We start from the raw sequence: 72,089 nt of genomic DNA, 5'->3' as shown, positions 1-72,089 counted from the left end.
AGCAGAGTGGCCGCTGAGCTGACACTGTGGAATCCCGTCTGGAGATATCAAGAGGTGAGCGGCGTCAGGGCCAGCGTCAGAACCCGGCAAACCCGGTCAAATGCTGGGGCCCTGGGCTGCCGGGGGGGCCCACTCGCAGTGGCAGGACAAGTCACCGCTACTCAGGGGGTCCCGGTGCCCCCGCTGTCACTGGCCTCCCCCCCGCCGAGGATCGCACTTTCAATTGTATCGGCATCACAGTTGCCAATACAATTGAAAGCAATGAATGATGAGATGGTGCAGTGTGCTCCCTCTCTCATCATTCTCCCGCTGTGTCCGTCGGCACTTTGAGAGCTCAGCAGAGGAGCGCGGTGACGTCAACACTGCGCGCCTACAGTGAGGTCAGAACAACAGCGGTGGACGCGCTCAGGAGACCGGAGAGTAGCGGGGGAACAAGAAAAAGTGAGTATGTATTCAATCACTGTGGCCATACAACTATGGGGGTGCATTAAATGATATGGGGGCTGTATACTACATGAGGGTGCCTAATGCTATCTGGGTCTACACTGTGCTATATGGGGACTGTATACTACATGAAGGTGCCTAAAGCTATCTGGGTCTGCATTGTGCTATATGCGGGCTGTATACTACATGAGGGTGCTTAATGCTATATGGGTCTGCATTGTGCTATATGGGGGCTGAATACTACATGAGGTTTCCTAATGCTATATGGGTCTGCATTGTGCTATATGGGGGCTGTATACTACATGAGGGTGCCTAATTCTATCTGGGTCTGCATTGTGCTATATGGGGCCTGCTTAATGTTATATGGGGGTTGCATAGTGCTATATGGGGGTTGCATAGTGTAAGGTCTAGGAGGTGGATTCACTAGGCCACGCACCGGACTCCCCCAGTGAGGCAACCTGGAACTAACCCCTATACAGGGACTGTCCGATCACCCCACCAGAGGGCCTAGATGCACGGTAGCCAGAACACTAGGGGTATTGGATCAGAGTTCTTTGGGGATCTTGTACGGGAATGTCTCTGAGTCCAACGAGCACCGGAGGCCGGACAGATGACTGGAACCAAATTCAGGTGCCGGGTAGGAACCGCAGACGGGGTCCGGGTCCAGCGAGACGTGAAGGCTGGTGTTACCAGGTGAAGTCGGGGATCGGTGACAGGTACAGGCTGACGGTAGATGGCGGGATCCTCAGCAGATGGTCACCGGAGGACTTCATGGGGAATCAGCAGTCAGGACCAGGTTAAGGTGGCAGGACAGGTTCTGCGGGAGAGACAGAGTTAAACGGAGGCATGGCACAAAGGGACCTGAACATCTAGCTATGGGAACACGTTGATCAGGCACCGCCCACATGGAAAGGAAGTCCTAATATACCCTGTACCTGTAATTGACCATATCCTGTTTCCGGAATTCTGGCCCTTTAAGAAGAGGTGAGTGAGCGCGTGCCCTAATGCGCATGCGCGAGGCTCGTGTGTCAGAGACCAGAGCAGGAAGCGGTGCAGGAGATGCAGGGGGACCAGACAGAGTGTTCTGGGTCGCAGGGGGATGCCGGGACCTGCGGGCAGGAGGCACAGAGGATGCAGAGGAGGAAGAGTGAAGATTGCAGCCTCAGGCAGAAGGACCGGGATCCGGAGCGGTGAGTGACAGACGGCGCCGGGACCCGGGGAGCGTGACAGTACCCCCTCCCTCACGCCCCCCTCCCCGCAACCGGGACAAGAAGTCGCGTATAAGAGGAGTGCCAATGTTCTCCCGGGGTTCCCAGGACCTGTCCTCGGGGCCGTAGCCCTCCCAATCAACAAGGAAGAACTGCTTACCCCGCATGGTTTTCATGGCCACTATATCTCCTACCGTACCTGCATCAGAGAAGAAGGGACCAAGGACGACTGGCTTGAGCAAGAAGACGTGGAAGGAGTTCGGGATCCGCATCATGGATGGGAGCTGCAGTTTGTAGGAGACCTCATTGATCCTTTTGATGACCTTGAAAGGAGCAACGTACCGCGGACCAAAATTGTAAGATGGAATCTTCAACCGGATGTATTTGGAGGAAAGCCATACCAAATCCCCAGGAGAAAAGTGAGAAGGATTAAGGCGTCTCTTGTCCGCATGTTTCTTCATCTCGGCGCAGGCACGTTCAATTGAGGTTTTGACAGAACTCCATATAGCAGAGAAGTCGCTGGACAGGGCATCTGCAGCGGGGACATCCGAAGTCGAGGATACCGGTAATGGAACGGAAGGCTGAAGACCGTAGACAACATAGAAGGGAGAGCTGGAGGAGGATTCACTGTCGTGATGGCTATGGGAGAACTCAGCCCGAGGGAGAAGCGTGGACCAGTCGTCATGATAAACATTGACGTAGTGTTGAAGGAAGGAAGTCAGGACCTGGTTGACACATTCCACTTGGCCATTCGACTGGGGATGGTAGGCCGAGGGAAAAGTCTAGAGATACTCCCAGATGTTCACAGAGCGCCCTCCAGGAGCACGAGGTGAACTGAGTTCCCCTGTCGGACACTACATGTAAGGAAAAGCCGTGCAGCCGGAAGATATGCTGAATGAAGGCATCAGCGAGCTCCTGGGCAGAGGGCAGTCCGACCATGGGGACGAAATGAGCCATCTTCGAGAAACGATCCACCACGACCCAGAGGACCGTATGTCCGGAGGTCAAAGGCAAGTCCATGACAAAATCCATGGCAATGTGTTGCCATGGAATGGAGGGAATCGGCAGAGGCAGGAGACGGCCATAGAGCAAGTGCTTGGGCGTCTTGTTCTGGGCACAGGATGGACAAGCGGAGACAATGGAGACGACATCCTTGCGGAGGGACGGCCACCAATTGTGACGGACAATAGTGCTCCATGTTTTCTTATGACCGGCATGTCTGGCCACTTTCCAAGAATGTCCCCATTGAAGAATTTTAAGTCTGTCGTTCTCCGTGACATAAGTCTTCCCCGGGGGTATCTGTGCCAGAGTGACGGGGGCCACCGGAATGACTTTACTGGGACAGATGATGGACTGGTTCGTCTCTTCTTCTTGTTCCACTGGAACAAAGGACCGGGACAAGGCATCAGCCTGCATGTTCTTATCCGCGGGCCAGAAATGTAGTTGGAAGTCAAACCGGGCAAAGAACAGGGACCAACGGGCTTGTCGCGGGTTCAGTCTTCGAGCAGATCGCAGATATTCCAGATTCTTATGGTCAGTGTAAATGATAACCGGGTATACCGCACCCTGCAAGAGGTAACGCTATTCCTCCAAAGCCAGCATGACAGCTAAGAGCTCTCTATCGCCAATGGTATAGTTGTGTTCGGGTGCCGAGAAGATTTTGGAGAAGAAGCCGCAGGTGGCCATTTTCCCGGTACACGACCTCTGCATGAGCACGGCCCCAGCCCCTGAGGAGGAGGCATCCACCTCCAAGGTGAATTGTCGGTTTAACTCCGGTCTGTGGAGAACGGGAGAAGAGGCAAACGCCCGCTTCAGGGAACAGAAAGCGGTGTCGACCTCAGGTGACCATTCCTTCGGGTTGGCCCCTGTGAGGCAAATCCCGGGATATGAAGATGAATTATGACTTCCAGTCATAATCGCTCATCACTCCCTGGCAGTGCCCCCCTCCCTTCTTGTTCTCAATGTCCAGCATCTGTGAAGGTGTTACACCTCCATGGCCATCTCCTGTGATATGGAGATGAGATGATGTGGGAACAATGGACACAGGAGGACTCCCTGCCGTGACCCTGTGGTAGGAGCTGCTATCTAATTAGCAAGCTTGGAAGTATCCAGACAGAACGACTCCAGTAAAAAATGGTTCATATCTCGCAAGCCATATTTCCGATAAATATGGCAACCATAAAAATGGTGTCTCCGCATGCGGACGATGCTGGCACACCCTTTTTATGGGAGCGGGAGCTTGGGAAATACCCCAGGCGTGATATCAGCCAATGGGGAACTAGTAGACAAGTCATGAGTCCTCTCATTCTGTAGCTAAATTCATAACTGTCACAATGAGAGCATTGGCGTCCGCCTACGACGCTCCCAGGCCAAGTTATGGCCATATTCCATGTTGTGGATTTTGTCCATAACTCCAGCCAGGGGTGGAGCAGTGCTCCCTCTGAGGTCACGAAGGTAGGAGGGGACCTGGATTTGCCCAGGTTGATAACCCTACTTCGGCCATTTTCCAGTGTTCTTTCGCTGGGGGTCACGTGTAGGAAACATCTGTGGGAAGGATCCTAGAAACCTGGCCTACAGCGCCCCCCTGTGGCCAGACGCACAAGGTAACTGCTGGAACTGTGTATGCCTGTTTGTAACCCATGCTTTGCTTGTAACTGTACTCTGACCTATGTATATTCTGTAGATCCCCTATTGTATATATTGTAGTTTCTAGTGTGCTTTAGGCTGATTAAATTATATAATTAATCTTGGGCTGTTCTGTTATCTCGATCTTGAATCCCACGTCTGTGTGTTCGGCTAATAGTTACCGTGAAGCGGTTGGTGGCAGCGAGTTGTGCCAAGGATTATTGTGGGGAGGCCAGTGAGATCCGGGGAGGTTTTATATATTCCGCCCGCGGAGGTCGGGGGAATATATACCCTACTCTCACTGGGGACCCTTCAATAATCGGCATAAGTAGTATAGCGGCCTCCTTGCTTATTGTCGGGCAATTCCATAATTGGCCTGACTATAAGAGGGGCGCTAGAGAGCGCGTCACGTGCTCTGTCTGTCGGTCGGGAGGTATAAAGGAGGGGTGACCCCCACTTGTTACCCCCCGATTGTGACGTACTGGTAGCCAGCGCGGGGGATTTCTGAGTGACCCCCCCCGGTGGTTTGTGACATATTGGTGGCAGCGGTGGGATCGAGATAATAGTGTGTGTGAGTGTGAGACCCATACTCCCAGACACTAAAGACTGCCTGCAGCAGCTGTGGCTGCTGGGGTCTTCAGACTAGCTCAACACTAGAGTGTCAGAGTGCAGATACTGTAAGGTGTGTGGAGGCATCAGGTGTCAGTTCTGTGTCAGTGACCAAAAGTCTGCAAGAATGGCTGATGGCACCAGGAGCAGAGCTAGGCAACTGGCCAATGCTAAAGCAGGAGCCGAAGAGAGGGAGGACGGTGCTGTGGACAGTAATGAGGAGGTTGCCCACGAGTCCTCCAGGAGCTCGACGCCAGAGAACAGCTCTGCAGAGGACATTGCACAACCTGGCAATTATGGACAAGATGAGGAGCAGCTCACCCAAGGGTCCTCAACGAGCCAGATGCCAGCCCTCCGCTCTGCAATGGACAGTGAATCACCTGGCTCTGCAGCGTGCCGCAGATCACCACTTGCCAATCCCTCCGGCCTGAGAGGTGCAGAGGCCCTCCTTCAAGCTGCCTTGGCCAGGCTTACAGCTGGAGACCGGGATACCTACGAGATACTCATGGCCGAGCGTGAGCGACAGGCAGCGCGTGACGCTGAGGCTGCGGAGCGGCAAGCAGCGCGTGACGCTGAGGCTGCGGAACGGCAAGCAGCGCGTGAGGCTGCGGAGCGGCAGCCAGCGCGGGGGATTTCTGAGTGACCCCCCCGGTGGTTTGTGACATATTGGTGGGGCCCCCTGGCTCTGGTGAAAGAGGCTTGGGAAGGGGATTTGGCCACCCCTGGAGTGTCGGTTATCGAGTATGTCATGCGCTTCCGGGACAAAATGCAGGCCTTGACGCAACTGGTACACGACAATATGGCTCAAGCCCAGGCCGATCAGAAGCGTTGGTACGACCAGAACGCTTGTGAGAGGACCTACCAAGTGGGTCAAAAGGTGTGGGTACTGGTCCCCGTACCACAGGACAAGCTTCAGGCAGCCTGGGAAGGCCCATACCTCGTGTACCAGCAGCTCAACCCTGTGACGTACCTGGTCACCCTGGACCCTGCCCGTGGAAGGCGGAAGCCCTTCCATGTGAACATGATGAAGGCACATCATGAGCGGGAGGCGTGTGCGCTCCCCGTGTGCAACCTGCCCGAGGAGGGAGAAGCGGAAACCCTCTTGGATATGCTAGCCCAGGTTAGGGCCGGCGGATCCATTGAGGATGTGGAGGTTGGCCACCAGCTCTTGGAGGACCAACGGTCCCAGCTGTGGGCCACCCTCCTCCCCTTCCGGGGGTTGTTTACCAACCAGCCCGGAAGGACTGACTTGGCTGTCCATCACGTGGACACTGGGGATCATCCCCCGATCCGGCGTTCAGCATATCGGGTCTCCCTGGAGGTGCAGCAACACATGCGCCAGGAGATTGACGAGATGCTGAAGCTGGGGGTGATCCAGGCATCCAACAGCGCTTGGGCCTCGCCTGTAGTCCTCGTCCCTAAGAAGGACCGAACCACTCGGTTCTGCGTGGACTACAGGGGGCTCAATGCTGTCACGGTCGCCGATGCGTACCCAATGCCACGCATCGATGACCTGCTCGATCAGTTGGCCGGGGCTCAGTACCTGACCATCATGGACCTGAGCCGGGGATATTGGCAGATCCCCCTGACTCGCAAGGCCAGGGAACGCTCTGCCTTTATTACCCCATTTGGACTATACGAGTCCACGGTGATGCCATTCGGGATGAGGAATGCCCCTGCCACTTTCCAGCGGATGGTCAACACCCTGCTCAAGGGACTTGAAGGGTACGCGGCCGCGTACCTAGATGACATTGCCGTCTTCAGTCCCACCTGGGAGGACCACCTAGAGCATCTAGCACAGGTGCTCAGGCGGATCCACCGGGCAGGTTTGACCATCAAGCCGGGAAAGTGTCAGCTGGCCATGAGCGAGGTCCAGTACCTCGGTCACCGGGTAGGCGGGAGAACACTGAAGCCCGAGCCTGAGAAAGTGGAGGCCATCGCATCCTGGCCCATCCCCAGGACCAAGAAGCAGGTGATGTCCTTCTTAGGGACCGCCGGGTACTATAGGAGGTTTGTTCCATGCTATAGTAGCCTGGCAAAGCCTTGACGGACCTCACCAAGAAGAAGCTGCCCTCTGCAGTCGATTGGACAATGGACTGCGAGACAGCCTTCCAGGCCCTAAAGGACGCCCTGTCCAGCCCGCCCGTGCTACAGGCAGCCGACTTCACGCGGCCGTTTGTAGTACAGACCGACGCCAGTGACTTCGGCCTCGGTGCGGTGCTCAGCCAGGTGGACTCCGCGAGCCAAGAGCACCCAGTCTTGTACCTGAGCAGGAAGCTGTTACCAAGGGAAGTGGCCTATTCCACGATGGAGAAGGAGTGCCTGGCCATAGTGTGGGCCCTGCAGCGTCTGCAACCCTATCTATACGGGCGCCACTTCATCGTGGAGACGGACCACAATCCCCTCAGCTGGTTGCACACCGTCTCTGGGACGAATGGGCGATTGTTGCGATGGAGCCTTGCGCTCCAGCAATACAACTTCACCATTCGCCACAAAAGGGGCCGTGACCACGGTAACGCAGACGGGCTGTCCCGACAAGGAGAGGTCGCGGACGGGCGCACGGGGGAACACCGGAGTGTGCTGCCCCCTAGCGCCCTCAAAAGGGGGGAGGTGTGAGGCAAATCCCGGGATATGAAGATGAATTATGACTTCCAGTCATAATCGCTCATCACTCCCTGGCAGTGCCCCCCTCCCTTCTTGTTCTCAATGTCCAGCATCTGTGAAGGTGTTACACCTCCATGGCCATCTCCTGTGATATGGAGATGAGATGATGTGGGAACAATGGACACAGGAGGACTCCCTGCCGTGACCCTGTGGTAGGAGCTGCTATCTAATTAGCAAGCTTGGAAGTATCCAGACAGAACGACTCCAGTAAAAAATGGTTCATATCTCGCAAGCCATATTTCCGATAAATATGGCAACCATAAAAATGGTGTCTCCGCATGCGGACGATGCTGGCACACCCTTTTTATGGGAGCGGGAGCTTGGGAAATACCCCAGGCATGATATCAGCCAATGGGGAACTAGTAGACAAGTCATGAGTCCTCTCATTCTGTAGCTAAATTCATAACTGTCACAATGAGAGCATTGGCGTCCGCCTACGACGCTCCCAGGCCAAGTTATGGCCATATTCCATGTTGTGGATTTTGTCCATAACTCCAGCCAGGGGTGGAGCAGTGCTCCCTCTGAGGTCACGAAGGTAGGAGGGGACCTGGATTTGCCCAGGTTGATAACCCTACTTCGGCCATTTTCCAGTGTTCTTTCGCTGGGGGTCACGTGTAGGAAACATCTGTGGGAAGGATCCTAGAAACCTGGCCTACAGCGCCCCCCTGTGGCCAGACGCACAAGGTAACTGCTGGAACTGTGTATGCCTGTTTGTAACCCATGCTTTGCTTGTAACTGTACTCTGACCTATGTATATTCTGTAGATCCCCTATTGTATATATTGTAGTTTCTAGTGTGCTTTAGGCTGATTAAATTATATAATTAATCTTGGGCTGTTCTGTTATCTCGATCTTGAATCCCACGTCTGTGTGTTCGGCTAATAGTTACCGTGAAGCGGTTGGTGGCAGCGAGTTGTGCCAAGGATTATTGTGGGGAGGCCAGTGAGATCCGGGGAGGTTTTATATATTCCGCCCGCGGAGGTCGGGGGAATATATACCCTACTCTCACTGGGGACCCTTCAATAATCGGCATAAGTAGTATAGCGGCCTCCTTGCTTATTGTCGGGCAATTCCATAATTGGCCTGACTATAAGAGGGGCGCTAGAGAGCGCGTCACGTGCTCTGTCTGTCGGTCGGGAGGTATAAAGGAGGGGTGACCCCCACTTGTTACCCCCCGATTGTGACGTACTGGTAGCCAGCGCGGGGGATTTCTGAGTGACCCCCCCCGGTGGTTTGTGACAGCCCCCTTCTTGGTCAAAGCGGAGAGAGGCGCCGTCAGAGCAGAGAAGTGAGGGATGAACTGGCGATAATAATTGGCGAAGCCTAGGAAACGTTGGATGGCTTTCAGTCCGGAAGGGGGAGGCCACTTAAGAATAGAAGACACCTTCTCGGGATCCAACTGCAAGCCCGTGTTGGAGATCACGTAGCCCAGAAATGGAAGGGACGTCCTTTCAAACACACATTTTTCGTACTTAGCGTAGAGGCGGTTCTCCCTAAGCCTTTGAAGAACGAGTTGTACGTTCTTTCTGAGGGTCGGCAAGTCCGGGAAATAGACCAAGATATCGTCCAGATACACGACCACACAAATATAGAGAAGGTCCCTGAACACGTCATTCACCAGTTCCTGGAAAACAGCCGGAGCATTACAGAGACAGAAGGGCATCACACAATACTCGTAGTACCCGTCACGGGTGTTGAACACCGTCTTCCATTCGTCTCCCGAGCGAATGCGGACCAGGTTGTAAGCTCCGCGAAGGTCTAGCTGGTGAATATACGGGCCCCCCTGAGCCGATCAAATAGCTCTGGGATCAGAGGTAGAGGATATTTGTTTTTCACGGTGATCTGGTTCAAGCCGCGGTAGTCGATGCAGGGGCGTAGGTCACCTTCTTTCTTCTTGACGAAGAAGAAGCCTGCTCCAGCAGGAGACGAGGATCTCCTGATGAACCCCCTTGCCAGGTTATCTGCAATGTAGTCCGACATGGCCTGAGTTTCAGCAGGAGACAAGGGATAGATCCGTCCACGAGGAGGAGTAGTTCCGGGCAACAAGTCGATGGCACAGTTGTAGGGTCGATGTGGCGGTAATACCTCTGCCTCCTTCTTGTCAAACACGTCCACGAATGACCAATATGCGGAAGGCACTCCCGGTAGGGACTCTGGGACTGGAGGCTGATGGACGGGCCGTACAGACTGCAGACAGTTCTCATGTCAAGACGGGCCCCAACGGGTAATCTCTCCAGAACGCCAACTGACGACAGGTTCATGTACTCGTAACCAGGGCAAGCCCAACAGGAGCGAGTGAGACATTTTCGGGAGGACATATAGAGCAATCTTTTCGGTGTGCAGAGCACCAATATGGAGTTCCACGGGTTTGGTGATAAACAACACGGAGTCGGATAGAGGGTTCCCATCCACAGAAGCAATCACAAGGGGTTTTGCAAGTGGGATAACAGGTACCCGGTACTTGTCCACAATAGCCTGTTGGATGAAGTTGCCCGCTGCCCCTGAATCAAGATACGCCTCTGCCGTGAACCGGGTCTCCTCCGTCGTCACTTGGACGGTCCATGTAACGGGATCTGAGAGGGTTCCGGTACCTAGGGTGGCCTCTCCTACCAAACCTAGGCTTTGGAGTTTCCCGGTTTCTCGGGACAGGAACGAAGCAGGTGTGTACCGTTTCCACAGTAGAAACACAGGCCCTTGGCGAGACGTTCTGTTCGGCGTTGCTTGGTTTGCCTCAGTCGATCTATTTGCATAGGTTCGTGAGTAGAGGTACCGGACGGCACTAACTGAGGGACAGTGGACTTCTGCGGAGTGGAGGTATGCCGTGTCAGTCGCCTCTCCCGGGATACTTCCTTGGACCGTTCCTGGAAACAGAGATCAATCCAGGTTGCTAAAGAGACCAGGACATCCAAGGTAGGAGGAACATCACAACCGGCCAACTCATCCTTGATGCGACCGGAGAGCCCCTCCCAGAAAGCTGCTGTCAATGTCTCGTTGTTCCACCCTAGCTCAGAGGCAAACGTACGGAACCGGATGGCGTGCTGGCCAACCTTTAAAGTCCCTTGGCGTAGCCGGAGAAGTGAAGAGGCGGAGGTGGAGGTGCGTTCTGGTTCATCAAAGGTGTTATGGAAGGCCTCCAGGAATGTCGGTAGTCACAGGATCCTCCTTCTCCCACAAGGGATTTATCCAGGCCAATGCTTCATCCTCCAGATGGGATATCAGAAAGGCCACCTTTGCTTGGTCAGAGGCAAAGAGTTGCGGAAGCAACTTGAAGTGCAGTGAGCATTGATTCAAAAAAACCCTGCAGGTCTTGGGGTCCCCAGCATACCGGGGCAGAGAAGCTAAGCGAAGTTTCGAGGTCGCAGAGGAAGCCCCCATGGAACCCGCTGCCGTAGTCTGAGTCGACAGGGATGTGGCTGTTGCTTGAAGAGTATTCAGGCGGGTATCCACTGAAGACATAAAGGCCAGCATGCGAGATTGGGTCTTGCGTTGTTGTACCAGTTCTTGCTGTAATCCGGCCAGCTGGGACGCTAGTGCTTCGGCGGAATCCATGGCCTGATCAATCTGTAACGTCTAGGAGGTGGATTCACTGGGCAGCGCACTGGACTCCCCCAGTGAGGCAACCCCTATACAGGGACTGTCCGATCACCCCACCAGAGGTCCTAGAAGCACGGTAGCCGGAACACTAGGGGTATGGGATCAGAGTCCTTCAGGGATCTTGTACGGGAACGTCTCTGAGTCCAACGAGCACCAGACGCCGGACGGATGACTGGAACCAGATTCAGGTGCCGGGTAGTAACCACAGACGGGGTCCGGGTCCAGCGAGACGTGAAGGCTGGTGTTACTAGGTGAAGTCGGGGATCTGTGACAGGTACAGGCTGACGATAGATGGCAGGATCCTCAGCAGTCGGTCACCGGAAGACTTCCTGGGGAATCAGCAGTCAGGACCAGGTTAAGGTGGCAGGACGGGTTCTGCGGGAGAGACAGAGTTAAACGGAGGCAAGGCACAAAGGGACCTGAACACCTAGCTATGGGAACACGTTGATCAGGCACCGCCCACATGGAAAGGAAGTCCTAATATACCCTGTACCTGTAATTGACCATATCCTGTTTCCAGGATGCTGGCCCTTTAAGAAGAGGTGAGTGAGCTCGCGCACGCCCTAATGCGCATGCGCGAGGCTCGTCTGCCGGAGACCAGAGCAGGAAGCGGTGCAGGAGATGCAGGGGGACCAGATAAAGTGTTCTGGGTCGCAGGGGGATGCCGGCGGGCAGGAGGCACAGAGGACGCAGAGGAGGAAGAGTGAAGAGGGCAGCCGCGGGCAGAAGGACCGGGAACTGGAGCGGTGAGTGACAGACGGCGCCGGGACCTGGGGATCATGACATAGTGCCATATGGGGTTTGCATAGTACTATATAGGGGTTGCATAGTGCTATATGAGCGTTGCATAGTGACATATGGGTGCTGTATAGTGCCATATGGGTGCTGTATAGTGCCATATGGGGGCTGCATAGTGCTATATGGGGGCTGCATAGTGCCATTTGGGGGCTGCATAGTGCAATATTGGGGCTGTATAATACTACATGAGGGCTACATAATACTATATGGAGGACTATGGGAGCTTCATAACACTATATGGAGAAATATGGGGGCTGCATACTACTATGCCCCAGAGTTGTATGTCCCCTCCACCCTGGTGCTGTATACCCCCTCAGAGCTGTATGTCCCCCCCACCCCAGTGCTGCATACCCCCCAGAGTTGTATGTCACCCCCCCACCCCAGAGCTGTATACCCCCAGAGCTGTTTGTCCCCCCCACCCCAGAGCCACTGCCCCCCTCCAGAGCTGTATGCCCCACTCTGTAGCTGTATGCCTCCCCCATTGCTGTAAACCCTTTTCCTCAATAATATGTATGCCCCCAGTAATGTGTATGTCCCCAACCTCTCTTGTGATGTATATACAGCAGTGTCAGTGTGCACTATGTGCGGCCATGTCTGTTAGTGACGGCCACCAATCAGCGTGGCTCTGACACATGCCCAGGAGGAGCTTGATGGAGACAACTGGGGGATGTGAATGAGGCTGTTGCCGGCTTCCCACTATTAGAAATATCTCTAATGTGTCTGTGTGTGCATGTATGATGTGTATCTATGTATGTCAGTGTATATGACTGTGTTTAGATTTATGTCTATTTATATGTGTTTTTGTGAATTTCTCTTTAAGTATATATGTGTATGTATGCTTGTATGTGTATGTATCTGTGCATGTCTATGTGTGGATGGGACCCACTGAAACTCTTTCGCCCAGGGCCCACAAAAACCTGGAGCCGGCCCTGAGCGGCGTCCTGATACTTCCTCACTGCGGTCCTCCTGCCTAGCACCATGATGAATAACCTCACACTTACCGTACGTTTACCCTCAAAAGAGGGCAGACACTCACAGGAGAATCGCACTTACCAGACCCAGAACATCTGTGTTGCTCCCAGGTCCTGCTGCATTCCACAATGGGCGCTCACAGGAGATCATCATGCTTTGCATAGCTGTCCTCATAGCAGATCAGGTCCTCGATGCGTTCCACAGCAAGTCCTCAATGTGTTCTACAGCAGGTCCTCGATGCGTTCCACAGCAGGTCCTCGATGCATTCCACAGCGGTCCTCTTGGCAGAGCAGGTCCTCGATATGTTCAACAGTAGGTCCTTGATGCGTTCCACTACAGGTCCTCAATGATTCCACAGCAGGTCCTCGATGTGTTCCAAAGCAGGTCCTCGACGCATTCCACAACAGGTCCTCGATGCATTCCACAACAGGTCCTCGATGCATTACACAGGAGGTCCTTAATGAATTCCACAGTAGGTCCTCAATGCCTTCCACAGTACGGCACCTGCCAGCTGTAAGGGGTACTTTACACGCACATCCGGCGCCGGTAATGACATCGCAACGTGTAAATCATTTGTGCGACGATAAACGATCACAAAAGCGTCGAAAATCGTTGATCTGTGTAGTGTCGGTCATTTTCATAATGTCAGGTCGACCGCAGGTACGATGTTGTTTGTCGTTCCTGCAGCTCCACACATCGCTGTGTGTAAACCCGCAGGAGTGACAAACATCTCTTTACCTGCGTCCCGACGGCAATGCGGAAGGGAGAAGGTGGGCGGGATGTTACGTCCCGCACATCTCCGCCCCTCCGCTTCTATTGGCCGGCCGATTAGTGACGTCACGGGGACGTCGCTGTGACACTGAACGCACCTCCCCCTTGAAGGAGGGATAGTGTTACGGGGGGATGTCTGATAATAAAACCCAAAGGAATATCTGACAGTCAGGGTCCACCGTGCAAAGACTCTGCTGCAGACTATGGCAGAGGATAAGGGGTATATAAGTGTGCCACTGTAAATAGTAATAGCACAAGTGCAGAGTGCAATACCTCTGTTAAACTCACAAAGGAATATAATTAGGAAATAAAGCAATTCCTCCCTTACTTGGAGGGTGTGTGGTATGGTCTCTGTTAATGGTCACAGAGACAAAAGCAGTGAGTATGAAATGGCACCTACCTAGGTCCGTTCCTCTAGCGGTGCCAGGAGACGGACAGCAGCGTAAGCCGCACAAAGCTCCTACCTGCGTTCGCTCCACTAGTGTGCAAGGACACGAACCACTAGATATGGCACCTGCCTGGGTCCGCTCCACTAGTGGTGCAAAAGAGACGGACAGCAGCATAAGCCGCACAAAGCTCCTACCTATGTTCGCTCCCCTAGTGTGCGAAGATACGAACAACTGCCAGACGCAGTATAAGGAACGTTATCCTAGTGGCAACGTCCACCTACGAGTAGAATCACAAGACCCAGCCGGACCATGTGCCTCAGGCACCTTCCTATGTCTGCTCCACTAAGATGTAAGGATACGGACCGCAGCCGAAGCTGTAAGGTATAAGAATGCTACCCTGCCGGTAGCGCTCACCTAGCATAGACAGAGAGATGCCTAGAGGGACGTGCACAGAGTGTCTACTCTCATGCATGAACCAAGAGGACTGAGCGCCGGGCGGCGTGCGTCAGGGTCTTATATAGACTTTGTGCCTCATCCAAGATGGAGGACACCAGAGCCAATCCGCTGCCAGAACGACAGGAATGACGTCACGCTGGCCTATCACCGAGCAAAGCATCACAAGCACATGACCAGCGACCAATCAGCATTGAAGGTGTCAGAGACATGTGACCACGTGTCACAAGCACATGACCAGCGGCCAATCAGCTTAGAAGGTGTCAGAGACATGTGACCTCGTGTCAGCGATGATGTCACCCGCACATGTGCAATGGCTCCAAGATAGGACTTAGTCTCCAGCGCTTGCACATGTGCAGTAGCAAGAAATCCGAACATAGTCTCCAGTGCCACAGCAACTGTAACAGATAGTTTGGCAGTCACTGTGACGTCGCCGAGCAGGTATGTGCGTGTGAAGCTGCCGTAGCGATAATGTTCGCTACGGCAGCAATCACCACATATCGCATGTGCGATGGGGACGGGTACTATCGCGTTCGGCATCGCTAGCCGATGCTAGCGATGTCGCGACGTGTAAAGTACCCCTAACTGTTTGGGGTCTGTTGAGTGCAATTTTCTTTGGGGGAGGGTTTAATCATGGAGGGTATCTCGTGGAGACGCCTGCAATGATTAATCTAGGATTTAGTGGCAGCTATGGGCTGCCATTAACTCCTTATTACCCCGATTTGCCAACGCACCAGGGCAAATCGGGAAGAGCCGGGTACTGTCCCAGAACTGTCGCATATAATGTATGCGGCAATTCTGGGCGGCTGCTGACTGATATTGTTAGGCTGGGGGGCTCCCCATAACGTGGGGCTCCCCATCCTGAGAATACCAGCCTTCAGCCGTATGGCTTTATCTGGCTGGTATTAAAATTGTGGGGGACCGCACGCCGTTTTTTTTTAATTATTTATTTATTTATTTTACTGCACAGTATAGACACGCCCATCGGCTGCTGTGATTGGGTGCAGTGACACAGCTGTCACTCAGCGTGGGGGGCGTGTCTGACTGCAACCAATCACAGGCGTCTGTGGGTGGGGAAAGCAGGGAATACGAGATTGTTTAATGAGCGGCCGGCTTTTTCAAAGTAATTGTTGCCGTGTATTCTCTACACAGCTGTTCCTCGCAGCGCTGGTGATCGGGGAGCGGTAAGTATGAGCCGGGGGACGAAACAGACCGAGCGCCAATGTAAGTATGACTGAGAACATCATGAAAAAAGGTAAGTATACTGAATTTAACAAAAAAATAATAACATCGTTCGGTTAAAAACACACACGGACGAAACGTGCTGAACACGGACATAGTACGTGTGCGGTCCGTGCAGGCACGGACCCATAGACTTTAGCGGGTCCGTGCCTGCGTGATGCCGGCCAAAGACGGACATGTCGTCCATGTAGAAAAGAGCACACACGTACTTACCTCACGGACACACGTTCCATGCAATTTTACATGTGTGTGCCATCTACCATTGAATAACATGGGTCTCCATGTGTACGTGTCTCCGGTACGTGCAAATACGTACCGCACACGTACAAATTAAACGGATGTGTGTTGCGGGTCTGAGAAGTAGGGAAATATGCATTCTGCTCTAATTAGATATACTGCACAGTTCGTACATTCGTTTGTACTGATTTACTATTTAATTCTAAACACATGTAATACTATGACATTCTAAAAGGGAATCTGTCACCAGGTTTTTCCCCTATAAGCTGCGGCCACCACTAGTGAGCCCTTATATACAGCATTCTAGAATACTGTATATAAGAGCCCAGGCCGCTCTGCAGATCGTAAAAAATACCTTTGTTATACTCACCTAGGTGTCCAGTCTGGTCCAGTCCGTGGGTGTCGCTGGTCTCAATCAGGCCCCTCCTGCATTTTGTGCAATGGCCGTCTTCTTGCTTAGCACCGTGTGCATGACGATCCTGCGTCATTCACACAGAGGCCGCCATTGCACTCCTACGCACGCGCACTTTGATCTGCTCTGCTGAGGGCAGAGCAAAGTACTGTAATGTGTAGACGTGAGGAAAAGTCAAAGACCACCCATGCATGCGCACTACAGTACTTAGCCAGGCAGATTAAAGTGGGCATGCGCAGGAGCACGATGGAGGCCTTTACATGAATGACGAAGGACACATCATGCACACGGGGCTGGGCAGGAGGACGGTGATCACACAAAATGGAGGAGGCGGACCGCCTCCCCCCTAGGCGAGTATTATAAAGGTGTTTTTACATTCTACAGAGCAGTCTGGGCTCTTATATACAGTAATCTAGAATGCTGTATATAAGGGCTCACCGGTTGTGGCCACAGCTCGTAAGGGAAAAACCTGGTGACAGGTTCCCTTTAAATTAATTAAAGTTGCTGTGTACAAAAAGAAGGTTATCATCATGGTATAGTATCTTTCATTCTTAAAATTGTCTAGAAGTACAGGCTTCTATGTAATCACCATAGGACCAACACAGACTTTCAGCCACTAGAAGTAAACAGTGAATGATCCAGATTATGACACCAAGCAGAGATCTTGAACGACATGAGGAACTAATACACAAAATATAGAGAAAAATTGTATATACATGCTGAAATGGTAATATTGTTTTAATTCATTACCCTTCTGTAGAGTAATGCAAATCTTCAATAATTAAGTGTAACTGGGGTAAGTGCTCCTTCTTCATCCTGTCACCTTATCTGATGGAGGGTGAATTCAGGGTGTGTGCTGCTATAGTCTAGAAAAAGATAAGAGCACCAAGTGCCAAAGGTTATTGAGACGGTCATGTATTGAGGCGAGAAAGAAGTCTCTCAAGCATAGGACAAAAGTGTTTGGACTACCTGAAAATCAGCCTTTCCTCCCCTCAATGGCAGGACGGGGCTACAGGACTGTTCTGCTATTGATTTTTATACTGGAAGGCCCGCTACTACCAGCACAGACACAGTGGCTAATATTTGGTGGCAACCGAGAGAAAGCGGCAACCACAACTGAACGTAACATTCAACAAGAAACAGGTATGGAATGGAACGTGAAAGGTGTACAAATAACTGATTGTCATCGGATCTCCATAGATATGAGCTTATAGAATGAGATCTATGACTTTACCATTATTGATTACAAGATCCAGGATTATTTAACCATTTAATTATTATTTAACCATTTATTTAACCATTATTTAACCATTTATTTAACCACAGGTACACCTGTTGCAACAAACTCTACCACCATCCAATTATGTTTCTCTGTAATACTTTAGGAGATGGGGTCTAAGTTGCCACATAAAGAAACTAAAAGACTTTTTGGTCCCGAAAAAAATGTTGTGAACATAGCCCAAAAGGGGTTGTCTACTTTGACAGTAGGCTGATACTGGGACTCCCCTCATTCAGTTGTAATCTATGGATAACAAAGTAGTAAATGACTTATTCCCTTGTACCCCACATAGGAGAAACAGAGCATTGCAGGGTGCTCATTAAAGTTAATGGTCTGCCTAGGTTATGTCTAGATAGTCTAAGTTCTTCAAACACTGACACTTTTCAGCTACTCCTGCCTCATGCACAAATGCCTTACCAACGGTCCCCCTTCTATTAACAAAGAATGGCCAAGTATAGTAATCTAGACTGGGTTTCTGGAACCATAACATTCATGTTGTATACTTTAAAGCAGGGGTGGGGAACTTTTTTTCTGCCAAGGGTCATTTAGAAATTTCTACCAACCTTCGGGGCCAGCACAAAATTATTAACTTGAGAATTACCCTGCAATATTTGGTTAAACAATGAACTCACCCGTACTGTGGTGGCTTATCTTAGCTGTGGCTGTGATGTTAGCTGTTATTGATATTGTTGCTTCTCACAATTGCTCTTCCAGGTTTTTCTCTGTCTGGAGCGCAGTTAACTCTTTGTGATAATAAGTTTTGTAAATCATATACATCACAGGAGGGGCTGGAGCATATACATCACAGAATGGGCTGGGGGGCATATACATGACAGGAGGGACTAGGGGCGTATACATCACAGGAGATGCTGGGGCATATACATCAGAGGAAACGCTGGGGACATATACAGTTGAAGGCAGAAGTTTACATACACTATCTAAAAAGACACATATGCATTTGTTTCTCATTATCTGACATGAAATCAGAATAAACCTTTCCTGTTTTAGGTCAATTAGGAACCAAAGTTATTTATATTTGTCAAATGTCAGAATAATGAGAAAGAATGTTTTAAGGCATTTTTTTATTACTTTCTGCAAAGTCAAAAGTTTACATACACAAAGATACTGTTTAAATGCCTTTAAACAGTATGAGACAGCCTATATGATGATGTCTTGTCTTTGAAAGTTTCTGATAGGTTTATTGGCATCATCAGAGTTAATTAGAGACACACCTCATTACTTCTGACAGAACTGGTGTAACTGAGCCATATTTAAAGGTCGCTTTGCTCGCACCTGTCTTTTCAGCTTTGCCCATAAATTTTCAATAGGATTAAGATCAGGTTTTGTGATGGCCACTCCAAAACATTGACTTTGATATCCTTAAGCCACTTTGTAACCAGTTTGGCAATATACTTTGGGTCCATTTGGAAGACCCATTTCGCACAAGCTTTATGTTAATGGCTGTTGTTTTGAGATGTTGCTTCAGTATTGTGGCATGATCTTCTTTCCTCATGATGCCATCTATTTTCTGAAGTGCACTAGTCCCTCCTGCAGTAAAACAACCCCACAACATGATGCTGCCACCCCCATGTTTCACAGTTGGGGTGGTGTTCTTAGCCTTCAAAGCATTTCTCTTTTTCCTCCATATGTAACAATAGTTATTATGGCCAAACAGTTCAATTTTAGTTTTGTCAGACCACATGACATGTCTCAAAAAATTAAAGTCTTTGTTCCTGTGTGGATTTGCAAACATTAAGCTGATTTTTTTATGTTTCTTTTGGAGTAATGGCTTCTTCCTGGCAGAGTGGCCTTTAAGACAATGTTGATACAGGACTAACATGTGATCTCAACCCTATTTAAAATGTACAATTTTTATTAATATTCATTAAAATACCAAATATCCACAGACAGACACACAAACATATAGATAAGAAATGGATCAGATTAACCTTGTGATTCATACAAGGGGGCGCCCGGTAACTTATGGTGTCATACCCTCCGTTGGTAGGTAGGGATACCCCACCCATATAGGGCTAAGTCAGTATCCCTCCCCTCCCTAAGTGAGTGAGTGTATATATATATTTATATATATATATCTATATATATATATATATATATATATAGATATATATATATAAATATATATATATGTACATCTCCTTGTATGAATCACAAGGTTAATCTGATCCATTTCTTATCTATATGTTTGTGTATCTGTCTGTGGATATTTGGTACTTTAATGAATATTAATAAAAATTGTACATTTTAGATAGGGTTGAGATCACATGTTAGTCCTTTTGCGTACTCTACCCACCTATATAACTCTGTTAATGTTGATACAGTACCCGTTTCACTGTGTATAATGACGCAATCTTACCAGCTTCCGCCAGCATCTTCATAAGGTCCTTTGCTTTTGTTCTTGGGTTGATATGCACATGTCTGACCAAAGCACGTTCATCCTTGTTACACAGAACCTGTGTCTTTCCTGACTAGTATGATGGCTGGACATTCCCATCTTTTTGTACTTGTGTATAATTGTTTATACAGATAAATGAAGCACCTTCAGGTATTTGGAAATTGCAATCGAAAATAGCAGAAATCCAGCTCACCTGGTCCTAGGAGTGCACGGAACATAGCCCACAGACCCAAAAGTTCAAACTAGAAAAGTCCAGCACATCCATCAATGTTTTTAATAAAATCGATCTTTTATTGTTCCATTCTAAAATGAGACAAAGGAGATAATCATATCACCATCCAAAGTATCCATATATGTCCAAGATACACAGTTTACGCATTTGGGGGTATACCCCTTATTCTTAACCTTCGAATGGTGATGTGGTTATCTCCTCTTTGTCTGATTTTATAATGGAACAATAAAGGATCGATTTTATTAATACCTGGAAATTGCACCCAAGGATGAACCACATTTGTGCAAATCCACAATTCTCTTCTTGAGATGTTGGCTGATTACTTTTGACTTTCCCATGATGCTACACAAAGACACAGTGTGATTCAGGTGTGCATTAAAATACATCCACAGGTGTGTCTCTAATTAACGCTGATGTTGCCAATAAACCTCAAAAACTTCCAAAGACATGACATCATCATATGGGCTGTCCCATATTGTTTAAAGGCATAGTACTCCTAGAGGTACTTTGCACGCTGCGACATCGCTAGCCGATTGTAGCGATGCCGAGCGCGATAGTCGCCGCCCCCGTCGCACATGTGATATCTTGTGATAGCTGCCGTAGCGAACATTATCGCTACAGCAGCTTCACACGCACTTACCTGCCCTGCGACGATGCTCTGGCCGGCGACCCGCCTCCTTCCTAAGGGGGCGGGTCGTGCAGCATCACAGCGATGTCACACGGCAGGCGGCCAATAGAAGCAGAGGGGCGGAAATCAGCGGGACGTAAACATCCCGCCCACCTCCTTCCTTCCTCATTGCACTGCAGGCGGGACGCAGGTAAGGAGATGTTCCTTGTTCTTGTGGCTTCACACCCAGCGATGTGTGCTGCCGCAGAAACGAGGAGCAACATCGTACCTGTCGCTGCAGCAAAATTATGGAAATGAACGACACTACAGAGATCACCGATTTTCGGTGAATTATAAATATTATTATAAATAATTTAAATACAGATCAAAGAAAAAGAATTTTAAAAAAGGATTGGAAATTTCAAAGTGCTGAGCAAATTGGGTTGAAACATTTGGTACTCAAGCCCCAAAGAGACAAACCATTTACCGCATTAGTGATAAATTCGATGCCAATGGCTCAATCCTTAATGCTCCAAAAACTGGTCGACCCAAAACAACCTGTACAGAAAATAATAAACAATTTGTTGCTGAAACATTTGTTCAGAGTCCAAAAAAGTCCACCAGAGGAGTCTCTTTAGAACTGGGAATTTCACGAGCTTCTATCATGCGACTCCTGAAATCTATTGGGTGGAAAGCTTATTGTCTACGTCTAATTTATGGTTTATTGGAGGATGATCCAGACAGGTGGCTGCAATTTAGTAAGATTATGCTTAACGAAATTGAAGAAAATCCAGTAATTTTAGATAACATTATGTGGAGTGATGAAGCTTCTTTCAAATTATCCGGCCATATTAACAGACAATTGTATTTACTGGTATAATGAGAAAATGCATTTAACATTAGAGCAACAACTAAATGAGCCTGGTGTCAATGTTTGGGGTGGTATTTCAAGATTTGGTGGTTTAGCACCAATATTTTTAGATGGAACAGTCACAGGTGATAAGTATCTTGAAATTCTAATGAATCAAGTTGTTCCCCAGTTACAGCATCAGCCTAATTCAAATGACCTTTATTTCCAACAAGATGGGGCCCCTCCACATTATTCAAGAGTAGTCCGCGAGTATCTTGATGAAACCTTTCCTAATAAATGGATTGGCCGAAGAGGCCCACTTGATTGGCCGGCACGTTCGACAGATTTGACCCCAATGGAATTTTTCTTTTGTGGAGTACTGAAGCACAAAGTTTATAGTCGAATATCAAATAGTGTCAGTGATTTGAAAAATTACATAAGAGATGCATTTCAAGAAATTAATACCCAAAGAGACTTGTGCAAAAATGTTTGTCGAAGCGTAAGAGGCAGATTTCAAAGCGGTGCAAATTGTAATGGAAAACAGTTTGAGCACCTGCGTTAATAAAATTTAAGGGCTTTTGTATTATTGTTCAGAATAAAATTTAATTGTCAATGTTATGCTTGTGTTAGTAAATATAATTTTATATATAAATCAAAATAAAAATTATTATTTTCTGTCCACCTACTTTTGGACCACCCTTTATATAACAGGATATGTTGGGGGCATATACATCACAGGAGATGTTGGGAGCATATACATAACAAGAGATGCTGGGGCATATGAATCACAGGAGAGGCTGGGGGCATACACATCACAGGAGGGGCTGGAGGCATATACATCACAGGAGATGCTGGGGTCATATACATCACAGTAGATGCTGGGGGCATATACATCACAGTAGATGCTGGGGGCATATACATCATACGAGGGGCTGGTGCATTTACATCACAGAAGGAGTTTGGGGCATATACATCACAGGAGACATCGAGGCATATACTTCACAGGAGATGCTGCTGGCATATACATCACAGCAGTTGCTGAACGCTGAGGCACAGACATCACTGGGAAGCAGAGCCATCACTGGAGGGTATATTCATCACTGGGAAGCATATACAAGACTGAGTGGTTAGACATCCCTGGGGTAGCATAGGCATCATTGGGGGGCACAGATATCACTGGGAGGAGAACAGACAGCACGGGGGGGCCCACACAGAGCTCTGGGGTCACAGACAGCACTAGGGAACATTAACATCAGTAGGGGAGCACATACAGCACTGGGAAGGGCACAGTTGGCACTGGGGGGCACAGACAGCACTGGAGGGGCACAGACAGCACTGGAATAGCACAAACAGCACTTCGAGCACACAGCACTGGGGAGTCACACAGCACTGGGGGGCACACAGCACTGGGGGGAGCATACAGCACTGATTGGTACAGACACCACTATGGATGGCACACAGCACTAGGAAGGGCACACAGCACTGGAGTGCATGTACACTACTGGAGATGTTGGAGCTCTCACCCCTCTTATTCTGTGAGATGGGAGTACATTGCACACTTCACCGCCCACAAAGTATGCCTTCAGCATGCTGGCACTGGCCAGCATAAGGACCTATTCTGCAGGACCGGCGGCAGGCAACATACGCCGGCCGCCCAAGCACTGCGGTCCCCGAGAATCTGCCCCGAGGCTGCAGAAAAGTTCACCCCTGCTTTAAATTGTTGTTTTTAATGGCCCCAGAGAGGAGAAAAAAGGATACTTGCCTTTTGGACTGGCCCTGCTCTTGTATATTCAGCACTGTGTATTTTCTTCTGTTTAGACAAAATGTAAAGTAGTTGATCAGCTGCAACTGATTAGCTGCAATCCCCTTACCAGATGTTGACGTCAGAAAAGTGGGGGTGGGCACAGTACCAACTATCAAGGATCGGCACTATTCTGGGAGGTGAGATTGACTTTCACGTGCTCATTAATAAGGTGTTGTCCACTACATTAAAGGGACCAACCAGCAGGCTTTTCCCACATAAAGTAAAGGCAGTGCCATACTGGCACTGGTATGGTGAATCCAATCATACCTTTCGATTCCACATTGGATGTTTGATTGCTAAAAAAAAACATTCTCAAAGGTCCAGAAATGAGTGCGTTGCTTGATTGACGCATGCAGCTGGGCAGACCTTTCTGTATATATTCCTCTTCCTATGTCCTCCTGGCTTGCCACCTTTTCTTTATTAAAATTTTGCTCAGCAACGCCATTAATACTTTGTGTATTTTGAGACAAGGGCGCCTTTTCGTTATTTAATTTTTGCGCCACACCGCCATAGCTGATATTGGTGGTGCATGCACATTGCTATTGTGATGTTGTCTTCATTAAATTGAGTCAGCGATTTCCAGTGCCATTTTTTGAAGACACTGTGGAGATGACTATAACCAGCAGAGGCACGTGCACAAATGAAAAAAAATTTAATTTGTGCATGCGCCGATGCCGCTCATATTTTCTACATAGTGTCTCCACAGCATCTTCAGTGCGCTGACTCTGGTGCCATGTTAATGAAGACAACATGACAATAGCAACACGCATGTGCCGCCAACATTAGCTATGGCGGTGTGGTGCAAACATTAAATTAAGAAAAGGGGGCACTGTCTGAAAATGCACAAAGCATGCATCTACCCATTCAAATTTAAATTTCAGATATTTTTCATCTTCCTGTAGATAACGCGCTGCTGACATACAGTGCCTAGAAATAGTATTCAGCCCCCTGCAGATTTAGCAGGTTTGATAAGATGCAAAAAAGTTAGAGCCTGCAAACTTCAAACAAGAGCAGGATTTATTAACAGATGCATAAATCTTACAAACCAACAAGTTATGTTGCTCAGTTAAATTTTAATAAATTTTCAACATAAAAGTGTGGGTCAATTATTATTCAACCCCTAGGTTTAATATTTTGTGGAATAACCCTTGTTTGCAATTACAGCTAATAATCGTCTTTTATAAGACCTGATCAGGCCGGCACAGGTCTCTGGAGTTATCTTTGCCCACTCCTCCATGCAGATCTTCTCCAAGTTATCTAGGTTCTTTGGGTGTCTCATGTGGACTTTAATCTTGAGCTCCTTCCACAAGTTTTCAATTGGGTTAAGGTCAGGAGACTGACTAGGCCACTGCAACACCTTGATTTTTTCCCTCTTGAACCAGGCCTTGGTTTTCTTGGCTGTGTTTCATAGTTTCATAGTTTTTAAGGTTGAAGGGAGACTCTAAGGCGGGCATTGCACACTACGACATCGCAGGTGCGATGTCGGTGGGGTCAAATTGAAAGTGACGCACATCCGGCATCGCATGCGACATCGTAGTGTGTAAAGCCTAGATGATACGATTAACGAGCGCAAAAGCGTCGTAATCGTATCATCGGTGCAGCGTCGGCGTAATCCATAATTACGCTGACGCGACGGTACGATGTTGTTCCTCGCTCCTGCGGCAGCACACATCGCTGTGTGTAAAGCTGCAGGAGCGAGGAACATCTCCTACCGGCGTCACCGCGGTGTAATACTGTTGTATATTCTGAGGATTTCGATAGCGTTAGGGCAATGACAACCAGAGACGAGTTCTTGGTACAAATATGTTTATAACAGGTAACCACGATAGGTACACAACGGAACACACAATAGAATAATAACACACGAGATACCTTCCCGAATCGGAGCGGAGGGAATTCCCGGGGCCACGCACCGGACTCCCCCAGGGAGACCACCAAGAGCGAACCCCTATACAGGGACTGTCTGGCAATCACCCCGGAAGGCCTAAATGCGCAGCAGCCGGGACACAAGGGGCAAGTGGTAAAGTCCAGAAGTGTCCGTACGGGATAAGTGTCCAGAGTGGTTACGAACCGGAAGGTACCGGGCAGAAGTGCTGACCAAAGATGGCAGACGGAGTCCGGGCACAGCTTGAAGAAACCGGGTACGGTCCAGAGACGGTGTCGGTAGTCTTTCAGGAGGATCCAAAGGTAATCAGGAATTAGAAGCAGCAAAGCAGGAGCACACAGCAAGCAGTATACTCAGGCACTGGACTAGGCTTAGAGGCGGCCTTTTAAGCAGCTGGACAGGAAGTAGGGCAACAGAACAGTAAACTCCATGTTAACCGAGGGCAAGCTCTTACAAAAGAGAACTGGAAATCCCGGAAACCTGACACGCGGCTTCCGTAGGTTATGCGGAAGGAAGGAGGTGGGCAGGATGTTTACATCCTGCTCATCTCCGCCCCTCCGCTCCGATTGGCCGCCTGCCGTGTGACATCGCAGTGACGCCGCACGACCCACCCCCTTAACAAGGAGGCGGGTCGCCGGCCACAGGGACGTCGCACGGCAGGTGAGTGTGTGTGTGAAGCTGGCGTAGCGATAATTTTCGCTACCCCAGCTATCACCACATATCGCTGCTGCGACGGGGGCGGGGACTATCGCACTCGGCATCGCAGCATCGGCCTGCGATGTCGCAGTGTGCAAAGTGCCCCTAAGTCCATCTAGTTCAACCCGTAGCCTAACATGTTGATCCAGAGGAAGGGAAAAAAACCTCAATGTGTCAAATAAGCTCCAATGGGGAAAAAAATTCCTTCCTGACTCCACATCCGGCAATCAGACTAGTTCCCTGGATCAACACCCTGTCATAAAATCTAATATACATAACTGGTAATATTATATTTTTCAAGAAGAGCGTCCAGGCTCTGCTTAAATGTTAGTAGTGAATCACTCATTACAACATCATGTGGCAGAGAGCTCCATAGTCTCTCTGCTCGTACAGTAAAGAATCCTCGTCTGTGATTATGATTAAACCTTCTTTCCTCAAGACGTAGCAGATGCCCCCGTGTTCCAGTCTTAGGCCTAGGTGTAGAGAGATCTTGGAAAGGTCTCTGTACTGTCCCCTCATATGTTTATACATTGTGATTAGATCCCCCTAAGCCTTTGTTTTTCCAAACTAAATAACCCCAAGTTTAATAACCTGTCTTGGTATTGCAGCCCACCCATTCCTCTAATAATCTTGGTCGCTCTTCTATCTACCTGAAAGATTATGCTATTTATAACCTTTTATACTTTTGCTATCAAGAAAAGCATCCATTCCTCTCTTAAATTCATTCAGTGAGTTGGCCATCACCACTTCCTCAGGAAGAGAGTTCCAGAGCCTCACTGCTCTTACCGTGAAGAACCCTGTGTGCTTTGGGTCATTGTCTTGTTGGAAGATGAAATGACGACCCATCTTAAGATCCTTGATGGAGGAGCGGAGGTTCTTGGCCAAAATCTCCAGGTAGGCTGTGCTATCCATCTTCCCATGGATGCGGACCAGATGGCCAGGCCCCTTGGCTGAGAAACAGCCCCACAGCATGATGCTGCCACCACCATGCTTGACTGTAGGGATGGTATTCTTGGGGTCATATGCAGTGCCATCCAGTCTCCAAACATCACGTGTGTGGTTGGCACCAAAGATCTCGATCTTGGTCTCATCAGACCAGAGAACCTTGAACCAGTCTGTCTCAGAGTCCTCCAAGTGATCATGAGCAAACTGTAGACGAGCCTTGACATGACGCTTTGAAAGTAAAGGTACCTTACGGGCTCATCTGGAACGGAGACCATTGCGGTGGAGTACGTTACTTATGGTATTGACTGAAACCAATGTCCCCACTGCCATGAGATCTTCCCGGAGCTCCTTCCTTGTTGTCCTTGGGTTAGCCTTCACTCTTCGGACAAGCCTGGCCTCGGCACGGGTGGAAACTTTCAAAGGCTGTCCAGGCCGTGGAAGGCTAACAGTAGTTCCATAAGCCTTCCATTTCCGGATGATGCTCCCAACAGTGGAGACAGGTAGGCCCAACTCCTTGGAAAGGGTTTTGTACCCCTTGCCAGCCTTGTGACCCTCCACGATCTTGTCTCTGATGGCCTTGGAATGCTCCTTTGTCTTTCCCATGTTGACCAAGTATGAGTGCTGTTCACAAGTTTGGGGAGGGTCTTAATTAGTCAGAAAAGGCTGGAAAAAGAGATAATTAATCCAAACATGTGAAGCTCATTGTTCTTTGTGCCTGAAATACTTCTTAATACTTTAGGGGAACCAAACAGAATTCTGGTGGTTTGAGGGGTTGAATAATAAATGACCCTCTGAATAAACTTTTCACAATTTAAAAAAAAAAAAAAGAAATAACATTCTTTTTTGCTGCAGTGCATTTCACACTTCCAGGCTGATCTACAGTCCAAATGTCACAATGCCAAGTTAATTCTGAATGTGTAAACCTGCTAAATCTGCAGGGGGTTGAATACTACTTGTAGGCACTGTAAGTGTTTCCTGTACAGCACACTTGCATGCTACGGCACCCCAAGATTCATGTGTATGAATGGTGGGGGAGAGACAGCTTTTGGCTGAACGAGGATTTGTACCATGCCTATGTGATATGTATGACCAATTTAAAATTTATTGAAAGTGTATGGCCCTCTATAGTATCTATCTCTGGGGACTCCTGATCAGCAGATGAATTACCGTAGCTGTCTCCATTATTGTTAACATAGACACAGCAGTCTTTCCAAGTGACTAGCTTGTACCGCATCTTGTCCCTTTAACTATTGTGCTTTTTTTATAACTTTTCTAGACTCAGACCTTGAGGATGAGGATGACTGGGAGGATGACATTGAAGTGACTTCTCTATCAGAGAACTTTCATCATGAAGAACTTCCTGAAGAAGCTGGAGAGGCTACAACTATTAAACAACAAACTTCAACCCTGACAATAACAACTGAAGAATCATGGATACCTACAAGCAAGCAGGAGAATGAAGATGGGCAGGCTGACCTCAACATTTCTAAGGAGACAGTAAAGGACATCACAAATTCTGTAAACATAGAAGATGAAGAAGATGATACAAAAAGTTTCAGTTTTTCAACCAGATCTCCAGTTATACATGAAGAAGATAAACCAGAATCTCAAGTTTTGTCCACTAACGCACCAAATATGGAGGGAAGAGTGCAGGAAGAGCACCGTGCTCCTACTATAAGCCAACCAGAACTAGTGACTAAGAAGAAGACTACACATCCCACGACTATGAGAGAGACAACTGAGAAGAAGACTACACATCCCACCACTATGAGAGAGACAACTGAGAAGAAGACTACACATCTCACTACTAAGAGAGAGACAACGCCATCTATACCATCTACTGCAGATCGTGTTTATAGCAAAACAATGAGGAAGGTAACGTGCTCTATTTCCCCAAAGTATAAGAAGGTAACATAAAAGAAGTATTGATTAAAATGTTTTCTTTTTTTCTGACAGTTGAGATATGGGGTTTTTAAGTTTACAGTACCTAGTATGCAAATGTTCCCTTCAGTTACCAATGGCATGAAAACAGATTATTCTCTGAAGTTATTTGCTCTTTCCCCTCTATGATTTTGCCCAATCATAGGAAAGTAGCTTCACAGAGGGTGAAAAGCAAACACCCACAAAAAAGTGAAAAACAGTAATTTTCATCATGTTTTAGTGAGAGTCCATGTGTCTCACTTGAGGAGAGCTGTAGTGTGGCAGCAGTGAAGATTATCATGGGAGCAGCTTTTGTCATGTATAACTTTCTGGACTTAGTACAGGTAATGGGGAGTAAGGAGATTGACGGTATGCCCCGATAATATTAACTGATCTGGCGCTCCCATGCTGCAGCTCTCCACCTCTCCTGGCACTGAAATTACAGGAACTGATGGGAGCAAGGAGTTCTCAGCATGGTCAAGTGAGACACATCAAGTCTCACCAGATTATGCTGAAAATGCCTGTTTTTGACCTGTACTGTGGGAATTTGCTTTACATTCCTCTTTACGATAATACTTTTTTATGATTGGACAGCATCACAGAGGGGAAAAAGTAAATAGCCCCAAAGAAGAATCACTTTTACCGCTTGCTTGGTGGAAAGGGAAATATTGCATACTGGGTGCCCTAACCCTCCAAAGCTCATATCTCAGCAAAGCAGTGGAGAAAAAAAAAGACATTTTAAACCAGCACTTTGGCCCCTTTTTAGTGATATATACAGCATAGAATTAAACAATGTTGCCTAGGTTCATTTCCATGAAATATAAAGTTTAAATGGATTTGTTTTCTGTAGAAAAACTGTATATGACATCTCAGGTAACTAAACCCAGCCTCCATGGAGACATTTTTGCAGTCATACTAATCTCCGGCATTATTACCTGAAATGAACAAGGAGCAAAGTCTTACAGATAAGTTAGCAACCCACTCCTTGTATACTGTTTTAGTTTCACGCGCCTTTGTTGTACAATTATAGGAGTACAATCCTGTGTGTGTCCTAGTAGGATATTGAATTCTCCTGCAATATGTAGTTTGTGCTACAAATTTCACAAAACTGGTTTTAAAGATGGAGAACACATTCATATTTGCATATTGTTGGTAAAAGTATCAGTATTCTTTCTGGCAACCATGCCTCTATCTCTTATAAAACTGTAACTCCAACAATTTTCAGTGGTACTATGCAATGGAGGTCATTGGTATACTACCACTCAATATATATACAAGGGGCTGCTGATAAGTCTTTGGCTTTACCCAGAAAAAAACGAGATAGGATGATGAAACTTTACATTTATTCCACATACGCCACTGATGTCCACACACTTCCTACATCGGTATTCCAAGTTCTGTAAGCCTAGCAAAAAGAAGGATTTCGGTTGTGCCTCAAACCGGGAAACCGTAGCAGCCATGGTGTCACGCTCCCGGTGTCCCAGCAGTGCTCCTTACCTACTGAGCCGGTCTCACCATCCAGGCACCGCTCCGTAACCACTGAGCCAGTCACACCTGCGTCACGCCACCGCTCTGTAACCACTGATCCAGCCTCGCCAGCGTACCACCGCTCCTTCCTCACTGGTCCAGTCCATGTGTCCACCGGTCACGCCTGCCATTCCCGCTCATGCTCCCCTGAGTCCTGTTCCTGGTCTCAGGAGTCTGATTCTGATTAATGTTCTGTATAGGACCGGGCTGCGCCCACTCACCTGGTCTTATAGCCCCAGCACTGCTGCAACAGGAAATGACCTGAGGCTGTGCTGAGTATATAAGACTGGCCTCTCCATGTGGGCGGGGCCTGATCATCGTTTGTGTTTCTATGCCTTGTCTTGTGAGCTAAGTGCTCAGGTCTTTGTTCCTGTTTCCTATTACTGCCTTAAAGTACGCTGTTACCTTAGTGACCTGGTCCTGTCTTTGCTTCCTGATACCTGCACCCGTTCCTGCCACGTTAGTGCTCCAGCTACCGTGTACCCTGCCCTCCAGGTAGGGTGGTCGGTCCAGTGGATCCACCTCCTGTGCCTACCAGTCCTCCCTGGCCCTCACAGTATGATCAGGCCATGGATCCCGCTGGAGCGCAAACATCAGAGCTGGCTGAGCTGCGCCAGGAGCTGGCACAACAGCGTGAAACCCTGAACCAGATGCTGAAATTCCTGGCATCCGTGGACCACCGGTTATATACGCTGCAGACCGCCGCCTCGTCTGAGTCCACGCAGCAACCAGTCTCTAGGTCTGAATCAGTTTCCTCCACGGCCTCGCAAATTCGCCTTGCTGCTCCGCCTCGCTATGCAGGGGATCCCAAGTCCTGCCGCGGTTTCCTGAACCAGTGCACTGCACTTCCAGTTGCTCCCGCACTTGTTTGCCTCAGACCAGGCCAAGGTGGCGTTCTTGATGTCACACCTGGAAGGCGAAGCCCTGGCCTGGATTAACCCCCTGTGGGAGAACGAGGACCCGATGATCACCGACATCCAGGAGTTCCTGCAAGCTTTCCGAAGTACCTTCGATGAGCCCGGACGAACTACCGCAGTGACCTCTTCGCTTCTCCGGCTACGCCAAGGGACCCTGACCGTCGGCCAATACGCCATCCAGTTCCACACGCTCGCCTCTGAGCTGGGCTGGAACAATGAGGCCTTGACGGCGGCCTTTTGGGAAGGTCTCTCTGGCCGCATCAAAGACGAACTAGCCGGCCGTGACGTTCCACGAACCTTGGACGCTTTGATTTCCCTGGCCACCCGGATTGACCTCTGTTTTCAGGAGCGTAACAAAGAGATAGTCCGGAAGAAACGACCACCTCGCCACATCTTGCCCCCACAGAGATATACCGCTCCCTCGTCCCTGCCTTTCCGCGACTTATCGCCAGAACCCATACAAGTGGACCGTCTGACCCAAGCCAAGCAATGCCGTGCAGAACGGCTCGCCCGGGGCCTGTGCTTCTATTGCGGAGACGGTTCACATATGCTCCATTCTTGCCCGGTGAAACCAGGTAGACCCCAGGTCCAAGGGATGGTGGGAACCGCCACCCTTGCCACCGAAATCCCTTTGGTTCCAGTTAAACAGACTGTCCGGGTGACGACAGAGGGGACCCGGTTTTCAGCTGAGGCCCACATCGATTCCGGGGCAGCAGGCAACTTTATTCACCAGGCCACGGTAGACAAATACCAGGTCTCTGTCACCCCGCTGAAGAAGCCTCTCTGGTTCGCCTCAGTGGACGGCAAACCGCTCTACGAACCTGTCCGATTTACCACCGAGCCCGTGAACCTCCAGGTTGTCACTTCGCATACGGAGATCATCGCCTTCTATGTCATCCCGAGGATGGCTCCTGAGCTCCTGCTGGGTCTGCCCTGGCTGAAACTCCATGACCCTGTTATTAGTTGGCGCTCTGGCGCGATTACCCGCTGGAGTCCCTTGTGCCACGAAACCTGCTTGCAGCCTGTTCCTCAGCCCCTGGCACTTGACTCAGTCAAGCTGCAGGATCCTGAAGAAGAGACTACGCTATCCAGTGACGTTCCACCGCCCCAGGCATCCGAGACCTTGATTCTACCATCTTCTGGAGATGAGACTTTGATTTCACCGCCTTCTAGAGTTGAGACTTTGAGTCCAGCGGCTGAGGATGAGACTATGACCAATACCCGGTCCGAGACGCCCGATCCGGTCGTCCAGGATTCCAGTCCTGCTTCTGACTGTCCTTCCCTTTCCGTTGCTTCCGTTGCCACTGCTCGAAAATCTTCGGTTAAGCGTGTTGCGGTCCGGAAGGGTGCATGGGGTCAGCCGTCCCTCCTTTCCTTTGCGCTGGGTTACGGTCCGGGGGCTCGGTCCCGGGTGCCCCGGGGGTCCTTCCTTTGCTCGGAGAGGGGGGCTTCAAGGGGGGGGTACTGTCACGCTCCCGGTGTCCCAGCAGCGCTCCTTACCTACTGAGCCGGTCTCACCATCCAGGCACCGCTCTGTAACCACTGAGCCAGTCACACCTGCGTCACGCCACCGCTCTGTACCCACTGATCCAGCCTCGCCAGCGTACCACCGCTCCTTCCTCACTGGTCTGGTATCAGTATTCTTTCTGGCAACCATGCCTCTATCTCTTATAAAACTGTAACTCCAACAATTTTCAGGGGTACTATGCAATGGAGGTCATTGGTATACTACCACTCAATATATATATACAAGGGGCTGCTGATAAGTCTTTGGCTTTACCCAGAAAAAAACGAGATAGGGTGAGGAAACTTTACATTTATTCCACATACGCCACTGATGTCAACACACTTCCTACATCGGTATTCCAAGTTCTGTAAGCCTAGCAAAAAGAAGGATTTCGGTTGTGCCTCAAACCGGGAATCCGTAGCAGCCATGGTGTCACGCTCCCGGTGTCCCAGCAGTGCTCCTTACCTACCGAGCCGGTCTCACCATCCAGGCACCGCTCCGTAACCACTGAGCCAGTCACACCTGCGTCACGCCACCGCTCTGTAACCACTGATCCAGCCTCGCCAGCGTACCACCGCTCCTTCCTCACTGGTCCAGTCCATGCGTCCACCGGTCACGCCTGCCATTCCCGCTCATGCTCCCCTGAGTCCTGTTCCTGGTCTCAGGAGTCTGATTCTGATTAATGTTCTGTATAGGACCGGGCCGCGCCCACTCACCTGGTCTTATAGCTCCAGCACTGCTGCAACAGGAAATGACCTGAGGCTGTGCTGAGTATATAAGACTGGCCTCTCCATGTGGGCGGCACCTGATCATTGCTTGTGTTTCTATGCCTTGTCTTGTGAGCTAAGTGCTCAGGTCTTTGTTCCTGTTTCCTATTACTGCCTTAAAGTACGCTGTGACCTTAGTGACCTGGTCCTGTCTTTGCTTCCTGATACCTGCACCCGTTCCTGCCACGTTAGTGCTCCAGCTACCGTGTACCCTGCCCTCCAGGTAGGGTGCTCGGTCCAGTGGATCCACCTCCTGGGCCTACCAGTCCTCTTTGGCCCTCACACATGGCATCAGAAATGGTGTGAAATTTGGTGCCCTTGAGGTGTTTCTTCAGGTTGGAAAACAGATGATAGTTGGAGGGAGCTAGATCTGGGGAATAAGGTGGGTGGTCTACCAGCTGGACGCCCAGCTCTGCCAGTTTTGCCGTGGTCACTTGTGCAGTGTGAGTGGAGGCGTTGTCTTGCAGGAACAAGATTCCTTTGGAAATTTCAATGGAATGCCTTGCATTGATGGTGGAACCCTTTTGAAGGTAGTCCACTAGCAGCACACCCTCCTTATCCCAGAACACAGACACCATCACCTTAAGGCCGCTTAACACGCTACGACATCGCTAATGCGATGTCGTTGGGGTCACGGAATTTGTGAAGCACATCCGGCCGCATTAGTGATGTCGTTGCGTGTGACACCTATGAGCGATTTTGAATCGTCGCAAAAACATTCAAAATCGCTCATCGGTGACATGGGGGTCCCTTCTCAAATATCGTTGCTGCAGCGTGTACGATGTAGTTCGTCGCTCCTGCGGCAGCACACATCGCCCCGTGTGACGCTGCAGGAACGAGGAACCTCACCTTACCTGCCGCTGCCCGCAATGCGGAAGGAAGGAGGTGGGCGGGATGTTATCTCCCGCTCATCTCCGCCCCTCCGATTTGATTGGGTGGCCGCTTAGTGACGTCGCTGTGACGCCGCACGGACCGCCCCCTTAGAAAGGAGGCGGTTCGCCGGTCACAGCGACGTCGCAGGGCAGGTAAGTAATGTGACATGTCCGGGCGAGGTTGTGCGCCACGGGCAGCGATTTGCCCATGTCGCACAACTGATGGGGCGGGTACCCACGCTAGCGATATCGTGGCCTTTAGTCTCTGATTTTTGCACCCTGAACTTCTTTGGACGAGGAGAACCGCTGTGCCTCCACTATTTTGATTGCTCCTTGTTTTCAGGATCATACAAATAAATCCAGGTCTCAGCCATAGTGACCAGTCGATCCAGGAAGTTCTTATCAGTCCCGAAACGCTGACAAATGGACCAGGAAGTTTTCACTTGCATGCTTCTTTGATCTGTTATCAAACATTTGGGGACCAACTTTACAGATAGATTCCTCATGTCCAAATGTTCATGGCTAATGACACTAACATGTTCATGGGAAATCCCCATGGTGTCTGCTATTAGCTGAAATTCATTGATTCTCCAGTAGAAGTTGAGCACAGCATCGACGATCTCCGGGACAACAACCTCTCTCTGTCGTCCAGGACGTTCCCCATCATTGGTGCTGAAGTGGCCCCTTTTAAATTTGGCAACCCAGTTCTTAACTGTGGAATATGAAGGGCATTGATCCCTCAATGTCTGCGACATATCACCATGAATATCCTTAGCTGAATTTCCTTGAAGAAACAAGAATTTCATCACTCCTCTGTTCTCAGTTGCTGTGAATATCGCATTAGACTCCACCATTTTGTTTTCCCGCGTGCGTAGAACACTGTTGCCATAAGCAACAAACACAAAATTTTGAAAACATATATAAAGCCTGCTTTACACACTTCAATAAATCTTTCAATCCGTCGTCGGGGTCAAGTTGTAAGTGACGCACATCCTGCATCGTTCGTGACGTATTTGCGTGTGAAACCTACATTCGATCGATATTGAACGAAAATACGGTGATCGCATACACGTCGTTTATTCCTCATACATTGGACGTTTAGTAGTACGAAACTAGTCAATTGAAACGTGTGACATCCCTCATACGATTTTGTTGTCTGATGCAATGTGCGCAGGTGTGTGCTCTGCACCGCAGCTTAAAAAAGGTCTGCTTCAGAGCGGAGCTGAAAAGCTGCGTTCTGAAGCGCCTCACAATGTCTGTCATTCACTAATCTCTGTCAGTCCGTCACTATCTCTGTCCCTCTCTCTCTGTCCATGTCAGTCTATCCCCCTCTCTCATATACTCACCGATCCCCGATCCCCGGCGCTGCACGGCATTCACACTGCTGAGGCGGCTTTTACTGTTTTGAAAAAGCCGGCCGTCCATTAAACAATCTGGTATTCCCTGCTTTCCCCGCCCACCGGCGCCTATGATTGGTTACAGTGAGACACGCCCCCCCACGCTGAGTGACAGGTGTCACACTGCACCCAATCACAGCAGCCGGTGGGCGTGTCTATACTGTGTAGTGAAATAAATAATTAAATAATTAAAAAAAACGGCGTGCGGTCCCCCCCAATTTTAAAACCAGCCAGATAAAGCCATACGGCTGAAGGCTGGTATTCTTAGGATGAGGAGCTCCACGTTATGGGGAGCCCCCCAGCCTAACAATATCAGCCAACAGCCGCCCAGAATTGCCGCATACATTATATGCGACAGTTCTGGGACTGTACCCGGCTCTTCCCGATTTGCCCTGGTGCGTTGGCAAATCGGGGTAATAAGGAGTTATTGGCAGCCCATAGCTGCCAATAAGTCCTAGATTAATCATGTCAGGCGTCTATGAGACACCCTCCATGATTAATCTGTAATTTACAGTAAATAAACACACGCCCGAAAAAATCCTTTATTGGAAATAAAAAACACACACATATACCCTGGTTCACCACTTTAATCAGCCCCAAAAAGCCCTCCTTGTCCGGCGTAATCCAGGATGTTCCAGCGTCGCTTCCAGCGCTGCTGCATGGAGGTGACCGGAGCTGCAGCACACACAGCCGCTCCGGTCACCTCCACGCAGCTAATGAAGACAGCCGCGCGATCAGCTGATCTGTCACTGAGGTTACCCGCTGTCACTGGATCCAGCGGTGGATGCAGCGGTGGCCGCGGGTAACCTCAGTGACAGATCAGCTGATCGCGCTACTCACCTCAGTTGCTGACTGGAGCTGACCGGAGCGGCGGTGAGTAGCGCGATCAGCTGAGCTGTCACTGAGGTTACCCGCGGCCACCGCTGCATCCAGTGACAGCAGGTAACCTCAGTGACAGATCAGCTGATCGCGCGGCTGTCTTCATTACCTGCGTGGAGGTGACCGGAGCGGCTGTGTGTGCTGCAGCTCCGGTCACCTCAATGCAGCAGCGCTGGATGCGACGCTGCATCATCCTGGATTACGCCGGACAAGGAGGGCTTTTTGGGGCTGATTAAAGTGGTGAACCAGGGAATGTGTGTGTGTTTTTTATTTCCAATAAAGGATTTTTTCGGGCGTGTGTTTATTTACTGTAAATTACAGATTAATCATGGAGGGTGTCTCATAGACGCCTGACATGATTAATCTAGGACTTATTGGCAGCTATGGGCTGCCAATAACTCCTTATTACCCCGATTTGCCAACACACCAGGGCAAATCGGGAAGAGCCGGGTACAGTCCCAGAACTGTCGCATATAATGTATGCGGCAATTCTGGGCGGCTGTTGGCTGATATTGTTAGGCTGGGGGGCTCCCCATAACGTGGAGCTCCCCATCCTGAGAATACCAGCCTTCAGCCGTATGGCTTTATCTGGCTGGTTTTAAAATTGGGGGGGACCGCACGCCGTTTTTTTTAATTATTTAATTATTTATTTCACTGCACAGTATAGACACGCCCACCGGCTGCTGTGATTGGGTGCAGTGTGACACCTGTCACTCAGCGTGGGGGGCGTGTCTCACTGTAACCAATCATAGGCGCCGGTGGGCGGGGTAAGCAGGGAATACCAGATTGTTTAATGGGCGGCCGGCTTTTTCAAAACAGTAAAAGCCGCCTCAGCAGTGTGAATGCCGTGCAGCGCCGGGGATCGGTGAGTATATGAGAGAGGGCTGGTCACTTCAGTTACTCAGGAGATTAGCGGTCACCGGTGAGTCCTTCACTGGTGACCGCTAATCAGGACGCGACACAGACAGAGCTGCAGCATGACCGTGAAGTCGGGTGAGGTTCACCCGAGTTCATTCTGACAGTGCGGCTCTGTCTGTGTCTGCTGTCATCTGCCATTCAGCTCTGCTACATGGCTGTCTGTGTCTGCTGTCATCTGCCATTCACCGCTGCTACATGGCTGTCTGTGGCTGCTGTCATCTGCCATTCAGCTCTGCTACATGGCTGTCTGTGGCTGCTGTCAGCGGCCATGTAGCAGAGCTGAATGGCAGATGACATAGTAAAAACGCATCCCTACACATTACACACGCTTGGCAAGTCAATAAATAAAAAAAAAAAGGGTGCCCGATGCATACGTCACAGAACACATGATCTAAAGGATCGCACACAATATTGATCAATTTAACATAGACTACTAACGCACGTGTGACAGCAAATGAACGACCTACGTGCAATCTCATTAGATCGCATATGCGACCTGGGCGTGTCACATCGCATACGAGATCGCATCCCTAATTGTAAGGTGTAAAGCTGGCTTTAGACACATAAGCCTTTCATGTGATGTAACATTCATTACCATAGAAACAAAAAAATCACAATGCCAAAGACTTATCAGCAGTCCCTAGTATGCATATGCGTAATGACCGTGGTCGCAAAGGTCACCACTGCAACCGGCCCCGGGGTGCAGGGAGCCCGCAGGCCCCAGCCCCTGATTCAAATAGATGTGAGTCGGAGGCTCCACTGTCAGCTGACTCTGCTGTAAATGGCCGCGCATGAGACTGATGTCATGCGCTGCACCGCTTACACGCTAGTCAGTTGCCGCCAGTGTCGTAGGAGGACACCGGGGGAGCGCGGGACAGGTGAGTGCCATGGCCATCAGTCGCACAGGGTCCCTTCTGGCAGATAGGAGATGGGGTGCCACAGTGAGCAGCAGTTCACTGTCCTTTGCTGCTCTTGCAGTGCACAGGCACAAGCACAGGGCGCCCTCCCCTCCTCTGTGTCCTGTCTGCTTCTGTCTTCACCACACAGAGAGGGAGGAGGGGCGCCTTCACTGCTGCGACTGGAGAAGCTGCTTCTAAAGACCCTCTGAACTCCAGGAGGCCAAGAAGGAGGTGAGTATAATGTGACTCATGTGTTATGTGCTGCCTGTATGTGTTATGTATAAAATATGTGTCCTGTATAGTGTGCAATATGTAGCTGTCTGTGTATACTGTCTGTGTATACTATCTGTCTGTGTATACTGTCTGTCTGTGTATACTTTGTGTCTGTCTGTAGACAGAAGGTAATCCAGCAACAAAGTCCAAGGGATATTAAAATCCAAAAATGTTATTAAATCAAATTAAAATCAATATAAAAAAAAGGTCCAAACAGGGTATAAACAACCGTCAGAGACGGTTGTTTATACCCTGTTTGGACCTTTTTTTATATGGATTTTAATTTGATTTTAATATCCCTTGGACTTTGTTGCTGGATTACCTTCTGTCTACAATCTGGATTGCCAGTATACCCTTTCCCTTGCACGAGTCCTGGATACGGTGACCCCTCCTTTGGCTACAGGTGAGCGGATACCAATCTTTCTTTTTGTCCCTGATTTTGTGTCTGTCTGTGTATACTGTCTGTGTATACTCTGTCTGTGTATATTGTTTGTCTGTGTATACTGTCTGTGTATACTCTGTCTGTGTATACTGTCTGTGTATACTCTGTCTGTCTGTGTATACTGTCTGTGTATACTCTGTGTATACTGTCTGTGTATACTCTGTCTGTGTATACTGTCTGTGTATATTGTTTGTCTGTGTATACTATCTGTGTGTACTGTCTGTGTGTACTGTCTGTGTGTACTGTCTGTCTGTGTATATTGTTTATCTGTGTGTACTGTCTGTGTGTACTGTCTGTGTGTACTGTCTGTGTGTACTGTCTGTGTATACTGTCTGTGTAAGCTGTCTCTGTATACTGTCTGTCTATACTGTCTGTCTATACTGTTTGTCTATATACTGTCTGTGTATACTGTTTGTCTGTGTATACTGTCTGTGTATACTGTCTGTGTATATTGTCTGTCTGTCTACAGTGTACTGTCTGTCTATACTGTCTGTCTATACTATCTGTCTGTCTGTGTATTCTGTCTGTCTATCTGTACATCCTATCTATCCATCCATCCTGTCTGTGCATCTCTCTATCTATTCATCCATCCTAGCTCTCTATACAAAATTCCATATGCCTCATTATGAAAGTGAGCACATAGTATAGTCGTTTATTTTTTTACTGTGTGCGGTGCGGTATTGGGCTATATAGCATGATGGGGACTATATGCCAGGATGAGGGGGCTATATACCAGTATGGGTGGCTATATACTAGGATGGAGGCTGTATACCAGGATGAGGGGCTATATACCAGGATGGAGTGCTATATACCAGGATGGAGTGCTATATACCAGGAGGAGGGGCTATATACCAGGATGGGGCCATATATACCAAGATAGGCCATGATGCGCCATATATACCAGGATGGGCAATGATGGGGACATATATACCAGGGTGGAGCCATATATACCAGGCTATATCCATGATTGGGGTCATACACCAGGGTGGAGCCATGATAGGGAGATATACTATGATGGGGTCATGATGGGGATATATATATACCTGCATGGGGCCATGATAGTGGACATATATACCAGGATATAGCCATGATGGGGTCATTCACCAAGATGGGGCCATGATGTGGACATATTTACCAGGAAGTGGTCCAGGATGGGGGACATTACTACACAATAAAATGGGAAGGGGGGGAAACTTGTAGGTCTTTATAGGATTTAGAATGCTACAATGGTCCATACATCTGACGAGGGGGAGGGGGGACCCAGGCTCAAACTCTGCAGCGGGGCCCATCAAACTGTAGTTATGCCACTGCTCGTATGGCTTCTTTTTTGCAGATTGCTGGTGGTTTTCAAAAGTCAGACCTCTTGTGATCAAATATTGAAGGCTGATTCTAAGTACCGAGCACCCGAGCATGGTAGAGCTCACTCATCACTAGTACTGAGCACCCGAATATAGTAGTGCTGACTCATCACTAGTACTGAGCACCGGAGCATGGTAGTGCTCACGCATCACTGCTGCTAACCTATTAGACTGGGCATATCAGACGCATACAGTATTTTCACCAACAGCAGTTTAAAACTGTTGTGTGGTATGAGGATAGCGAGATCATGTTGTTACTCTGGTAAAATGAAAGTTATTCCTACATTTATTATTTTCTTTTTTATGTGCTTTGATTTAATTTCAGAGTATTTTGATCAAGATTATAAATACCCTTCTTTTACTAACCGGGCTGGGGGGAGTCACTCAGACGTCCCTCTGCTCGGTCATGACTCTATCAATCTGTGATGAAACCGTACCTCACAGATCCACCCTGATGTCTCTAATACGTTGGAACAACGCAATACGACCTAGTCACTTTTGCCAACACGTGACGTTACGCACCCCCAAGGGGAGCGTAAGGTCCGCTTGGCACAATGCAGCACTGACACCTCCTGTCCCCACAGGCACAGGGAGGCACGAGGAGTGGAACCAAGTTGGGTGCGCAACCTCCATTGCGGCACCCAGCTTTACTATAACCCCGACAGGCCGACAGGAACATTCCACTAGCCCCAGTGGAACAGGATTCTGCTGGTCCAGTACAGTGCGGTAGACTGCCACCAGTTCTTCGTTAGATATAGGCCTTGTTTGTTAGCAGGACTATATCGGGCCAGAAACCAGGCCAGGTAGCATGTAAAACTAAGCCAAGCTCACAGACATGGGAATCGAAATCGAGATAAAAGAAACAGCTCAAGATTAAATTATATATTTAATCACCTTAAGGGCACACTAGTTAATACACTATATACCAGATGGGATTTACAGACTATATATGTCAGAAGTATAGTAACAGATAAGGCGGGGTTACAAACAGATATCCAGATGGATCAATTGCATGGGGAGGCACTGTGGAGCCACAAGTGTCCTGGGACTTCTCTCACGTGTATCGCACAAGACCACCCAGAGAACGGCCACAAGATGTCCGCATTGAAATTATGAATCCAGGCATATTCCATGTCCCCTCCCACCTTGGGACCTAAGACTGGGCTGGCCTTGGGTGTGCCTCTTCCCTTTCAGGAAAAATATGGACTCCAGTTTTGTCCCTTATCTCTGCCTCTGAGTGTCCCACATGGAAGATATGAATTTTATAGTTCTCCTTATTATTTGATCTATCCATAGCTATGAAACATGATAAGTCTGTGGGCTACCTTCGTAGAGTTATTAATTAGTGATGGCTATGCACGTCTCACAATTTAGTGGAAATATGTGTGATGTGCATCTTACTGTCAGGAATCTGGAAATATGCCTATCTAGTTTGTGGGAGCGACGCACTGCCCAATATTGTAACTCTTTCAACAGCTCTGTCCGGTCTGGAGTTTTGATGAAAGTTACTTGTAAGAACCTGACTTGCCACCCACCCTTCCTGCTGGTCAGCAGGGGGCTTTGTTGGCTTCCTTGGACTTAATGGAATTTTGTCACCTTGATCATTTGCTGAGTAGATCTCGGGCAATCGCCGCTGCAGAGCAGGGGTGTGTGCAAATGAATAGTGACAGCTGACTGACCTTTGACTTTCATATTCTCATATTATTTCTCAGCACATCCCTCATCATAATCATCACATTTATTATTATTATTATTATTATATATATATATACACTGTATGCTGTGATTTAATTTCAGAGTATTTTGACCAAGATTATAAATACCCTTCCAATCTGATGCTTACTCTTAAAATTCCTTACTGATCCTTTGCCTCTCATCTACCTTGCTCTGAAATAATAAAAGTAACACCTATATATGAGTAGTAATTACACATCCTATGTTTGCCTTGGAACCTTACATCTTTATAGTTGAAACCTCCGTGTGGCATTAAGGCATCCATACACTCTAGCTTACTTTCCTTCCTGACTCCACCATACACAGGAACATTCGGCTTTGCGAGGCAATCCAAAAATTCTCTAACAGACCAGACCTACTGCCAAAATCTTCTGGCAGCATTTTATCAATGGGGAGAACAAAAAGTCTGTATGTTGGAAATTCACCAGACCAGATCCTTCGCTCTCTACATCATCAGTTAGGAGAGCGTGAAGTTACCTCCATATACATTACATAGGTCAAACTGACTTTAGTTTAAGTTGTGTGGGAGCCTTAAAGGGAATCTGTCAATAGAATTTTACACTTCAAACTATTTATACGAGGGGCTGCTGATAAGTCTTTGGCTTTGTGATCTTGTTTGTTTATATGGTAATGAATGTTACATCACATGAAAGCCTTATGTGTCTAATATATGTTTTCAAAATGTTGGCGTATGTGCATGTAGGTCTTTAAAAAACAAGTCCAGCTCCTCTGTTACTAAGGAATCAGCATTTCAACAAATGTGTAAATGAGGCTGAAGAACTATTGTAGATCTGAAGCCTCTGTCACTCCAGCTCTATTACATGCCCAGCACCGCCGCCTCCTGCGTGACTGATAACTCCTTTGCCTGAAATTACACAGCAAAGAGACTGTTAGTCAAGCAGGAGGACGCGGTGTTGGGCATGTAATAGAGTTGGAGTGACAGAGGCTTCTAAAAAAGCTCTTAAGCCTTTTTTGCATATCAATTCAAATGCTGATTTCTCAGTAAGGCCTAAGCCACACGGTGAGAAAATCGGTGCGAGTGGAGTGCGATAAAACATCGCATTCCACTCGGACCAATATTATCCTGTGTGTCAGCACACATGAGCGATTATTTTCTCAGACCTAATCGGACCGAGAAAACAATCGCAGCATGCTGCGATTGTAAGGCGAGACTCTTTTCTCTCTCACCCATTTAAGTGAATGGGGCGAGAGAAAAATTGCACTGCACTCGCGGTACACCGAGGTACTGCGCGTGCAGAGCGAGAATCGCAATAGCCGGCTACAGAGGAGAGGGAGAGAAATCCCTTCCTCCCCTCCGCAGCACCTGCCCATCCCTCCTGAGAGCCAGCCCGCCCCCCGCAGCTGAGGTCCGCACGCACAGTCGGACCTCAGACGCAGGGATACTAACATGACACTCGGCTCCTGCTGTGCTGCCAGCGCGAGCAGAGTGTCATGCGAGCATCGCAGTTTGCCCCGTGTGGCCTCGGCCTAACAGGAACAGACAGGTCATGTAAAGGTATTGTTGGACTTGTCTTTGAACAAGCTACATGCACATGTAAATAGTTGGAGGGTAAAATCCTCTTAACTCCACTTTTATGGTGTAAAAAAAGTAATATTTTGGAATACTCAAAATTTTTTACAACTTTTCACTCCTTTTGTCACTTTATAAAAAGTCAGTTGTGTTAAAACAATGAAGGCGAGGCCACATCAGGCTGACAAATTTATTATGAAATATAACAGATTTGTTTTTAATAATAATCTTTATTTAATAGGTTTTTCAGGTACAAATAATAAATACAACATAAGTAAGCACAAATTATAGGTAGCACTAATCTACTAATTGTAGCATCCAGCGGACCATTAGTGTGAATCCACCTCTGCTCGGAGCTCAGGCATCAGCTTTGCCACGGACAAAGTTCAGTCAATCAATCTAGATAAATTCTGGCTCGACGAACACATTCTTCTTAATTCAAATATAGATTACAATTAGGACATTGCAAGACTGATAAAATAGTGCATGTGTAGCGCTCCCATCTACGTTTCAGGTGTACTTCCACCTTTAATCATGATTAAGGCTGGAAGTACACTTGAAACGCGTTGTTTTATTCATAATCTACTCCTGCTATGCACCAAACTTATCTGGAGATGCAATTTACTTCAATGCAAATCAGTTTAATACTTAGTACATTTCCTCTACTGGCCCCTCTACATAGTTGTAGTGTTAGTTTGCCACTTATGGCACTAGAATCTGTACTATATATTTTAAAAGGATCCATGTGCTCTGTTTTTTTTCCCACATTCGACATTTCAAAACTCCGATTCCCCGTCGCAATGCTATACAGTTAAATGATACATTCTGGCCCCCCATAGTCACAGCCATTTCAGCATTTGGGAGCTGCATCATTTTTATTTATATAGCGCCAACATATTCTGCAGCACTTTACAATTCAGAGGGGACATGCACAAACAATATCAGACATTATAGATTAACACAATTCAAAAGATACCAAGTGGAGTGTGCCCTGCCCACAAGGTTACAGTCTATGAGGAAATAGGGGCACAAAAGATAAATGGTAAAAAGTGCTTGTATTGTATGGTCCGGCCATCAAAATAATAAATAGGGGCTACACATAGCACTGTATGAACCTGTCACAAGCCAGTATGTGTACAAGTAAAGATACTTCCCCTTAGAACTTTTAAATATTTAGGAAGGATTGTGCTTAAATGCAAGTCTAAAGGGGGCTTTACATGCTACGATATCGTTAATGTTTGGTCGTCGGGGTCAAGTTGTTAGTGACGCACATCCGGCGTCATTAACGATATCGCAGCGTGTGACACTGACCAACGACCTTAGGCGACCTCAAAAATGGTGAAAATCGTTCACCATGGAGAGGTCGTCCCAAACTCAAAAATCGGTAAGGGTTGTTTATCCAGGTGGTTCGTCGCTCCTGCGGCAGCACACATCGCTATGTGTGACACCGCAGGAGCGAGGAACGTCTCCTTACCTGCCGCCGGCCACAATGAGGAAGGAAGGAGGTGGGCGGGATGTTACGTCCTGCTCATCTCCGCCCCTCCGCTTTGATTGGCCGGCCTCTTAGTGACGTCGCGGTGACGTCGCTGTGATGCCGAACGTCCCTCCCCCTTGAAGGAGGGATTGTTCGACAGTCACAGCGACGACGCTGACCAGGTAAGTATGTGTGACGCTGCCGTAGCGATAATGTTCGCTACGGCAGCGATCACAAACAATTGCATGCGCGACGGGGGCGGGTACTTACACGCTCGCTATCGCTACAAATTTCTAGCGATATCGCTACCGTGTAAAGCCCCCTTTAGTTACCTTGTTAACAATCAATTAACTAACTTAAGACAGTAGGATGCAATAAGATGCAAAGACAAAAAACAGGGCTGCCACCAGGAATTTGAGGGCCCCATACTGCCAAAATGTTCGGGCCCCCTTCAGACTCCGCCTCCACCACAGCTCCGCCTCTACCCCTCAAACCTTCGGCAATAGAAAAAAGTTGTTTCCAGCATCACGTCCAAGAAATAAGGTTAAAAAACAATTTTATTCCATAAGGTTAAAACCAGCACTAGGTTGGATGGACGTCCACGAAGTATAAAACAAAGTCTTACGTGTCTCAAGTCTAAAAGATGTTCTTAGTCTTAGACATATCCTGCTAGATTTGCACAACTAAGTTATGAAATAAAATTGTTTTTTCACCTTATTTCTTGGACATGATGCTGGAAACCACTTTTTTTTATTGCCGGACTTTGCCTCACGGAGCTGCCCTCCCTGCACCATCCTCCAGAGAAAGGACCCAGGTGATGCATTTACTGGGTGAGCGGAGATCCTCCTATTTATACTTACCTCAAACCTTCCACAGTCCCACCATCACTCTTGGAAAATCTCCAGTTCTGCAAACAGTCCTCACCAATCACATATTAACCACTAGTTGTCATTTTGACAGCCTGAAAAAAGCTGCATGCACCGTTTTTTGGGTCATCAAAATGATGAGCCCCAGACCAAATCGTCAGCCATATACGTATATCTAATAGATAAAGCTGAGTGTGTGTGTGTGTGTGTGTGTATGTCCGCTAAAGGAATCCACACCGTCTCATTTACAATCACGATATTTTGCACAGACATCTCATGTGACACAGGGAACGTCATAGACTATGTTTTGAGGGGAAAATTTAACCCAGCGCTTTACAGTTATTCACCAAAAAACCTCCTTACATTAAAGTCAATGGAGTTGGGAGCTACAGGTCATTAATAGGAGCTGTGATTGGTTGTTATAGGCAACAAAGGACATTCTTAGTGTAAGAAGCTTCTGTGTGAGGTAATATGATTTCTGTGGAGAGACAGATAGAGACAGACAGACAAGGAAAGAGACAGAGACAGACAGGGAATAAGAGACACAGAGACAGACAGGGAATGAGGGAGACAGAGACAGACAGGGAAAGAGACAGAGAGACTGACAGGGAAAGAGACAGAGAGACTGACAGGGAAAGAGACAGACAAACTGACAGGGAATGAGACAGACTGACAGGGAAAGAGACAGACTGACTGTTAGGGAAAGAGACATACAGGGAAAGAGACTGACAGGGAAAGAGACAGACTGACAGGGAAAGAGACAGACTGACAGTGAATGAGACAGACTGATAGGGAATGAGAACTGACAGGGAAAGAGACAGACTGACAGGGAAAGAGACAGACAGACTACATGGACAGTTACACACACTATACATTACCCCATCTTGCAGTTCCTGATCGGTGCAGAGCAGGAGAGGAGCCACTGGGACCTGCAAGGAGGATTGGGCCTAGAATATACGGGCTGCAGTCAGGTTATGGGCGTGGCCAGCTTGGTTGATGGGCGTGACCATTTGAGTTAGGGGGATGGTGATGTTTTTTCCTGTCCACTATAGTCATGCAAGGGGGGCTTCGCCCCCTCAAGCACCCCACCCCATGTGGGGGTCTTACCCCCCAGACCTCCGCTTCTATTATAATCACCTCTATGCCCATCTGGACTTAGAATAAACATTTTTTTTCTGTCTGGAAAAGTCGGCTAGAAACATCAGGCTGCATTTTGAACACGCCCCATCACATGACAAGTTATGTCATACCTGTCAGGAGTCCGTACACTCTAGCAGCTACCCTGCATGGAGGCTACAGCAGGTGAACAGCTACAGAACCTGCCAGTTCACCGGTCATGTGATCAGGCACATGATTAGTCAGATGACCTGACAGGTCCTTCACCTCAGCCTCTGTAGTACATTTCCTGTCCTGCACCGATCACATAGATCAGTGCAGAACAGGAAGAGAGAGTGCAGCTCTCTATGAGCGACCCGGGCACCCCTCATTGCTCTGATGGCGGCCAAGCCCCGTGGGGCCCGGTGAGCAGAGGATTGAAAGGGAGGGGCCCAGGCTGTCAGCGGCCGGGACCCCCCTCCTGGCTCCTGCTCCCGGGGCCCCTTACAGGAGTCACGGTTGTAATGCCCTGATGGCGGACCTGCAAAAAAGCAGTTTGCATGCCAACATGGATCATAAAATCTTTGAACAATTGAGATGACCTTACAGCAAACTCAGTAAGATGAATGAAATATACACCAGATTGGTTAAGATGGGTTAATCACAGTCACCAAGATGGGTTAATCACAGTAGATGAATTAAATATATAACATTGATACAGGCTGGAAAGATGGGTTAACCACAGCAGATAAATGAAATATCTACCATTGATAGAGGCTATAAAGATAGGTTAACCACAGCAGGTTAATTAAATATATTCTATTGATACAGGCTGGAAAGATAGGTTCATCACAGCAGATGACTGAAATATATACAATTGATACAGGCTGGAAAGATGGGTTCATCACAGCAGATTAATTAAACATATGCCTGTATGAAGAGAAGAGAATTGAATGTTAGATTCATGCCATATTTAAAGGGGTGGTCCACCCATATTCATTATTGGCCACAACGATATTGTGTTGACAAAAAAAGTTTCTCTCAAATACCTTGTGTTGCCAATAGTGCCCCTGACCGGCACTATTGCGGTCCGCTCTTCCCCATCGCCTGACCCCTGGGCTCTGTGACCTCAGGGATACGGTGATGTCACGTCAACTTCCTGCTCACCTGACATCACTACGGCCGGCCCCAGTCTCCGTGAGTCACTGGGCTGTGGGCAGAGTTTCCCCGCTCATCACAGCCCACTGTAACAGCGCAGCATTTCCCTGCTCACTCCTCCTTCACTGCAGAGTGTGCAAGCAGGAGGGATGCTCAACAGTGACGAGCGATGAAACTTTGCCCACAGCCCAGTTACTCACGGAGACTGGGGCCGGCCACGGTGATGTCAGATAAGCAGGAAGTTGACGTGACATCACCGTGTCCCTGAGGTCACGGAGCTTAGGGGTCAGGCGATGGGGAAGAGCGGTCCGCAATAGCGCCACTCATAGCCACTTTTGGCAACACAAGGTATTTAAGAGAAACCTTGTTGCTCAACATAATATAGTTAGGGCCAATAATAAATATGGGTGAACCACTTCTTTAACTGTTGGGCTCTTATAAAAACCTGGCACTTCGACAACCTCTGCACAAGTGCCCCCGACACCTGCATAAATCCCTAGTGGTATCTTCAGGCACACAGAATTTCAGAAGCTTGATGATAAGCAGGGGATACATACATCTATGAACAAAAATAAGCATTAAGAAGAAATAATGAACTGTAATAATATAATATCCTATTTTATGCAGGATCACATGGAAGAAGAAAGAACAGCACTGCCACCATCAGACCCAGAAGTATTCAGGACAGATAGAGGGGACATGGGTGAGAGAAAATGAAATCATACAACTCAAGCCTAAGAAAAATCATACAAACGGTTTTCTTTAGGCTTGGAGATATTGGAATATGAATGTATCCTTGTCATAGAGCATGTTCACAAAACTGGGGAGAATTTGTGTGTGCTTTAAATCCCAGTGGTATATTTAGCCAAATTGTAAGGCTCGTTTCTGTTTCTTACCTGTTTCTTATTACCATTTTTTTTATATATTTTCTTTGTTTTTATATTCCCAGTAATTAGTCAAACTGCACTGTCTACAGGATCTTTTCTTTAATATCTGTCCAGGTTCACTGCGTTCTAATGAGCATGAAGAACCCAATCTGACTGAGGGAATGCTGGAAAAAAAAGAGTCTCAGACAAGTCTGCAAAAAGTAATACACTGTGTCTGAATGCTTCTGCGTAATTGATGTTATTATTTGGTACATACTGAGGAAAAGACAAGAGAAAAAGAGTAGGTGGCCACCTAGGCTACCAATGTGGTTTTCAGGCACAATTTTAATATTTTTACAGCCAGTAACGGAGTGGCTGTTAATAATGTTTGATAATTGTATATACGTATATAAACATGGATATGCACATATTGTATAACATACATAATACTTGGTAAAAGGGCTGATTGGATTGTCCATTGGACACTTTGTTTAACTCGGGAACTGCAGGTAGAGACAAATGTTTGAAAACAAATGCTGCTTTGGGCACTGTAAAAGCTTTACTCCCCTTTGTAAATACAATAATATCTATTTGTCAATAGTATCTTAAAATGTATTTATTTATTTCTTTAGGGTAACCTTTCTCAGTGTGCTTGCCCTGTATTACCAGGACCCCAAGGTCCAAAGGTCAGTAACATATGAGGCGCTAATGAAGGAGGAAAAATATTTAGAACATAAAGGACAACATTTAGTTATTGTGTAACTAAAAATGAACAGTCACACAATATTCATATACCACTACAACTAAACTGTGTCAGTATACTTTATTTATGCCATTACTTTAATGGGTTACTTAAAAATAATCTAATTATAACAGCATTGTGTAAAACACAGGATTTGTATTTAATAGGGTGACAAAGGAGATCCAGGAATCCCAGGACTTCCGGGTAGCCCAGGACGCATTGGACCAGTAGGACTGCCAGGCCTACCAGGACCACAAGGTCCCCCAGGAATTCCAGGGCAGCCTGGTACATCAAATATCAATAGTGATGTACAGGAAGAAGAAGTAAACATTTTGTGAATGTATATCAGTATTATACTACTATAAAATACAATTGCCTTCTAATGTTCACAATTTTATTTTTGCAGACTCCTACACTCAGAGGTCCTCCAGGGCCTCAGGGCTTTCCTGGATTACCAGGTCCCCAGGGATTTATTGGACCTGAAGGACCTGAAGGTCCACCTGGCTCACCTGGGCTTCCAGGATCTCCTGGTCTACCAGGATCGCCAGGGCCATCGGGGTTAAGAGGAGATCAAGGACCTGAGGGCATCCCTGGGTTAAGAGGATTTCCAGGCCAGACAGGGCCTCAAGGTCTTGAAGGCCAACAAGGACCAGTAGGATTACGAGGACTAGAAGGACCTCAAGGTCCACAAGGCCCCCAGGGAACTCAAGGTCTCCAAGGACTTTCAGGACCAGAAGGCAGTCCTGGTCTACCAGGGCTACCAGGAATGCCAGGTTTGGATGGACCTCAGGGCTTGCCAGGACTTCCCAGTGAAAATGGGATCCCTGGACTTCAAGGACCTCCTGGGCCAAAGGTGGTACAATCTTTATGTGAAAAATGAGCATTACATTAATTTTATAGGGCGCAACATGCTAATTTCAAGTCAGATTTTTCAATTCCTTGTACCTGGGAGCTGAAATAATTGTATCATTCATGAAGAAGAGAAATTTCTTGATCTATTCTTTAGAGTGATTTATTTTTAAAGAAAATGTATTGTACTTCTTGATAAAATTGAATAGTCAAGTATTCCCTTTAATCCAACAGGGAGATAAAGGAGACACTGGAGCACTCGGTCTTCCAGGAGTTAGAGGACCACAAGGTGAAAAGGGAGATCCAGGCATGCCAGGACCTCCTGGAGGCTCATGCTGTAAAGTAAATATCCTCTTTGAAAATATCATATCACCCCATATTTTCAACATACGCGACCTTCACAAGTTCTGTGTGCTAGACCGCCAGTTAAAAAATGATATGATCTTCAATAAAGGAATTTCTATCTAGACTCCTCAGATTTTACATAAATGATAACACAAAGTCATGGGGGAAACATCTACATTCTCAGGGAGGACAGAGAAAATAAACTGTAGAAAGGTAGTACAGAAATTAAACTGTGCTGATACATGAGAGCTAGTGAAGGCAGCAGCACCTTAGACACACAGAACACACATTCTGCATGTATTAATGGGAGTGATATATACTCAACAAGAGAAATGTCTGAAACATAGAGCAGTTGACAAAATACACAATGAAAAAATTAAGCTTGCTGTCTGAAACCTGGTGCAACTTTTCTTTTAACTCAAGGTAACCATTAATATGTAAAAATAATTTATCCATATCAAAAATGTTCATAGCCTTTGAATGTTGAAATTCTCCCCTTAAGGCCCCGTCACACTAAGCAACATCGCTAGCAACATCGCTGCTAACGAACAACTTTTGTGACGTTGCTAGCGATGTTGCTGTGTGTGACATCCAGCAACAACCTGGCCCCTGCTGTGAGGTCGTTGGTTGTTGCTGAATGTCCTGGGCCATTTTTTAGTTGTTGCTGTCCCGCTGTGAAGCACAGATCGCTGTGTGTGACAGCGAGACAGCAACAACTAATGTGCAGGCAGCAGGAGCCGGCTTCTGCGGAGGCTGGTAACCAATGTAAACATCGGGTAACCAAGAAGCCCTGTCCTTGGTTACCCGATATTTACCTTTGATACCAGCCTCCCCCGCTCTCACTGTCAGTGCCGGCTCCTGCTCTGTGCACATGTAGCTGCAGGACACATCGGGTTAATTAACCCGATGTGTGCTGTAGCTAGGAGAGCAGGGAGCCAGCGCTAAGCATTGTGCGCTGCTCCCTGCTCTGTGCACATGTAGCTGCAGCACACATCGGGTAATTAACCCGATGTGTGCTGTAACTAGGAGAGCAGGGAGCCAGCGCTCAGTGTGCGCTGCTCCCTGCTCTCTGCACGTGTAGCTGCGTGCGCTGGTAACCAAGGTAAATATCGGGTTGGTTTCCCGATATTTACCTTAGTTACCAAGCGCAGCATCTTCCACGCGGCGCTGAGGACTGGTCACTGGTTGCTGGTGAGCTCACCAGCAACTCGTGTAGCCACGCTCCAGCGATCCCTGCCAGGTCAGGTTGCTGGTGGGATCGCTGGAGCGTCGCAGTGTGACATCTCACCAGCAACCTCCTAGCAACTTAGGCAAAGTAGCTGGATAAATGGGGCATAGAAAATAAATTCAGACATAAAACGTAACTTTTACTGTGTTCCAATAAAACATGAACTTGCGTTCATAAAGTGAGTTAAAATCATAGGGTGACATTCATCCGATCACTCATGTATGCACCCTCAGGGTCAATGGAAAGACCCAAATGATATGCGCTACCTTAGTTAACTTAGAGTGGAAATACGGCTATACCACCTCAAACCACTATACCAGACCAAGATAGTAGTATCATATACACACAGAACAGTATATATTCTGAACTCCCAGCTCAAGGGAAAAAGAACGTTCATGTGTGTGTATCAAAAGGGATACTCATAGGGGGAAGACCATATAAAGCAGTGGTCCCTATAAGCGGGAATGGTCTTACCACATCCCTCGATGCACGGCGGGCATAATCTATGGAATACCGGTTCCGTAGGGGGGGCTGTCACTCAGCACTTTAGATCCCAAACCAGCCGGTTATACCATGTCAGGCATGTCTCAGTAGGCTCCCACTCCCAACGTTTCAAAATGGATCATCAGGGGAGTCCAAGTGGGATATAGGTAGCGGACATCAGTATATCATTATCATCCACCGATGTCCCGCACACTATAAGAGCAATGAACAATAATCAGAAAAGCCCAAAAAAGGATAGCAATGAACCGCATATCAATCGGTTATAGTAACTCACCGCTCACTGGCGTATCTCCAGTCTCATTCAAAATAGCCGCGCTTCACACCCGGAAGAGCGCTCCAGATAAAGCCCGGCGCATGCGCGGAATGGCTGGATTTTCGTGACGCGTACTCCCAGAACACCCCTTACCGGAAGTTACGCGTCATCCAGGCAACGTCACTGAAGCGACGTGGCCGTCCTCACCCGATGCAATCACATCCGGTTGAGTGGAACGCACGCATATCCATTACCAGGAAGCCGCAATAGCGCCTCCATAGCAACGATAACATCATATGTAGCTGCCGCGTTAGTGTTAGTGAATTCTAGGGCATGAAGGAACAAGTCCAAACAAAGAATGCCCATGTATATGGTATGTGTCACAGGTCAGGTATATGTAAAAAGTACCGGGCAATGGGTCAGAGGCCATATAAAGGTACCTAGGGAAAGGGAGGACAGATATAGCAGGGGGATGTATTATACCAAATAGTCATCGAGAGAGGGAGGCCAATCCCAAGGGGGCGACCATCAGGGCGGCCAGAAGGAGACGGGAGGGGATCATCCAAAGGAGGGTACAGCGGCGATTCTAAAGTGCACACTAAACCGCTGACCCTACCGGAAAAAAGAAGCCCTACCTAACATGTGGGGGTCGGCACCCTAGCAATCTACACGTCCATGGTGCCCCCACTCGGGCGTCGTCTTTCCCTCCTACTATAGCCCTAAATTCTAAGGTGCTCCTAAGAAGGGGGTGAAAGAGAGGGATTCATTCAATCCCATTGGCACCATAGTGTCTAGGGTATATATCCAGAAGCACTCTTTCTGGAGGATGATCTTATCCCAATTTCCACCACGTGGGGGGGGGTTGATCAAATCAATCCCCATTACCTTGAAACTATCCAGGTTGCCATCATGGAAGGCGTTGAAATGCCTTGCCACTGGTGTGTCATTCTTCTTGACGATGTCATTTCTGTGTTCTCCTATTCTACGCCTCAACTCCCTGATGGTTTTACCCACATATAGCCTGCCACAACCGCAGCTCACCCTATACACCACCCCCTTCGATTTGCATGTTATAAGTGACCTCAAGGAATAGACCTTGTTGCCCTTTGAGTTTTTAAATTCTTTTCCTTCCTCTACATATTTACAATTGATGCAATCATGGCACTTAAAACAGCCTTTTACACCACTCCTTTCCATGGTTGAAGTCCTCTCTTGAAAATGGCTATGGACTAATCTATCACCCAGGGATCTCGCCTTTCTAAAGGTGATCGATGGGTAGTCAAATAGATGTTTGTCAATTGTAGGATCCATGTGTAATATGGGCCAGTATTTAGACAGTGTTTTTCTCAGGTCTACTGCACCATTGTTGAAAGTTGTGATGAACCTCAAGGTGTCCGGGGTGGCAGTTTTTTGGTGGTTGGAATTAAGTAAACTACTGCGGTCCAAGCCGCAAGTAGATTGGTACGCCTCCATGATCACCCGCTCGGGGTAGCCTCTCTCCCTCAGACGTCCCATCAGGTCGGCTGATTGTGTTTTAAAGGTGGCATCATCCGAACAGTTTCTCCGCATTCTCGTAAACTGTCCCTTAGGGATCCCCCTTTTTAAGGGAACAGGGTGGGCACTCTCCCATTTTAGCAGAGAGTTTGAGGAGGTGGTCTTTCGATAGGTAGTTGTTCTTAAGCGGCCCTCTGGACCTTTTTCGACCAGGACATCAAGAAACGCCAACTTGTCACCACCCACCTCACTAGTGAAGTGTAGACCAATGTTATTAATATTCAGTCTGTTCATGAACAAGTTGAAGGCCATCTCTGAGCCCTTCCAGACAACGAAGACATCGTCAATGTATCTAACCCATAAGACGACGTCTTCGGTGTCCACCAGGCCCCCAAATACCACCTTCTCCTCCCACCAGCCCAGGAGGAGGTTGGCATACGATGGGGCACAGCACGTCCCCATCGCTGTCCCCCTGAGCTGATGGAAGAACCTCCCCCCAAAGGTGAACACATTTTTGGTTAGACAAAAAGTTAGGGCCTTAATCACGAAAGTGTTGTGTTGTTCATACTGATTGCCCCTAGTGCTGAGGAAATACTTCACTGCTTCCACCCCCGCATCGTGGGGGATGGACGAGTATAGGGCCTCCACGTCAATACTACACAGTAGCATGCCCTCCTCTAGAAAGATGTCGTCAATTCTACGTAGGAAGTCCGTGGTGTCCCTCAGATACGAATTGAGGGAGAGCACAAAGGGTCTTAGAATCCTGTCTACATAAATACTCAATTTTTCAGTGAGACTGCCAATACCCGACACAATAGGACGACCTTTCAAAGGGTCATACCCCTTGTGTATCTTTGGTAAAATGTAGAACGTTGCCATTATTGGAAAACTAGGCAGTAGATAATCAAACTCATTTTTGTCTATGATATTTAGGTCAAGAGCTTCAACCAGCATATTCTTCAATTCATTTTTAAAAATCATGGTTGGGTTTGACCTAAGTTTGGCATAGCACGCCTCATCATTAAGTATATCAAGACAGATGTTTTTGTAGTCCCTGGAATCCAGTATCACCACGTTGCCCCCCTTATCAGAGGGCTTGATGGTGATACTAGGATCCTTCTCTAGACCCTGTAAGCTGAGCACTTCCATTTTTGACAGGTTATATTGACCCCTACGTGTTCTTGTACTATTTCTTATGTCCTCAGTCACTAAATTCACGAACACGTCTATAGCATCGACCTCCGCAGATGTAGGGGGCATTCTCACACTTTTGTTCTTTAGATCCGTGAATGGACCTTCACCTAATTCATTGGTGTTGGGGTCACTGAGATGGAACAGTAATCTCACATCCTGTATGAGGTCCTCTGGGATCCCCAATTCTGCTGATGTTTTCTCATTTTGTTTACCAAAAAATTTTTTCCATTTAAGGCGCCTAGCAAACAGGTTGAGATCTTTTATAGCTGTGAATTCATCAAAGTCCGTGGTGGGGACAAAGGACAAGCCCTTGTTCAAAACCAATAGTTCGATATTGTTAAGATGTCTGGAGGACAAATTTATCACCTGTGGAGCTCTACCCATTACATGGGATTGATTACACCTTTGCTCCTCAGGTGATATTGGTTGTCTAAAAAACCACCACGGCCTGAATTATGGTTGGCTCCCCTAAAGTTGCCTCTACCCCTTCCTCTGTGTTTCTTATATTGTTGTTGAGGTTTGAACGGATTATTTCTAGAGTCCGTATCAGAAAGTTCCGCATCAGTGGAGGAGAAGTCTGTCTCGCTCTGTCTAATGTTCCGGTTATTAGATGGAAAATAGACCTTGTTATCTTTAAAATCTTGAAGATCCCTGATATAGAATTTATGTTTTCTTTCTTTCAGTTTGTATTGAAATTTCTCAATTACGCCTTGCAATACAATTTCTTTGTTGGCAAACTCGCTCTCGCCGGAAAATTTGCGTGTTATATCTATATGTTCCTTTAGGGAATCTTCTAGAGCTGACAGACTTTTCCTCTCTTCCTCTAACAGAAGTTTCATAAGCCTAAGGGAGCTCTCAGTAGCTTCCTTTTCCCATTTGGTTATGAAGTCCGGGTTTTTATGGCGATACCCCGGCTGAAGTGTAATCCTAAGATGTCTAGGGACGATTCTATCTTTTAGATAGCTTTCAAGTGATTGGACTTCCCACCAGGATATTATCCTTTCTTTATAGACCCTAGTGAGGTCTTTGAAAGCACCACTTAAGGTGGGGGTATACCTTTTCAGAACCAGATTTTTTTCGGAAAACACATCCTTTGCCTCAGAGGCCCACTGCCTGGTATCAATATCAGCGGATAAAAAACCTGCCATAGAACAGCTAGTAATTATGTTGCCAACAAAGAAATTGTATTGCAAGGCGTAATTGAGAAATTTCAATACAAACTGAAAGAAAGAAAACATAAATTCTATATCAGGGATCTTCAAGATTTTAAAGATAACAAGGTCTATTTTCCATCTAATAACCGGAACATTAGACAGAGCGAGACAGACTTCTCCTCCACTGATGCGGAACTTTCTGATACGGACTCTAGAAATAATCCGTTCAAACCTCAACAACAATATAAGAAACACAGAGGAAGGGGTAGAGGCAACTTTAGGGGAGCCAACCATAATTCAGGCCGTGGTGGTTTTTTAGACAACCAATATCACCTGAGGAGCAAAGGTGTAATCAATCCCATGTAATGGGTAGAGCTCCACAGGTGATAAATTTGTCCTCCAGACATCTTAACAATATCGAACTATTGGTTTTGAACAAGGGCTTGTCCTTTGTCCCCACCACGGACTTTGATGAATTCACAGCTATAAAAGATCTCAACCTGTTTGCTAGGCGCCTTAAATGGAAAAAATTTTTTGGTAAACAAAATGAGAAAACATCAGCAGAATTGGGGATCCCAGAGGACCTCATACAGGATGTGAGATTACTGTTCCATCTCAGTGACCCCAACACCAATGAATTAGGTGAAGGTCCATTCACGGATCTAAAGAACAAAAGTGTGAGAATGCCCCCTACATCTGCGGAGGTCGATGCTATAGACGTGTTCGTGAATTTAGTGACTGAGGACATAAGAAATAGTACAAGAACACGTAGGGGTCAATATAACCTGTCAAAAATGGAAGTGCTCAGCTTACAGGGTCTAGAGAAGGATCCTAGTATCACCATCAAGCCCTCTGATAAGGGGGGCAACGTGGTGATACTGGATTCCAGGGACTACAAAAACATCTGTCTTGATATACTTAATGATGAGGCGTGCTATGCCAAACTTAGGTCAAACCCAACCATGATTTTTAAAAATGAATTGAAGAATATGCTGGTTGAAGCTCTTGACCTAAATATCATAGACAAAAATGAGTTTGATTATCTACTGCCTAGTTTTCCAATAATGGCAACGTTCTACATTTTACCAAAGATACACAAGGGGTATGACCCTTTGAAAGGTCGTCCTATTGTGTCGGGTATTGGCAGTCTCACTGAAAAATTGAGTATTTATGTAGACAGGATTCTAAGACCCTTTGTGCTCTCCCTCAATTCGTATCTGAGGGACACCACGGACTTCCTACGTAGAATTGACGACATCTTTCTAGAGGAGGGCATGCTACTGTGTAGTATTGACGTGGAGGCCCTATACTCGTCCATCCCCCACGATGCGGGGGTGGAAGCAGTGAAGTATTTCCTCAGCACTAGGGGCAATCAGTATGAACAACACAACACTTTCGTGATTAAGGCCCTAACTTTTTGTCTAACCAAAAATGTGTTCACCTTTGGGGGGAGGTTCTTCCATCAGCTCAGGGGGACAGCGATGGGGACGTGCTGTGCCCCATCGTATGCCAACCTCCTCCTGGGCTGGTGGGAGGAGAAGGTGGTATTTGGGGGCCTGGTGGACACCGAAGACGTCGTCTTATGGGTTAGATACATTGACGATGTCTTCGTTGTCTGGAAGGGCTCAGAGATGGCCTTCAACTTGTTCATGAACAGACTGAATATTAATAACATTGGTCTACACTTCACTAGTGAGGTGGGTGGTGACAAGTTGGCGTTTCTTGATGTCCTGGTCGAAAAAGGTCCAGAGGGCCGCTTAAGAACAACTACCTATCGAAAGACCACCTCCTCAAACTCTCTGCTAAAATGGGAGAGTGCCCACCCTGTTCCCTTAAAAAGGGGGATCCCTAAGGGACAGTTTACGAGAATGCGGAGAAACTGTTCGGATGATGCCACCTTTAAAACACAATCAGCCGACCTGATGGGACGTCTGAGGGAGAGAGGCTACCCCGAGCGGGTGATCATGGAGGCGTACCAATCTACTTGCGGCTTGGACCGCAGTAGTTTACTTAATTCCAACCACCAAAAAACTGCCACCCCGGACACCTTGAGGTTCATCACAACTTTCAACAATGGTGCAGTAGACCTGAGAAAAACACTGTCTAAATACTGGCCCATATTACACATGGATCCTACAATTGACAAACATCTATTTGACTACCCATCGATCACCTTTAGAAAGGCGAGATCCCTGGGTGATAGATTAGTCCATAGCCATTTTCAAGAGAGGACTTCAACCATGGAAAGGAGTGGTGTAAAAGGCTGTTTTAAGTGCCATGATTGCATCAATTGTAAATATGTAGAGGAAGGAAAAGAATTTAAAAACTCAAAGGGCAACAAGGTCTATTCCTTGAGGTCACTTATAACATGCAAATCGAAGGGGGTGGTGTATAGGGTGAGCTGCGGTTGTGGCAGGCTATATGTGGGTAAAACCATCAGGGAGTTGAGGCGTAGAATAGGAGAACACAGAAATGACATCGTCAAGAAGAATGACACACCAGTGGCAAGGCATTTCAACGCCTTCCATGATGGCAACCTGGATAGTTTCAAGGTAATGGGGATTGATTTGATCAACCCCCCCCACGTGGTGGAAATTGGGATAAGATCATCCTCCAGAAAGAGTGCTTCTGGATATATACCCTAGACACTATGGTGCCAATGGGATTGAATGAATCCCTCTCTTTCACCCCCTTCTTAGGAGCACCTTAGAATTTAGGGCTATAGTAGGAGGGAAAGACGACGCCCGAGTGGGGGCACCATGGACGTGTAGATTGCTAGGGTGCCGACCCCCACATGTTAGGTAGGGCTTCTTTTTTCCGGTAGGGTCAGCGGTTTAGTGTGCACTTTAGAATCGCCGCTGTACCCTCCTTTGGATGATCCCCTCCCGTCTCCTTCTGGCCGCCCTGATGGTCGCCCCCTTGGGATTGGCCTCCCTCTCTCGATGACTATTTGGTATAATACATCCCCCTGCTATATCTGTCCTCCCTTTCCCTAGGTACCTTTATATGGCCTCTGACCCATTGCCCGGTACTTTTTACATATACCTGACCTGTGACACATACCATATACATGGGCATTCTTTGTTTGGACTTGTTCCTTCATGCCCTAGAATTCACTAACACTAACGCGGCAGCTACATATGATGTTATCGTTGCTATGGAGGCGCTATTGCGGCTTCCTGGTAATGGATATGCGTGCGTTCCACTCAACCGGATGTGATTGCATCGGGTGAGGACGGCCACGTCGCTTCAGTGACGTTGCCTGGATGACGCGTAACTTCCGGTAAGGGGTGTTCTGGGAGTACGCGTCACGAAAATCCAGCCATTCCGCGCATGCGCCGGGCTTTATCTGGAGCGCTCTTCCGGGTGTGAAGCGCGGCTATTTTGAATGAGACTGGAGATACGCCAGTGAGCGGTGAGTTACTATAACCGATTGATATGCGGTTCATTGCTATCCTTTTTTGGGCTTTTCTGATTATTGTTCATTGCTCTTATAGTGTGCGGGACATCGGTGGATGATAATGATATACTGATGTCCGCTACCTATATCCCACTTGGACTCCCCTGATGATCCATTTTGAAACGTTGGGAGTGGGAGCCTACTGAGACATGCCTGACATGGTATAACCGGCTGGTTTGGGATCTAAAGTGCTGAGTGACAGCCCCCCCTACGGAACCGGTATTCCATAGATTATGCCCGCCGTGCATCGAGGGATGTGGTAAGACCATTCCCGCTTATAGGGACCACTGCTTTATATGGTCTTCCCCCTATGAGTATCCCTTTTGATACACACACATGAACGTTCTTTTTCCCTTGAGCTGGGAGTTCAGAATATATACTGTTCTGTGTGTATATGATACTACTATCTTGGTCTGGTATAGTGGTTTGAGGTGGTATAGCCGTATTTCCACTCTAAGTTAACTAAGGTAGCGCATATCATTTGGGTCTTTCCATTGACCCTGAGGGTGCATACATGAGTGATCGGATGAATGTCACCCTATGATTTTAACTCACTTTATGAACGCAAGTTCATGTTTTATTGGAACACAGTAAAAGTTACGTTTTATGTCTGAATTTATTTTCTATGCCCCATTTATCCAGCTACTTTGCCTTCTTCTAATTGGATATATATTGTATATTGCTATATTACACTCCTAGCAACTTACCAGCGATCCCTATCGTTGTTGGGATCGCTGGTAAGTTGCTTAGTGTGACTGGACCTTTACATTGGTTGTCTTTTCCTATTGATATCTTCATCAAGCACTGCAGCTTGCCGAATGCTAATGGTGTGTAATGCACAACCCATTAGGATCCAGCTCCACTTAATTCCAGTCATCATCACATGACTGCAGATATGTAATTTTCAAACTTGTGGATACATGCTGACAAGAGTTTAAGCTGTGTCTTTCAATATTCTAGTGAGAGACGCAGATGAGACTCTAGTCTTTTGATGACCACTAGAAATGGCAAGCAGAGCAGATTCCTAATAGTGTGTACATTATACACTCTTAGGAGACAGCAAGTCCCTAGGACAGCATGCTGTAAGAGTTAAAGAACAAAAAGCAACTGTGCTTATCTTATCACTGTGTGAGCTATTGTTTACATAAACTAAAGGATATATTACCCTGAGATTACCATTACAGAAGTAGAAACTTAAGTGCATGCCAGTTTGACAACCCCCCCTTCATGGTCAATGTACAATCTGTATTGAGAGCTTGGTGCGGGCGGACTGCTCTGTTTCTGGATCTAAATTCTTCTATGGTGACAGAATGGCTGCACCCAGTAATCTATGTGATACACCCTTGGATTCAGAATCTCCTTGCCTACATTATGTTACCATCAGATGAGAAATAAAATACCTGCTGAGAGATTCCCTTTAAAGATTGAGGTTTAAAAGTCTTTTAACCCTATTAATATTACATCTTAGCTATGTGCTAAACCGTATTATTAATATAAAAAATATATTAATTATTTCTTATTTTCACTGCGTACACAGGGTCATGTTTCTTCTGTATCTCCTGCACAATTTGCAGAAGTTCCTAGACCACCAGGACATAAGGTGAGTACTTCAAATTAAAATATGTTATTATAATTAAATTCTAGGGGTAAGTTCAATTCTCTTGTAGTGATAATTATTATATACTTCTACAGATAAGGCGAATCCACCTGTAGTATTTGTGCAATTTGGACACTCATATCATTGATCCTGAAGAAGGATTCAGCAGTAGTGCTAGCCAATGTAGATCTCAAGGCCTAAGGGGTACATTGCACTTTGCGACATCGCTAGCATCGGCTAGCGATGGTGAGCGCGAAAGTACCCGGCCCCCGATATGTGGTGATTACTGCCGTAGCGAACATTATCGCTACGGCAGCTTCACACGCACTTATCTGCCCTGCGACGTCGCTGTGACTGGCGAAATATCCCTCCTTCAAGGGGGAGGTGCGTTCAGCATCACAGCGACGTCACCGCAACGTCACTAATCGGCCGGCCAATAGAAGCGGAGGGGTGGAGATGAGCGGGACATAACATCCCGCCCACCTTCTCCCTTCCGCATTGCCGGCGGGACGCAGGTAAGGAGATGTTTGTCACTCCTGCGGGTTTACACACAGCGATGTGTGCTGCCGCAGGAACAACAAACAACATAGTACCTGCGGTCGAACCGACATTATGAAAATGACCGTCGCTACACAGATCACCGATTTTCAACGCTTTTGTGATCGTTTATCGGCGCATCTAGGATTTACACGTTGCGATGTCGTTACCGGCGCCGGATGTGCGTCACTAACAACATGACACCGTCGATATTCCGGATGCGATATCGCAGTGTGTAAAGTACCCCTTAGTCACATGGCAGTATTTTTGCATCAGTATTTGTATTCCAAAGCCAGGAGTGGAATTTACAGAGAAAACTATAATTCAAAGATTGACTCCTGTTCTGTGATTTGGAGACACTCCTGGTCTAGGCAAACAAATACTGATGTAATACTGGTCAAAAATACTGATGTGCGAATGAGGTGTAAGATTTCGAGAAAGAATGTTCAATGCTAATAACATGTATGTACCCCAGACAACAGCCACCTAATTCACCACTAACTTATAGGGTTGTCTCACAAAGCACATTTTAATCAATAGACTTCAGAATAATAATATTCTCCACAACTGAATGTGTTAAAAAATGTTATTTTCTTTGCTGAAATAATCTTAAAAGGTGCCTTTGCTATGTTCTGTGTAATGGCTGTGTCTGACCATATAGGAATACGGTCGGCACATAATATCTTCTGGCCGAGGGTGGAAGCAAAAGAGAGTATAGAGACGAGACAGCATGGGATCACAGCATCTGCTTACTGTGATGTAAAACATTTATCTGCCTGTTTAAAAACAGGCAGGGAAATGTTTTACCCTCATGGAAATACATGGTTTACCTCACAAAAATAAGTTCCACATCCAAGTGTGAAGCTTATTTTTATTCCCAAGATCTGTTGATTAAAATCTACTTTGTTCATGCGACAACCTTTTTAACTGTAGGCGCAGTGCATTCTGGAAGCCATTACCCATGAGGAATTTGATCAGAAATGCTGTATGTAAAAATGCAGACAAATGCTTTATCTTACAGAAAAAAATAAGCCGCGATCCCATGCATCCTGTCTGTATACTCTAATTTGCATCCTCCCTGTCCCAGGAGCTGTGGTATGATAAGACCATGTCCCTGTACAGTCAGACACGGCCATTACACAGTACATAGACGGGGCACATATAAAACATTACAATTTTTTAATCATATCCAATTGTTGATCTTATTTTTATTCCAAGATTTATTGACTAAAATGTGGGACAGCACCTTTAAGTATTTGTCTAACAAAAAATAATTGTTATAGTGTATAAAATATCGTGTGTTTTGCTTCTAGGGTGAGAAAGGCGACCCCGGAGAGGTTTGTATACACATATGTGGCATTTTGATGAACGCACAATTAATGTCTTATTAACTAGGTATTTACCCTACTTATAATTTATCATTATATTGGAAGGGCTGTAGTTCGTGCATTGAGAAAAGTAAGCTCCAAGTTATTGGTCCTCCAGGTCCTGTTGGGCCTCCAGGTCCACCAGGTCCACCAGGTCCCCCAGGTCTTCCTGGCTCTCCTGGGCCAATAATTCCATCAGAGCCAAAGAACCCTACAATCTATCATCAGGTAAGAGCATATTCTGATAATATCTATGAACCTTTTATGTCAGCTACTCAGCTGGATGCACTCTAAAGCAGAAAGTCTTGGGATTTTTCAGACAAATCAGAAAATGTTCTCCATCCCTTGTTCTGTATTACACAAAATGTGCACTAATTTCAAAGGAAATTGTGTAGTGCTGATTTTTTCATGTGGTGGCGACGTCTGAAAATTAACACTTACTGCACAGATTACAACAGATCACTGGGGATGGTCCCTTTGGCCTGAAACCTAACAAAAAAGGGACAGCCCACATAGTACAATTCTTTTAACATTTTTTTTTTCTTTACAGAATGGCAAATCGGAGGTGTATGGATCAGTGCTTCATTCTGTGAGTTCTCTTAATGATTTTATGTTTTTGTACTGTACATAGTCTTGAATATTGACTGTATATATATTTCAAGACAGTACAAAAAGTATAGTGGTATACAGGAATATACTAAGCTTTAACAAGTAAAGCAATACTAATATAATATAAATACTAATTGACTTCTCTTACTTAACTACAGCGTTTGTCACAAATTCCACCTTATTAAACTTCAAGCCTATCTTCAGTGACAAAGCATCTCGGAATAGCACTGGATTTACATAGAAGTATGTTAAAACTGGTGTACAAAACAGTGTGTGCTGGAGTAAGATGAGCTCATCTGTCATCGCCCGTGTGCTAGTGTCGCGGGCGGGGAGGGAGCCGTCGCTGCTGCGCTCTCGCTGGCGTTCGGGTCCAGCGCTGCTGCAGCCTGCTGCTTGCTGCTCGCTGCTCTGTGGGTCGAGCGGTCGGCCGGATCCGGGGACTCGAGCGGCGCTCCTCACCCGTGAGTGAAAGGGGATGGATTTTGGGGTTTGGGAAGTCGGTCCGTGACGCCACCCACGGTTTGTGGTGAGGTTGGGACACCACCGCTGCTCTGGACGGGGATCCCGGGAGTGATGACAGGGAGCAGCCGAGATGTTTCTCTCCCCTCCGTAGGTAGGGGGTTTTAGGTGGTCCCGGGGCCCGGTGAGGTGACTGGAATGTGGACGGCAGGGTTTGGTGGGGTGCAGGGTCGCGGGGGCAGTGCCAGACGGCACGGTGGTACTCACTCAGCCAATAACGTACACGAAGTCTCTGGTAAAACAAACGGCTGGATGGACGGGTCCCGCAGCCGGCTGCAGTGGTCACTCCCGGTAGGTTGGTGGTGGCTGCCTTTCCCTGCACCTGTAGTGTGTTTTCGGCCCAGATGGCTTCCCACAGGTAACCCGCTCCCCAGCTTTGATAGGTGCCGGAGGAGCTCCTTTTTCCCACAGGCTCTGGCCCTGGGAATTGTAGCCTTGGCGGTGACTGTATTTCCCTTCACGGTTTGGACGGTTGCCTTCTATCGGGTCTTTGCTGCTGGGAAACCCCGGAGGTTCCCGTCGCTAACGGATTTGACCGGTTTAACGGCGACTCCAAGCCTGGTCGGGGTCCGTAGGCCCTGCCGAATGGTGCTGGCTTCTCTTCGCTCCCTGGTTCGGTACCGGCGGGCCACCACCCGACCCCGGTCCTACGGTTCCGCGTCGATCGACCTCTCCTGCAGACAGCCACCACCGTCTGCCAACTTTGCTGTATGTGCCCGGGCCACGTACCCGGACACGGTCAGACTGCTCCTCTCCTGCCACTTACTCTTTCCACTTCACTCTCCCTAACTCTTCTGCTTCCTTTTTCCGCCTCCAGGACTGCGAACTCCTCAGTGGGTGGGGCCAACCGCCTGGTCCCACCCCACCTGGTGTGGACATCAGCCCCTGGAGGGAGGCAACAAGGATTTGTGTGTGCGGCTGATGTGCCTAACCGGGGTGTGGGGTGTGTTGTTGCAGTACCTGTGACGACCTGGCTTGTCCAGGGCGCCACACTAGCATCAGAAGTGTACACCGCTTATGGACTATAATACATTTCTGTCATAATTTATGCCATTTTTATGGTGTAATTTATGATGAAATGGATAAACTCCATCCATTTTTTTCAAAAGTTGGCAGAGCAGGTGTGAATATAGCAAAGGCGCCAGGAATCTGGAGCAAGCTATTTAATGAATTGGCCTCATAGTTAAGGCTGAGCGGATCCGAACTGTATAACTCTGGATCTGCACGGTGCTGGATCCGGATCCGGAATTCCGGGTGCAGGATCCGACACTGGCGAAAATAATTGAAAAATAAAGAAAAACAAGAATAAAACAGCGTTTCATACTTACCGAGACTCGGTGTCATGGCGGCACACTGCTTCTGGGTCAAGCATTCACTTCCTGTACTGTGCATCGTATACACACAGCTTTCCGTGTTTTCCCCGCCCACCGGCCATCCCCTGATCTGTGATTGGTTGCAGGCTGTGACAGTATGTGCCGTGAAGTCATCGTGGCTGTCATTGTCTGCACAGGCAGCGGTCGTGCTCTATGGCCGTTGGCTATGTAGCAGAGCTGAAGTGGCGTGGGACCTCGTGTGGATTACGCCTGACCTGCAGGGTGTTGGGGGTTAATAAAGAGGTGACGAAGGGTCTGTGTTTTGTATTTTATTCCAAATAAAGGATTTTTCTCTGTGTCTGTGTTTATTTACTGTCATTTACAGGTTAGTGTGATGCAGGTATCTCATAGATGCCTGTGCATTACTAACCTAGAGTTTAGTAGCAGCTGTGCGCAGCTAATAACCCCTTATTACCCTGATTGGCACCGCTCCAGGGCAATCGAGAAGAGCCGGTAAAGCACCGGGATTGTCACATCTAATAGAGGCAGCAATACCAGGCGGCTGTGGGCTGAGAATACCTGCCCCCAGCCGGCTTTATCATGGCTGAGGATAAAAAATTAGGGGGGACCGCACATCGTTTTTTTTAAAAAATTATTTATTTAAATAATAAAAAAAAAAATCAGCATCACCGATACAGCTGCGCACACTTTTGACAGGAGTGTGCATGTGTTTCTAGGTACATACACGCTTATGCTCAGAGAGCGCATGCTGTGTCGGCTGATGTAATGCCAGACTTGTACGAGCCTGACAGCGCATCACCTGCACAGCCGCACACACTTCTTACAAGAACGTGCATGTGTTTCTGAAAGACTTGCACGTTCACCATACTGACCCGCAGACACTTGCACTGCTTTCCCCGCCCACCGGCCGTCCTGCCGCCTGTGATTGGTTGCAGTCAGCTGACACGCTGCCACTCAGGAGGGGGGTGCGTCTAGCTGCAACAAATTACTTGCGCCGGTGGGCTGGTAAAACAATGAATATTGAATTGTCGGCTCCGGAAGGGAAAAGCGTGAAGGAGTTTTCTGCCATGACACAGCCTCAGATGACTACACCGCTCGTGCTCCTACCCCCGTATCCTTTCCACAAACATTTTTAATCTCCGGATTCTGGTCCCTATAGACTTATCTGGGCACCGGAATCCGGAGCGTATCCAGATTTGTTTTTCAATCTGGCAGGGATCCGCCGATCCTGCATTTTGGCGGATTCGATCAGCCCTACTCATAGTGCTTTCCTTTTTTTAAGCTAGGTTCTAAGAGCATAATTTTTGGTCCTTTATCTTAGCAAGTCCTTTATCTTAGGATAATTTAATGACTCAGACAAACTCAGCAAATATGAGAGCAAGAACAAGGCCAGAACGAGACTTTCATTGAGTTGTGACCTCCGAGCAGTCGGCAGTAGTGATGAGCGAGTTTCGAAATACTCAGATTCGCGATACTCGTAACGAGTACTGTCTAATACTCGCTTATTAATTCCGAATAGTGTGTGCAGTGCAAGTCAATGGGGACTACTGTAATGAGTAACCCGAATGCCGCACTTTGTGCGTGTAGCAAGTAGTGCGGCATTTGGGTTACTCGTTACTAGATACAGGTATGGTTAGGCAGGGAGTAGCAATAGGCACCCAGAACTGCTCGTGGTCCACAGATTGTATACAGATGACAAGTGAGAAAAAAAAAATCTTTTGAGTTTTCTGGATGAAACTCTGACAATTTTTTTACACGTTCATGTGATCCAGCACCTAGGAGAAACAGGGATTTTTTTTATCTCATTCTCACACTGAACAAATTGATATTATTCTAAATGAGTCTCAGAAGATCTACAAAAACACAGATATCAGCTCTAAGTACCCGCCATACGCTAAATTATAGTTAGCCAAATTCACTGTGTACTGGGGACCTCCCAAGGATCTCCCGAAAGATGATATCAGGGTGAGATGTTATGAATTGGGCAGCTTAAATGGCGATCCTTTTGGTCTCCTGGTATATATGTCACCACCAGATGAGTCTGGCAGTCGCTTACTCAACTCTCTCCATAGAGAACATGAGAACACTTGGGGAGTTGAGTGGTCAAGTGTATGGGGGATTTGGGAGAGAAAGTTGTTGGCCAAATAAGTGTTTCTTTGAGAGCCATTTAAGGTATCTTAACAGCTAAGCTGAGTGATTGGCAGAATGTCATAAAGATAATGTCCAAATGTTTTGAAATTCCAGATTGTAGGTGTTGTTACATTGAATCACTTATCTATTTTTATTCTCAATAAAAGGGAACCTGTCAGTCGATTCATGCTGCCAAAACCGCAGGTAGCGTGAATCGCAGCCAAGCGCACGATTGTAGCCAGGTATATTATTTTCTGAAATGCTCTGGCATCTCAAAGATAATATAACGTACTTGGAAGATCTGGACGGTGACTATAGCTGGAGACTGGACTAGTCAGGCTCCTCTCCCAGATCCACAGCTGGTAATTGACAGGTTTTCCATATATACATGCAAAGAAAAGGCACCTGTCAATCATAAGCTGCATTGCAGAAAGACATACCTGGCTGCAATTGTGCTGCCAGACTGCAATATGCTGCCCGTGTTTTAGACAGCATGAATAGCTTGACAAGTTCTCTAAAAATCCCACAAATTAAATAAAACAGACATGTAGTAATGCAAAAATAACTACGCATCTTTCTAGAATGCTACATTTGAAATAGTAAATGCTGATTCTCTACACAGGGCCCTCCTGGAATCCCTGGAATCCCCGGCCCACCAGGACCTCCTGGACCACCTGGGGTTGTTTATCTAAATGTAAGTTTTGTTATCATGTGTGAAATAATAGCATTCAAGCTAATGTCATACTACACCGGGATCTGTGCCCCCTGAAGTAACCAATTCTACGTGGCCCCAATGCAAAAATATTATTATTGTGCAAGTTTTGCCACGCAAGACAGAAGCGCCTAGTATTTGTCTTCCCTTTTGGGGTTATCCCTCACTCTTTATTTGTTGAAAGTGTAATTCCTCTGGAGTGGGCTCTGGAAGGTTCTCTCCACCCAATAGCAAAGGGGAAAGGACCAAAATCACCATGACAGCCAAATGGTCTACCCTTTGTGAACTGATGATACCTTGGCAACCTTTGTGGTACTCATGCCCTTAATTCCGAGGAACTGACCTCAAACTATACAGAACTTGTGCTCCTCCAATTTTATTGTATCATCAACTTTTTGGTTAGTATATAACGCACAGGAAATATTTTTAATAACATTGAATAGTTATTTTGGAAAACATTCCATAAGAAACAGACCCTGGGGAAAAAATGATTGCCGAAAATGTCATCTGACTTCAGGCTTCTAAATTATTTAAATGCATGCTCTGCACACTTTTAGGATTCTCCTGTGCCAGTGATGAGAGTGGACGATCATGTGAGCACAAGTATGAGATTTGTATACTTCTGGCCACATTCTGATTTGATGTGTCCAGCCTCAGTTAATTCATTTTCATTGAGCATGTCTGATCAGCACGTGACCACCGCTATATAAATCACATACTTGCAGCTTCGTAACCTCCCACTCCCACCGCCGACACCAGAAAATCCTGACAGTGTGCAGTGTGCGCACTGTGATAATTCAGAAGTCTGCAGTCACATAGAGTGACACAGAGAGCGACTGCAGGTGCATCACAAACTTGAACAACCCCTTTAATGCTCCTAAAACATGAATAAAAACATAGTAACCCTTAACTTATATGACGGCACAAGAATTTATTAAAGAGATTCTCAACTACTTTAACATTGATGTCTTTTCCTAAGGCGGGTTTTGCACGTTGCGACATCGCAAGCCGATGCTGCGATGTCACGCGCGATAGTCCCCGCCCCCGTCGTAGGTACGATATCTTGTGATAGCTGGCGTAGCGAAAATTATCGCTACGCCAGCTTCACATGCACTCACCTGCCCTGCGACCGTCGCTCTGGCCGACGACCCGCCTCCTTCCTAAGGGGGCGGGTCGTGCGGCGTCATAGCGACGTCACACGGCAGGCGGCCAATAGCGGCAGAGGGGCAGAGATGAGCAGGATGTAAACATCCCGCCCACCTCCTTCCTTCTCATTGCAGCTGGGACGCAGGTAGATGTTCCTCGCTCCTGCGGCTTCACACACAGCAATGTGTGCTGCCGCAGGAACGAGGAACAACATCGTACCTGTCTCTGCACCGGCATTATGGAAATGTTGGAGAATACACCGATGATACGATAACGACGCTTTTGCACTTGTTAATTGTATAATCTAGGATTTACATACTACGATGTCAAAAGTGACGCCGGATGTGCGTCACTTTCGATTTGACCCCACCGACATCGCACGTGCGATGTTGCAACGTGCAAAGCCGCCCTTAGAATAGGTCACCAATATCTGATTGATCGGGGTCCGGCACCTGGCACCCCCGCCAATTGCCTGTTCTAGGTGCCGTGCCTGTGGTGGTAGTTCTGGATCTGCTCCGTCTTCTGATAGTGGCATCAGCCTCCTATTAAAATCAATGAGTTAGATCTGCAGTACCCGGCCGTGGACACTATCAGAAGATGGAGCAGATCCAGAAATAAGCATTTCCGGCCACCTGCACCAAGAACAGCTGTCCCATTGTGCTCACATCAGAAGCAATGCGAAAGTGGGACCAAGGCCTAATGATGAGATACAGTCAGTATCACAAATAAAGATTTACATTCAGGTACCTTATAGATGATGTTGTTTTTGAGTTGTTTCTCTCCATTCTTCATCTTGTCCTGACACCATGATGACTTTTTACATTCACATCTCATCTCTGCAGATTTCCATCTTCTCCGGTCTTCTGAAGCACATCCCGACACGATGCCCCTAAAAACAGCAGAATGATTATAATGCTTCTATTTAAAAATATCTGCCCTACACTGTGCCCCAGAATAAATAATTGCCCCTCACTGTGTTCTCTGCACAAAATATGACCCCACACACTGTCCCTCTAATGGTACGTGCCCTCCATACTGCCCTCTCCTTTCCATACTGAGCTTACTCTTCACACTGACCTGATCACACTACAGATGTCGCTCTGACCCGGAAGTCAGTGCCAGTGGTCACTGCTTCAATTGTCCTCCCGTCTGAAAGATACAAGGACAATTGATCAGTGGGACCCAGCGCGCTGCAGTTTCTATGAGTGTGGCTGTCAGCTTTCCAGCTGCACTCAGAGAATGGCCAGCTCCCACTACGGGGCGGCAAACACAGCCCCCGGGGAGACTTTCACAGCACCGCATCAGGCAGCCCAACGCCCCCCTAACAGTTGCGCCTGGGGCAGATGCCCCGCCAGCAACCCCCTACTTACATCTCTCACAAAGG

The 72,089-nt window shown here is 47.5% G+C and overlaps 1 protein-coding gene across 1 annotated transcript; it reads left to right on the top strand.

The window, feature by feature from the left end:
• The first annotated feature begins 17,445 nt into the window (after positions 1 to 17,445).
• LOC142312775 (uncharacterized) lies at positions 17,446 to 50,232 on the top strand. Its single transcript, XM_075351762.1, has 6 exons — positions 17,446 to 17,560; positions 23,620 to 23,742; positions 28,408 to 29,006; positions 49,293 to 49,368; positions 49,667 to 49,752; positions 50,164 to 50,232. Exons 2-6 carry the CDS (start codon positions 23,676 to 23,678, stop codon positions 50,230 to 50,232), a joined length of 897 nt encoding a protein of 298 aa, XP_075207877.1. The 5' UTR covers positions 17,446 to 17,560; positions 23,620 to 23,675.
• Positions 50,233 to 72,089: the final 21,857 nt, after the last annotated feature.

The sequence above is a fragment of the Anomaloglossus baeobatrachus genome, chromosome 5, assembly GCF_048569485.1.
Source record: "Anomaloglossus baeobatrachus isolate aAnoBae1 chromosome 5, aAnoBae1.hap1, whole genome shotgun sequence".
NCBI classification, from domain to species: Eukaryota; Metazoa; Chordata; class Amphibia; order Anura; family Aromobatidae; genus Anomaloglossus; species Anomaloglossus baeobatrachus.
This window is presented reverse-complemented; position numbering and strand designations above follow the sequence as displayed.

Coding starts and splice junctions, on each gene's coding strand:
- LOC142312775 (XM_075351762.1), top strand. CDS start 23,676: ATGTTGACGTCAGAAAAGTGGGGGTGGGCACAGTACCAACTATCAAGG. Junction 23,743..28,407: donor GATCGGCACTATTCTGGGAG/GTGAGATTGACT, acceptor TAACTTTTCTAG/ACTCAGACCTTGAGGATGAG. Junction 29,007..49,292: donor ATAGCAAAACAATGAGGAAG/GTAACGTGCTCT, acceptor TATTTTATGCAG/GATCACATGGAAGAAGAAAG.